General features: G+C 48.2%; 1 protein-coding gene across 1 annotated transcript; it reads right to left on the bottom strand.

Moving 5' to 3' along the window:
• Positions 1-7,078: 7,078 nt before the first annotated feature.
• Positions 7,079-56,009, bottom strand: RAB7A (RAB7A, member RAS oncogene family). The gene is made up of 6 exons (XM_063941163.1): positions 55,862-56,009; positions 27,643-27,705; positions 26,280-26,406; positions 17,190-17,408; positions 16,798-16,926; positions 7,079-8,742 (listed from the first exon to the last, which is right to left on the bottom strand). Exons 2-6 carry the CDS (start codon positions 27,693-27,695, stop codon positions 8,647-8,649), a joined length of 624 nt encoding a protein of 207 aa, XP_063797233.1. The 5' UTR covers positions 27,696-27,705; positions 55,862-56,009; the 3' UTR covers positions 7,079-8,646.
• Between the last annotated feature and the right edge of the window lie 16,080 nt (positions 56,010-72,089).

A 72,089-nucleotide genomic window follows, 5' to 3' on the forward strand; every position in this document is an offset into this window, starting at 1 on the left:
TTCTTCCCTGTGTGACTGCTCCCCAGCCCCGTAGGCTGGCATCCGTAGTCACCAGGACCCAGTCCTGTATGCCGAACCTGCGGCCCTCTAGCAGATGGGCACTCTGCAACCACCACAGAAGAGACAACCTTGTTCTTGGTGACAGTGTTATCCGCTGATGCATGTGCAGATGCGATCCGGACCATTTGTCCAGCACATCCCACTGAAATATTCGTGCATGGAATCTGCCGAATGTAATTGCTTCGTAAGAAGCCACCATCTTTCCCAGGACTCTTGTGCATTGATGTACTGACACACTTCCTGGTTTTAGGAGGTTCCTGACAAGTTCGGATAACTCCCTTGCTTTCTCCTCCGGGAGAAACACCTTTTTCTGAACCGTGTCCAGAATCATTCCCAGGAACAGCAGACGTGTTGTCGGGGACAATTGAGATTTTGGAAGATTCAAAATCCACCCGTGTTGTTGAAGCACTACTTGGGTTAGTGCTACACCGACTTCCAGCTGTTCTCTGGACTTTGCCCTTATCAGGAGATCGTCCAAGTAAGGGATAATTAATACGCCTTTTCTTCGTAGAAGAACCATCATTTCGGTCATTACCTTGGTAAAGACCCGAGGTGCCGTGGACAAACCAAACGGCAGCGTTTGAAACTGATAATGACAGTCTTGTATCACGAACCTGAGATACCCTTGGTGTGACGGGTAAATTGGGACATGCAGATAAGCATCTTATGTCCAGGGACACCATGAAGTCCCCTTCTTCCAGATTCGCTATCACTGCTCTTAGTGACTCCATCTTGAACTTGAATTTCTGTATGTACAGGTTCAAGGATTTCAGATTTAGAATAGGTCTTACCGAACCGTCCGGCTTCGGTACCACAAATAGTGTGGAATAATACCCCTTTCCCTGTTGTAGGAGGGGTACCTTGACTATCACCTGCTGAGAATACAGCTTGTGAATGGCTTCCAATACCGTCGCCCTTTCTGAGGGAGACGTTGGTAAAGCAGACTTTAGGAAACGGCGAGGGGGAGACCTTTCGAATTCCAACATGTAACCCTGAGATACTATCTGCAGGATCCACGGGTCCACCTGTGAGCGAGCCCACTGATTGCTGAAAATCTTTAGTCGACCCCCCACCGCTCCTGAGTCTGCTTGTAAAGCCCCAGCGTCATGCTGATGGCTTTGTAGAACCCGGGGCGGGCTTCTGGTCCTGGGCAGGGGCTGCTTGCTGCCCTCTCTTACCCTTTCCTCTGCCTCGGGGCAGATAAGACTGTCCTTTTGCCCGCTTGTTTTTATAGGAGCGAAAGGACTGCGGCTGAAAAGACGGTGTCTTTTTCTGTTGGGAGGGGGTCTGAGGTAAAAAAGTGGATTTGCCGGCAGTTGCCGTGGCCACCAGATCCGATAGACCGACCCCAAATAATTCCTCTCCTTTATATGGCAATACTTCCATATGCCTTTTGGAATCCGCATCACCTGACCACTGTCGCGTCCATAAACTTCTTCTGGCAGATATGGACATCGCACTTACTCTCGATGCCAGAGTGCAAACATCCCTCTGAGCATCTCGCATATAAAGAAACGCATCCTTTAATTGCTCTAAAGTCAAAAAAATACTGTCCCTATCCAGGGTATCAATATTTTCAGTCAGGGAATCCAACCACACTACCCCAGCACTGCACATCCAGGCTGAGGCTATTGCTGGTCGGAGTATAACACCAGTATGTGTGTATATACTCTTCAGTGTAGTTTCCAGCCTCCTATCTGCTGGATCCTTGAGGGCGGCCGTATCAGGAGACGGCAACGCCACTTGTTTTGATAAACGTGTGAGCGCTTTATCCACCCTAGGGGGTGTTTCCCAGCGCGCCCTAACCTCTGGCGGGAAAGGGTATAATGCCAATAACTTCTTTGAAATTAGCAGTTTTCTATCGGGGTTAACCCACGCTTCATCACACACGTCATTCAATTCCTCTGATTCTGGAAAAGCTACAGGTAGTTTTTTCACCCCCCACATAATACCCCTTTTTGAGGTACCTGCAGTATCAGAGATCTGCAAAGCCTCCTTCATTGCCGTGATCATATAACGTGTGGCCCTATTGGAAAATACGTTTGTTTCTTCACCGTCGACACTAGATTCATCTGTGTCGGTACCTGTGTCGACTGACTGAGGTAAGGGACGTTTTACAGCCCCTGACGGTGTCTGAGACGCCTGAGCAGGTACTAACTGGTTTTCCGGCCGTCTCATTTCGTCAACTGACTTTTGTAATGTACTAACATTATCACGTAATTCCATAACTAAAGCCATCCATTCCGGTGTCGACTCCCTAGGGGGTGACATCACCATTACCGGCAATTGCTCCGCCTCCATACCAACATCGTCCTCATACATGTCGACACACACATACCGACACACAGCAGACACACAGGGAATGCTCTTATCGAAGACAGGACCCCACTAGCCCTTTGGGGAGACAGAGGGAGAGTTTGCCAGCACACACCAAAAGCGCTATAAATGTATATAAACAACCCTAAAAGGTGTTGTTTCTGCTATATGCGCTTTAAATATATAAATATCGCCAAAATGTGCCCCCCCTCTCTTTGTTACCCTGTTTCTGTAGTGCAGTGCAGGGGAGAGTCCTGGGAGCCTTCCTCACAGCGGAGCTGAGCAGGAAAATGGCGCTGTGTGCTGAGGAGAATAAGCCCCGCCCCCTTTTCGGCTGGCTTTTCTCCCGGGTTTTGAGGTATCTGGCCTGAGTTAAATACATACATATAGCCTCAATGGCTTTATGTGATGTATTCCTTTGCCATAAGAAGGTATTAAATATTGCTGCCCAGGGCGCCCCCAGCAGCGCCCTGCACCCTCCGTGACCGTTCAGTGTGAAGTGTGTAGCAACAATGGCGCACAGCTGCAGTGCTGTGCGCTACCTTCATGAAGGCTGAAGAGCCTTCTGCCGCCTGTTTCCGGACCCTCGATCTTCAGCATCTGTAAGGGGGATCGGCGGCGCGGCTCCGGGACGAACCCCAGGGTGACCTGTGTTCCGACTCCCTCTGAAGCTATGTCCAGTAGCCTAAGACTCCAATCCATCCTGCACGCAGGTGAGTTGAAAATCTCTCCCCTAAGTCCCTCGATGCAGTGAGCCTGTTGCCAGCAGGACTCACTGAAAATAAAAAACCTAAAAACTTTTTCTAAGCAGCTCTTTAGGAGAGCCACCTAGATTGCACCCTGCTCGGACGGGCACAAAAACCTAACTGAGGCTTGGAGGAGGGTCATAGGGGGAGGAGCCAGTACACACCATGTGATCCTAAAAGCTTGCTTTTGTGCCCTGTCTCCTGCGGAGCCGCTATTCCCCATGGTCCTGACGGAGTCCCCAGCATCCACTAGGACGTTAGAGAAAATGTAGAGATCATATGTTAAACCCGTGCCCCCGTTGGTCCATAGTGAGCACATGAATTATAAAGTATTTATATAGAAAGAGTAGGAGAGTATTAATTCTGGTGCGGGATATTCTCTCTTTCTTTGTGCTGGTGCAGGATATTCTCTCAAACATACAAGGGTAAGCATATAAACTCAACACAGATATGGCCCTGGTCATAAATTGAGCCTCAGGCAGTAATGCTTACCACTATACCACAGTGTTGCCCACTTGACACGGCAACTACTGAATATCTTAAAACAGATTTGAATGAAGCTGCAATTTGTTTGTCACACGAGTGTGTGCTAGACAAATACGGCACACGTACAACAGCTGAAACATTTAGGGCAAAACATAGCAATTTAGCTCACAAATGCCACCCGATGGTGTATACAAAGATAGGGCAGTAGCACCACAGTGTAAAGTTTTACACAGGTCTCTGAGAAGACAGTGTTAAAGGCGGCTTCCTAAAACCTCACACTGGACAGACAGCATATCCTGTACGTAGCATCTCTATATAACTGCTCAGATAAGACAGCTCTACATATTCCCATCAGCGCTGTGGGCTGCCACGCAGCGTTTCTCTGAAGTAAAAAAAACTAAAAACAAAAGAAATACAGACAGCGCTTGCAGATTTCTTATTATAATAAATTTATTAATTAACTTTTATCTCAATGATAATTCTCCACTAGTACTATTATAGTACCAAGGATATAAATTAATAAAAAAAACTTTCCCTTGCCTTAACAAATTTGCATATAAAAAACTAAAACCACATTAACATCAATTAATAATACAAAAAAAAAAAAAAATTCTTAATGCTCTGCTCCACAGATTGGTTTAGCTAGCCCTCTTAGTGCAAAAAAGATACAATAGTTTCAATGAGTCCCAGTGTTTCACTTAATTGCTACAAAGCTGCAACAGCTGAGTCCATTATTTAGTTACTTATTTTCACCTGGTTTACTGCTGTATCCTTTCTTTGGTGATTTTAATCTTGAGGTAGATGTTATAGCACTAAATAATGTATGATAGATATATATATATATATATATATATATGTATATATGTATATATATATATATATATATATATATATATATATATATAGAGAATAGGGCTTGCTTTCAATCACACATAATACGTATAAATATTTAGCAGCTTTTTTTCTTACTTTAAATGACGCTGATCAGGTTAGCAGCAATTTAATCATGTAAAACTCTAGAAGCAGTGAGATTAATGAATATAGTCAAGATTTTTATAAAACATGGCCATGTTAAGTTTTAGTTACCACTCCGCCTCAGGTTTCCGTTTTTGTAGTCCTCCCGGCTCTGGTGCTAATTAACCTTTCAAGATGAGCCTTATCCGGAGATACGTCCAAATTCCTCCTGATGCTCGGCGTGGGTGGTAAAATAGGTTGTCGCTGGCAGGTACAAATACAGAGACGCGTTTCACTGCCTACTGGCATCGGCAGCCTCCTCATTTTTAGTAAGGAGCCATTATCATGTGGCTCCTTGCTGGTTAATATTAGACCCAGATTGGGGTAATGGAGGTGTGAGGTGTGGTGCCTCTGGACTGGCTGGGCTGGATGGCTTTAGTGTGGCATACCTTTACATTCTATTAACACTTTTCACTTATTAATTTTCTAACACTATTTCTCTATTTTAATTACATTTCATGTTTGTATCACCCTCTCTATAGCTTCGGCTTCCTAAATACTAATTTATTAACACTATAGTTTTTTACACTGGTATGCCACGCTGGGCTTTCTGGCTCATTCTGGTGTTTTGGGGTGCCACACCCTGCACCTAGATATAGCGCTAGGGACCCCAAATATACAGAGAGGCCTTGATGCTGCTTTGGGGCTTAACCACACATTTGCGCAAATATGTGTAACAAAGATCTCTGAATTCTATTATCATGTGGGATTTATATCTGGTTACGGTTATCATTCAGGGTGCTGGGGAAACCAATTGCTTTTTTTCTGACTGCAGAAATAGCCCTGAGACAATAAAGAGGAACCAACTATTTACCTCCATGCATCTGTGCAAGTGGCCCCCATGTTGTAATGGACAGAAAGAATCCACATTTCCAGAATGAGAAGGTTTGCATAACACTCAGATTTTTGGGGAAGTCCAGACTGAGTGGATGCTATTCCCACTGGGGAACCGGATAATAGATGTACCGGGACCATTTCTCCCTCCATTATGGAGGCTCCTTGTACCTCCTGTGGCTTTTGGTTGTAGGGAGGTTGGGCACAAACTGTGGTCCTCCATTGAAGGGACATCCATGTCTGGTGGGACTTTCAGAAAGTTTACTAGCATACAACTTTGAATAGAGTGAGAGGATGCCTCAAAGTTTCTCAAATCACTTACATTTTCTAGTTTGTTCCATTATGAGATAACAGTAGACTTATTTTGAAGCTACTAAAAATGTAAGCTCTCCACCAAGACTTCAAACCCTTGCCTGCAACAAAAGGTATCAACTAGCAGACACCAATGATTTCTCTTTTATACCATTCCTTTAATAGTTTCAGAACCACACTTTGCACACATGCAAGAGGGGGGAGGGAATGAAACTGGTCCTTATCTCATAACCTCACAATCATACCTTGAATAAAGCAAAGAAGGGACAAATTATAAATCCAGACATCACCGGTTCCACAACACCTACTGTATATGTAGAGTAATGGGGACACGAGACTTCCATCCTCAGACATCTGCATCACTGGCCCCAGACTATCCCACGTAAACCATTGTAATTGGAGTATACTCCTAGATATGAGACAATAGGGTGGCTAGAAAATAAAGTTCCTCTACTCACTTAGGTCCATGCTATAGGAACATCACTTATGTTAATTTCTCAAAGTATACACAATTTTGGCTCAAGGACCGTAAATGCTATTCATCAAATCATTGGGTTCTGCAAAGTATCCCCCATTTAATTCTCAGACCTTAGAATATCACCTTGTATGCAGATTCTTTATACAGGACAGACAGGGTTATTAAATTTCTTTGATCATACTCAACCAGACCAGGATAGCGGTTGTCTGGACACCATGTTGAACCATTGTGCAAGTTTGAAATCTGCAAACAATTTACAGCAGCTATTATAACTAGAATTCCGATTGGTGCAATCTGCTGCCCGTCCGCCAAGTGTTTTCCATTTAGACACTGCCCCAACAATCATCACTGGGGTCTCCTCTTGCATGCTAGTCATAATTATAGGCAGATAAGTCCATAATTGTATATTAGGCAGGGATGTGATCTGCTAAATAAACATATGGAAATGATCTTGCGAACCTCATTTACTGAGGTGCTACATGTATCCTCACGCACTGTATATACGGGGCCAGCCGTGCCAAGAACAAGCAGATTGGCAGTCCATCTATAAGAGATGCATGTACAATTTCAAGCAACTTTAGAAGGGACAATCGTTGCAACAGGCACCTTATTTTAAAAAAAATTTTTGTGGGAGATGGCGAAATGCGTGGTTACGTTTCCACTAGAATCCTTGCAGAAGGCGAATAACCGCTAGTTTTTTTAAATGCATCTCAGAACTCCTCCCACAACATTTTTGTTTGGTTGTTAGGGTGGCGCTATCTTGGCATAGAAGTGAAAGAAATGCTACTAAGGTAGCGTTATCAATACAAATTATTGGAAAAAAACACAGAAATCTTTTCTTGTTAAGTTTATTGGCATCATTTTCATCTTTACAGAAGAACCCAGCCTACACAGTAGCATGTAGACTGCCTGGAAGAAAGAAACAAAAAATACAAAATAACAAAAATATAGAAAACAAAAAAGAAGGTAGAAGAACTATATGGAAGCAAGCTACAAACGCAAGGACAGACATGGGGGTAGCTAAACTGCCAAGGGGATTTCATACCAATGGGAGTCTGATCCGCAGCACAGGGTCTACGGGGGAGAATGGGGAAGGGAGGGGGGGTCTCTACATTACCTGCCAGGGAAGGAGGGAAAGTAACACCACAACCCCAGATTTGGAAAGAGCACTCAAATCCTATCGGATAACCAGGGAAACCCACCCCCCGAAATAAGAGCTTAGCAAGTATCCCCTGTAGACATGACAGCATTATATAAAGAGGAAAGAATAAAATGACTTAATACCTGTACTTAACCATACATTAAAGTCCATTATGCGCATAATAGTTACAGATCTAACTGCAGTCATGGAGCTAAACAAGACAGCTTGTATAATGAAATGAACGAGTCTCTTTAAAACTGTGCCAGTTGCCTACGGTGGAAGCGGACACTTGTGAATATTAATGCTAACGCAGCCAAACCGGTTGACCAGGAACTAGTGACATCCCTGAGCCACTACTAGCGCCTTGTGAGCCAACGGGCTAAATAATCAGCCTGCTTCCACAGAACAGGAGACTGGTGCAAGTCTATTCACCAAAACTTTGCTCCTACAGTGCCAAAAGCTGCGTTTATCTGTTGTCTTAACGTTTGTAGGCCAAGCACGTAATACATGTCCTTATTTTACAATCTAAATAACCTGTGCTTCAATACATAAATCAAAAAAAGGGCAAAAAAATAAAAATCCACTAATTTATACATTTTAATTGGTTGCATATATTAACATGTACTATAAGATTCGGACTTTTTTTTTCTTTTTTTCTAAAGCAGCAATACATAATAAATGGAGTCTGTAAAAAGTTCTGATTAGTTAAAAGTAATTAAGCATTAACAGAGGTACATACAAAACTCAAAAACCTAGTAGAGACTGGATGTGGAACGGGCAAAGCACTACAGGATAGGCAGCCTGTCTGGTTAGGGCCTTCAACGGGACGCCGAAATGATTAAAAGGTTTATTTCTCATCTTGTAATAGGTTAATTATACTCAACTGTAAAAAGAAAAAAAAAAAAAGAAAGAAAAACAAAACCTGTCTCTCCACAAGACACAAAAATCAAAGTTGTTTAAATTGTATGTATTAAACGTTAACCGCTTAGCACCCAAAGCAGACTGCAATGCTACTTATTGCAGACAACTTGGTAAGAGCAGGGTTAACCCAACACGGGCGCATAGTCCACGGGGGAACTGGGGTGATGAGAACGACGGGTGTTCTGCTTTATAGTACAGGTGGTGGTGGTTTTTCAGTGCCTGGGAGCTGGAGAGGGTGCAGGCGCTTACACTCTGGGCAGGGAAGGGAGAGGGTCTCGTGTTTGAAGGCCTAAGTGTGATATCGGTTAGTGAAGGGCTCCTGGATCGCCTCTCCTCTCTCAGCAGCTGCAGCTCTCCGCAGAGGTCTTTGCTCGGTCATTCTTATCCAGTTTAATGGGCTCTGGGAATTCATTGTACAGCTCTACCTCTGTTTCCTGAGAAGGGGAGAGAAGGAATAAGGCGTAAACACATTGTATTAAACACATGTACGTACTTCGGTGGGGGGGGGGGGGGGTATTCAATTTAAGTGCTTTTTTTCTCAACTGGTCAAAAAAAACGTCACTAATTCGACACAGGGTATACAACTCTGGGCGTTTTCGCCCATTTTTTAATCCATTTTCGCCCATGCCATTTCACTTTTTTTTTTTTTAATCAGAATGGGCGAAATTGCGACAAAAATAGGCAAAAAAGCCTGCGAATTCGCCAACACGTTTATTGGCGCCAAATTCGCCAATACACGTGGTTTTCACCAGCGCCGGATTTTTTGACCAGTCGCAAAAAACGGCACGGGCATTGAATAGGTAGAATGTAAATTCGAGCGATGTGTAGTTTTTTCAACTGGTCGAAAAAAAATGGCACTAATTGAATAACCCCCTTAATGTTTATCACTTTGAATCTAATGGGAAGGCCGTTGCTATGGCACCTCCTGCAGGCCACCACGGGTTTGCCCAGTGCCATGGAGACTGGTGCCCTAATGACACAGGTGTGAGTTCTGCCATACTCTGGATGACAGGAGAGAGTCAGTCAAAGCAGAACTCTGGTAAGAACGAAGGGACAGGCACAGGCCTGAGTGTGATGGAAGACTGTCATTAACTTGCGATACCCTTCCCCCAATCGTCTACCACTCGTATTATAACGGAAGCTCTCATAGCCATAATGATGCATGAGAGGAAGCTCTGCCAATGCCGCTTAGAAATCAAACTATTAATATCCAGAACCTGACACGGTACAGCCACAAGCTGCAGATGATGCATTTACAGACATCATATTTATGGGACAGGTCCACTTTGAAGAGCTTTACAGAGAAAATAGTTTTCTTCATCCAAGCAGAAGTCCCTAATTTGGGCAGATTATCTCTCTGGTTGCTGCTCCTCAGGCTAAACACTGGGTCACAAGACAGACTGTTGTATTGTAACTATAAGCAGATGGAGCTATCCATAGCGTGTAGCCTAGGGCTGGATAACCGAGCAATCAGACCCAGAGACCACAAAGCAAGGCCTGGATGTTCCTTTGCAACCTATCTGCACCCACACCATTCCCAAACCATGCCACAGTAACTAAGGGAACATTGAGTAACATGGATTTCAGACACAAGTCATGAGCGTTTCCTTAAAGATTTAGAGACTGCTTTAAGGATGGGGCACGGAGGGGGAGCCATCCCACCAGGAAAGAGACGCACTTGTCCGTTTTGTGGAGAACAATGTACAAGATGCTGCTTCTGACCAGAACATCTTCACTGCCCAGTAATCCATTGCCTGTGCCAGAGCTATACAAACTGCAATACTGGACAGGTTTTAAGCATATCCATGCTTCAGTGGTTAAAAGAAATTCACCGAGGTATTAATAAAGTCACATGTGCTTAAGCATGGATATGCTTAAAACCTGGACTGTAATGGCGGAATTAGGGAAGCTCTGCCCTATGCTTTTAGGATCACTAAGCATTCGAATGCGCTTTGCCAGTTCTGTGGATCTTTGTCGGCCCATTACGATGATCGTGGCTGTTCACGCCGCAAGTCACAATTTGCAGTCAGTTGATCCACATCTGCTACAGGACCATAAGCAGCCTCTCGTAGAACCTCCTGCCAAAAATCACACCCCTCTTATCAAAGTCTCCTCTTGCAGCCATGCTGGGCAACCAAGGCAGTCCAGCATGATTACATGCAACAGACCATTCTGAGACATGATCTGCTTACTAAACAAACACAAAGTACATATTGGGGTATATGCAATTCACGGCGAATCGCGGCAATTTTTCGCCGTTTTTTAATTCGACTAAATTCGCCAGGTGAATTCCGGCAGGTGGCTGCCGGAATTCACCATATTCAATGAAAAACGGATTCGCCAGAATCGCGGGCGAAAATCGGCCGATTTGGCGGATTTTGCCGCGATTTTAAAAAATGGGAAAAAACGGGAAAAACCCGGAAAAAATGGCGTGGGGTCCCCCCTCCAAAGCATAACCAGCCTCGGGCTCTTCGAGCTGGTCCTGGTTCTAAAAATGCAGGGGGAAAATTGGGCAGGGATCCCCCGTATTTTTAAAACCAGCACCGGGCTCTGCGCCTGGTGCTGGTGCCAAAAATACGGGGGACAAAAAGAGTAGGGGTCCCCCGTATTTTTAACACCAGCATCGGGCTCCACTAGCTGGACAGATAATGCCACAGCCGGGGGTCACTTTTATGCCGTGCCCTGCGGCCGTGGCATTAAATATCCAACTAGTCACCCCTGGCCGGGGTTCCCTGGGGGAGTGGGGACCCCTACAATCAAGGGGCCCCAGCCACCCAAGGGCCAGGGGTGAAGCCCGAGGCTGTCCCCCCCCCATCCAATGGGCTGCGGATGGGGGGGCTGATAGCCTTTTGTGATAATAAAAAGATATTGTTTTTTCCAGTAGTACTACAAGTCCCATGGGGATTATACCAAAGCTCCCAAACGGGCGGGAGAGTGCGGATGACTCTGCAGCACCGAATGAGAGAACTCCAGGTCCTCTTTAGCCAGGGTATCAAATTTTACAAACGTGTTCTCCCCCGACCACGTAGCTGCTCGGCAGAGTTGTAATGCCGAGACCCCTCGGGCAGCCGCCCAGGATGAGCCCACCTTCCTTGTGGAATGGGCCTTGACAGATTTAGGCTGTGGCAGGCCTGCCACAGAATGTGCAAGTTGAAATGTGCTACAACTCCAACGAGCAATCGTCTGCTTAGAAGCAAGAGCACCCAGTTTGTTGGGTGCATACAGGATAACAGCGAGTTTTCCTGACTCCAGCCGTCCTGGAAACCTATATTTTCAGGGCCCTGACAACATCTAGCAATTCGGAGTCCTCCAAGTCCCTAGTAGCCGCAGGTACCACAATAAGCTGGTTCAGGTGAAACGCTGACACCACCTTAGGAAGAAACTGGGGACGAGTCCGCAGCTCTGCCCTGTCCGAATGGACAATCAGATATGGCTTTTGTGAGACAAAGCCGCCAATTCTGACACTCGCCTGGCCGAGGCCAGGGCCAACAGCATGGTCACTTTTCATGTGAGATATTTCAAATCCACAGATTTGAGCGGTTTAAAATGTGATTTGAGGAATCCCAGAACTACGTTGAGATCCCACAGTGCCACTGGAGGCACAAAAAGGGGGTTGTATATGCAATACTCCCTTGACAAACTTCTGGACTTCAGGAACTGAAGCCAATTCTTTCTGGAAGAAAATTGACAGGGCCGAAATTTGAACCTTAATGGACCCCAATTTGAGGCCCATAGACACTCCTGTTTGCAGGAAATGCAGGAATCGACCGAGTTGAAATTTCTTCGTGGGGCCTTCCTGGCCTCACACCACGCAACATATTTTCGCCACATGTGGTGATAATGTTTTGCGGTCACCTCCTTCCTGGCTTTGACCAGGGTAGGAATGACCTCTTCCGGAATGCCTTTTTCCCTTAGGATCTGGCGTTCCACCGCCATGCCGTCAAACGCAGCCGCGGTAAGTCTTGGAACAGACCTGGTACTTGCTGAAGCAAGTCCCTTCTTAGCGGCAGAGGCCATGAGTCCTCTGTGAGCATTTCTTGAAGTTCCGGGTGCCACGAGTATAGTTCTTACTCCTCTACGTCTTATAATTCTCAGTACCTTGGTTATGAGAAGCAGAGGAGGGAACACATACACCGACTGGTACACCCACGGTGTTACCAGAACGTCCACAGATATTGCTTGAGGGTCTCTTGACCTGGCGCAATACCTGTCCAGTTTTTTGTTCAGGCGGGACGCCATCATGTCCACCTTTGGTCTTTCCCAACAGTTCACAATCATGTGGAATACTTCCCGATGAAGTCCCCACTCTCCCGGGTGGAGGTCGTGCCTGCTGAGGAAGTCTGCTTCCCAGTTGTTCACTCCCTGAATGAACACTGCTGACAGTGCTATCACATGATTTTTCGCCCAGCGAAGAATCCTTGCAGTTTCTGCCATTGCCCTCCTGCTTCTTGTGCCGCCCTGTCTGTTTACGTGGGCGACTGCCGTGATGTTGTCCCACTGGATCAATACCGGCTGACCTTGAAGCAGAGGTCTTGCTAAGCTTAGAACATTGTAAATTGCCCTTAGCTCCAGTATATTTATGTGGAGAGAAGTCTCCAGACTTGATCACACTCCCTGGAATTTTTTTCCCTGTGTGACTGCACCCCAGCCTCTCAGGCTGGCATCCGTGGTCACCAGGACCCAGTCCTGAATGCCGAATCTGCGGCCCTTTAGTAGATGAGCACTCTGCAGCCACCGCAGAAGAAACACCCTTGTCCTTGGAGACAGGGTTATCCGCTGACGCATCTGAAGATGCGATCCAGACCATTTTTCCAGCAGATCCCACTGAAAAGTTCTTGCGTGAAATCTACCGAATGGAATCGCTTCGTAAGAAGCCACCATTTTTCCCAGGACCCTTGTGCAATGATGCACTCACACTTTTCCTGGTTTTAGGAGGTTCCTGACTAGCTCGGATAACTCCCTGGCTTTCTTCTCCGGGAGAAACACCTTTTTCTGGACTGTGTCCAGAATCATCCCTAGGAACAGCAGACGTGTCGTCGGAAACAGCTGCGGTTTTGGAATATTTAGAATCCACCCGTGCTGTCGTAGAACTACTTGAGATAGTGCTACTCCGACCTCCAACTGTTCTCTGGACCTTGCCCCTATCAGGAGATCGCCCATTTTCTTTGAAGAAGAATCATCATTTCGGCCATTACCTTGGTAAGGACCCGGGGTGCCGTGGACAATCCAACCGGCAGCGTCTGAAACTGATAGTGACAGTTCTGTACCACGAACCTGAGGTACCCTTGGTGAGAAGGGCAAATTGGGTCATGGAGGTAAGCATCCCTGATGTCCCGGGACACCATATAGTCCCCTTCTTCCTGGTTCGCTATCACTGCACTGAGTGACTCCATCTTGATTTGAACCTTTGTATGTAAGTGTTCAACTATTTCAGATTTAGAATAGGTCTCACCGAGCCGTCTGGCTTCAGTACCACAATATAGTGTGGAATAATACCCCTTTCCTTGTTGTAGGAGGGGTACTTTGATTATCACCTGCTGGGAATACAGCTTGTGAATTGTTTCCACTACTGCCTCCCTGTCGGAGGGAGACGTTGGTAAAGCAGACTTCAGGAACCTGCGAGGGGGAGACGTCTCGAATTTCCAATCTGTACCCCTGGGATACTACTTGTAGGATCCAGGGGTCCACTTGCGAGTGAGCCCACTGCGTGCTGAAACTCTTGAGACGACCCCCCCCACCGCACCTGAGTCCGCTTGTACGGCCCCAGCGTCATGCTGAGGACTTGGCAGAAGCGGTGGAGGGCTTCTGTTTCTGGGAATGGGCTGCCTGCTGCAGTCTTCTTTCCTTTCCTCTATCCCATGGCAGACATGACTGGCCTTTTGCCCGCTTGCCCTTATGGGGATGAAAGGACTGAGGCTGAAAAGACGTTGTCTTTTTCTCCTTTATACGGCAATACTTCCATGTGCCGTTTGGAATCTGCATCACCTGACCACTGTCGTGTCCATAAACAACTTCTGGCAGATATGGACATCGCACTTACTCTTGATGCCAGAGTGCAAATATCCCTCTGTGCATCTCGCATATATAGAAATGCATCCTTTAAATGCTCTATAGTCAATAAAATACTGTCCCTGTCAAGGGTATCAATATTTTCAGTCAGGGAATCCGACCAAGCCACCCCAGCGCTGCACATCCAGGCTGAGGCGATCGCTGGTCGCAGTATAACACCAGTATGTGTGTATATACTTTTTAGGATATTTTCCAGCCTCCTATCAGCTGGCTCCTTGAGGGCGGCCCTATCTGGAGACGGTACCGCCACTTGTTTTGATAAGCGTGTGAGCGCCTTATCCACCCTAATGGGTGTTTCCCAACGCGCCCTAACTTCTGGCGGGAAAGGGTATACCGCCAATAATTTTCTATCGGGGGAAACCCACGCATCATCACACACTTCATTTAATTTATCTGATTCAGGAAAAACTACAGGTAGTTTTTTCACACTCCACATACTACAAGTACCACAAAAAAGGGTATTATCAGAAATATGTAACACCTCCTTCATTGCCCTTAACAAGTAACGTGTGGCCCTAAAGGAAAATATGTTTATTTCTTCACCGTCGACACTGGAGTCAGTGTCCGTGTCTGTGTCGACCGACTGAGGTAAAAGGACGTTTTAACGCCCCTGACTGTGTTTGAGACGCCTGGACAGGTACTAATTGGTTTGCCGGCCGTCTCATGTCGTCAACCGACCTTGCAGCGTGTTGACATTATCACGTAATTCCTTAAATAAGCCATCCATTCCGGTGTCGACTCCCTAGAGAGTGACATCACCATTACAGGCAATTGCTCCGCCTCCTCACCAACATCGTCCTCATACATGTCGACACACAACACGTACCGACACACAGCACACACACAGGGAATGCTCTGATAGAGGACAGGACCCCACTAGCCCTTTGGGGAGACAGAGGGAGAGTTTGCCAGCACACACCAAAAACGCTATAATTATACAGGGACAACCTTTATATAAGTGTTTTTCCCTTATAGCATTTTAATATATATAGTCATATCGCCAAATAAGTGCCCCCCCTCTCTGTTTTAACCCTGTTTCTGTAGTGCAGTGCAGGGGAGAGCCTGGGAGCCTTCCCACCAGCATTTCTGTGAGGGAAAATGGCGCTGTGTGCTGAGGAGAATAGGCCCCGCCCCCTTTTCGGCGGGCTTCTTCTCCCGTTTTTCTGAGACCTGGCAGGGGTTAAATACATCCATATAGCCCCCAGGGGCTATATGTGATGTATTTTTAGCCAGAATAAGGTACTATCATTGCTGCCCAGGGCGCCCCCCCCCAGCGCCCTGCACCCTCAGTGACCGCTGCTATGAAGTGTGCTGACAACAATGGCGCACAGCTGCAGTGCAGTGCGCTACCTTATGAAGACTGAAAAGTCTTCTGCCGCCGGTTTCTGGACCTCTTCACTTTTCGGCATCTGCAAGGGGGTCGGCGGCGCGGCTCCGGGACGAACCCCAGGGTGAGACCTGTGTTCCGACTCCCTCTGGAGCTAATGGTGTCCAGTAGCCTAAGAAGCCAATCCATCCTGCACGCAGGTGAGTTCACTTCTCTCCCCTAAGTCCCTCGATGCAGTGAGCCTGTTGCCAGCAGGACTCACTGAAAATAAAAAACCTAACAAAACTTTTACTCTAAGCAGCTCTTTAGGAGAGCCACCTAGATTGCACCCTTCTCGGCCAGGCACAAAAATCTAACTGAGGCTTGGAGGAGGGTCATAGGGGGAGGAGCCAGTGCACACCACCTGATCCTAAAGCTTTTACTTTTATGCCCTGTCTCCTGCGGAGCCGCTATTCCCCATGGTCCTGACGGAGTCCCCAGCATCCACTAGGACGTCAGAGAAAACATGTTTAAATTTTTTTTTATTTGTTTTCACCCTCCAAAGTGTGGCGGATTGAAAATGACGAATTTGCTGTCTAAAAGCACTGCTGTCGAATTTCCAAACTTGAATTGAATATGCTTTGGTCGAATTGCAGCACTTGTATCATTGCAGAAAAGTCGAATTTGCAAAAATTCGAATTTCAAAAAGTCGAATTTTGAAAGTCCGTTTTTTGGTCGGAAAGCACTGAATTGCATAGGCGAATTTTTTTTTTGGTCGAAAATGACCCGAAATTCGACCGCAATTGCATATACCCCATATACTTTCTAATAAGATTTATCAAGTGTGGACATGCAAAACTACAGGCCTGGATGAGAAACCCTAGCCTACGCTGTAGTAATAAAAGCCGTTGTGGCATAAATACCACTATTAACAAGAGGCAGATCACCCCTTTCTTGCAGAGAAGGCCAGTGATCACTGGCGCTTCCCGTATGCCACCGAGTTAGCACTGGGACACATTGGGAAAGTGACAACAAAAGAACACATTAGAAAAGCAACAAGGAATGAGCTGAACGATTGGTCAGGGAACAGCAGGGGGCGCCGTGTGCCTATTACCTGTTTAAGTGCATTCCGTGCAATGGTCTGAAAAGCCTGCTCCACGTTTATGGCCTCCTTAGCGCTCGTTTCAAAGTACGGTATGTTATTTTTGCTGTGGCACCACACCTGTGCTCGCTTTGTGGTGACCTGAGCGGGGGAACAGAACATAATGCAAAGGTAAGTTCCAGATAAACCAGACAACGTTTATAAATACAAACAGGATTAGCACAAACGGACCATAGTGATCCCAAACCCAAATGTGCACATGACATGGGAAGTTGTAATGTTCTTGCGCAATCAAGTCATACGGATCTTAAGTAAACTGCGTATTAGGGCTGAATGGTAAGTCGCACAATATAATATTATAAATAGTTTAAAGAAAAATAACACTGTAAATAAAGGCTTCTCACTTGTCTGTTTTCAAGATCTATCTTATTTCCCAGAACAACAAATGGGAAGTTCTCCGGGTCCCGTGGGCTGGCCTGGATAAGGAACTCATCTCTCCAACTGTCCAGGGTTTTGAAAGTATTCGGTGCAGTCACATCAAAGACCAGGACGCAGCAGTCGGCCCCTCGGTAGAAAGCCACGCCAAGCGACTGGAAACGCTCCTGTCCGGCCGTGTCCCATATCTATAGATGGGGGAGAGAAATTATTACGAGGAAGCACATTTATATAGGAGGCCGATCAGGCTCAAGATCTGTATCCTACGGTGGTGCACCCAACAAGAAGCCAAGTGAAAGATACTCATTTAGGCAATGCCTCTTCTGTAGTTTTATTTTATTTAACGTAACAGGAACACTTGTCTGGCTGGGAATGTTTGCATGTGGTTGGATGGAATAATATTTGGTTATGGACCAGGAGGTAAGTTACAAATACCGGCCTGGATCTTGCAATAGGCAACGCAATGTTTCTGGGTCCTTACATGTTGCAGATGATCCAGCATAGGAACCTGCTGGCACTGAAGACAGGGGGAATAAAACAGAACAAGTGTTCTGCAGATTCGGGATCCCGACGGATCACAAGCCGAGTTTTAGTGTTAGGCTGTGGGAGAGGACAGTTAGGGGTAGGGTTAAAATATTTACTGGGATCCATCAGTATTCCGAGTGCAGGTATTTTGATATCAAACCGTAGATTAGATATATAATGATGAGGTGTATAGTCACAGTGGGGCAGCTGTATCAAGCAGTGAAAACAACGGAGAAGTTGTCCATAGCTATGGGAAACTTCTACACTCTTTGCACTGCTTGATACATAGGCCTCAACATGACACTTTATAAATTACAGTCTATATAAAGAGTCATCAGACAGATGCGAGGACATCAACACGTCACGGTCTAATCGGTAACAGACATTGGGGGTAATTCAGACCTGATTGCTGGGCTGCAAACTTTGCTGTCTTGCGATCAGATAGTCGCCGTCTCCAGGGGGAGTGTAAATTCGCCATGCAAGTGTGCAATCCTATGTGTACGCCGAGCTACGAAAATCCACTGTGTGCAGTCTGCGCAGCCCAGGACTTACTCCTACAGTGCGATGAGAACAGGCTGATCGGGGCCGGAGCGGACGTCACACACCCTCCCATAAAACACCTGGGAACGCCTGCGTTTTCTGGACACTCCTAGTAAACAGTCAGTTGCCACCCACAAACAGCCTCATCCTGTCAATCACATTGCAAACACCCGCACAATCAGATTTTTCGCACCATCCCGTCGCTGATCAGCGATGCCCGCTGTTGTCCGACACGCGTGTGCATTGCGGTACATACGCATGCGCAGTTACTACCAGATTGCCCGCTGAGCGAAAACGCACAGCAGGGATCAGGTCTGAATCACCCCCGTTGTACGCTGCTCTCTAGGATATTATAATGGAGAGAGGACAAGAGCGATGGTTGCAGGTTTTGGGATGGACTGTTACCCACCAAAGTTTAAGGTAACGATGTAAGGAAAGGGTGACATTTTCGGTTTAGCTTAGAAACATAAGACATACATCCCTTACACCATCTGCTTCATAAAAGCATTGCTACGTCATCACTTACAGATGGCCATGGAAAACCAACAGATGGCGACCATTAAGGGAAATGCTTTTTAGATTCAATACCAGAATTGCAAAACAGCCACTAATGCCCCTCTCCTATGGCTCATCTGCGGCAATTTTGCTGCAGACCCCAGAGAGGCGACACAGTAGCAGGGATCCCCTAAGCGTCTGGGGTCCACTGCGCACTGTACTAACCACGGACTGTTACATCACATGTCACTGCATGTTGTATAGACCACGATTGGTAATGGCCACGCTTAGTCACTGTATAGCCCTTAAAGAACAGCTTTATAAATTACCGTGCTGTGGATTTCTATAGCAACGTGTCCTAGCTTTCACCACCACCAATGACACAACCTTGTTTCAAATGATGGCAATTAACGCAATCATGCTTAAAATAAGAATTTACTCACCGGTAATTCTATTTCTCGTAGTCCGTAGTGGATGCTGGGAACTCTGTAAGGACCATGGGGAATAGACGGGCTCCGTAGGAGACTGGGCACTCCAAAAAAAAGATTAGGTACTATCTGGTGTGCACTGGCTCCTCCCTCTATGCCCCTCCTCCAGACCTCAGTTACGGAAACTGTGCCCGGAAGAGCTGACATTACAAGGAAAGGATTTGGAATCCAGGGTAAGATTCATACCAGCCACACCAATCACACTGTACAACTTGTGATAACTATACCCAGGTAACAGTATGAACAACAACTGAGCCTCATTCAACGGATGGCTCATAACAATAACCCTTATTTAAAGCAATAACTATATACACGTATTGCAGAGAGTCCGCACTTGGGACGGGCTCCCAGCATCCACTACGGACTACGAGAAATAGAATTACCGGTGAGTAAATTCTTATTTTCTCTGACGTCCTAGTGGATGCTGGGAACTCCGTAAGGACCATGGGGATTATACCAAAGCTCCCAAACGGCCAGGAGAGTGCGGATGACTCTGCAGCACCGAATGAGCAAACACAAGGTCCTCCTCAGCCAGGGTATCAAACTTGTAGAACTTTGCAAATGTGTTTGAACCCGACCAAGTAGCAGCTCGGCAAAGCTGTAATGCAGAGACCCCTCGGGCAGCCGCCCAAGAAGAGCCCACCTTCCTTGTGGAATGGGCTTTTACCGATTTAGGATGCGGCAGTCCAGCCGCAGAATGAGCCTGCTGAATCGTGCTACAGATCCAGCGAGCAATAGTTTGCTTTGAAGCAGGAGCACCCAGCTTGTTGGGTGCATGCAAGATAAACAGCGAGTCAGTCTTCCTGACTCCAGCCGTTCTGGAAACATTTTTAAAGCCCTGACTACGTCCAGCAACGTGGAGTCCTCCAAGTCCCGAGTAGCCGCAGGCACCACAATAGGTTGGTTCAAATGAAACGATGACACCACCTTTGGGAGAAATTGGAGACGAGTCCTCAATTCTGCCCTGTCCATATGGAAGATCAGATAAGGGCTTTTACATTACAAAGCCGCCAATTCCGACACACACCTAGCCGATGCTAAGGCCAACAGCATGACCACTTTCCACGTGAGATACTTTAGTTCCACGGTCTTAAGTGGCTCAAACCAGTGGGATTTCAGGAAATCCAACACAACGTTAAGATCCCAGGGTGCCACTGGTGGCACAAAAGGGGGCTGAATATGCAGCACTCCCTTTACAAACGTCTGAACCTCAGGAAGTGAAGCCAGTTCTTTTTGAAAGAAAATGGATAGGGCCGAAATCTGGACCTTTATGGACCCCAAGTTTAGGCCCATAGTCACCCCTGACTGTAGAAAGTGCAGGAATCGACCCAGCTGGAATTCCTCTGTAGGGGCCTTCCTGGCCTCACACCAAGCAACATACTTCCGCCATATACGGTGATAATGTTTTGCTATCACGTCTTTCCTAGCTTTTATCAGCGTAGGAATAACTTAATCCGGAATGCCTTTTTCCGCTAGGATCCGGCGTTCAACCGCCATGCCGTCAAATGCAGCCGCGGTAAGTATTGGAACAGACAGGGCCCTTGTTGCAGCAAGTCCTGTCGGAGAGGCAGAGGCCATGGGTCCTCTGTGCGCATTTCTTGCAGTTCCGGGTACCAAGACCTTCTTGGCCAGTCCGGAACAATGAGTATTGTTCTTATTCCTCTCTTTCTTACTATTCTCAGTACTTTTGGTATGAGAGGAAGAGAAGGAAACACATATACCGACTGGTACACCCACGGTGTCACTAGGGCGACCACAGCTATCGCCTGAGGGTCCCTTGACCTGGCGCAATATCTTTTTAGCTTTTTGTTGAGGCGGGACGCCATCATGTCCACCTGTGGCAGTTCCCATCGGTTTGCAATCAGTTGGAAGACTTCCTGTAAGTCCCCACTCTCCCGGGTGGAGGTCGTGTCTGCTGAGGAAGTCCGCTTCCCAGTTGTCCACTCCCGGAATGAACACTGCCGACAGTGCTTGCACGTGATTCTCCGCCCATCGAAGAATCTTTGTGGCTTCCGCCATTGCCATCCTGCTTCTTGTGCCGCCCTGGTGGTTTACATGGGCGACCGCCGTGATGTTGTCTGACTGAATCAGCACTGGCCGGTTTCGAAGCAGGGGCTCTGCTTGACTCAGGGCGTTGTAAATGGCCCTTAATTCCACTATATTTATGTGCAGAGAAGTCTCCAGACTTGACCACAGCCCTTGGAAGTTTCTTCCCTGAGTGACTGCCCCCCACCCTCGGAGGCTTGCATCCGTGGTCACCAGGACCCAGTCCTGTATGCCGAACCTGCGGCCCTCGAGAAGGTGAGCACTCTGCAGCCACCACAGAAGAGACACCCTGGCCCTGGGGGACAGGGTGATCAGCCGATGCATCTAAAGATGCGATCCGGACCACTTGTCCAACAGATCCCACTGAAAGATCCTTGCATGGAACCTGCCGAAGGGAATGGCTTCGTATGAAGCCACCCTCTTTCCCAGGACTCGCGTGCAGTGATGCACCGATACCTGTTTTGGTTTCAGGAGGTCCCTGACCAGAGATGCTAATTCCTGGGCCTTCTCCACCGGGAGAAACACCTTCTTCTGTTCTGTGTCCAGAATCATGCCCAGGAAAAGCAGACGCGTCGTAGGAATCAGCTGCGAATTTGGAACATTCAGAATCCAGCCGTGCTGTAGTAACACTTCCCGAGAGAGTGTTACGCTTATCAACAACTGCTCCCTGGACCTCGCCTTTATGAGGAGATCGTCCAAGTACGGGATAATTATAACTCCCTTCTGCCGAAGGAGTATCATCATTTCGGCCATTACCTTGGTAAATATTCTCGGTGCCGTGGACAGGCCAAACGGCAACGTCTGGAACTGGTAATGACAGTCGTGTACCACAAATCTGAGGTACTCCTGGTGAGGTGGGTAAATGGGGACATGCAAGTAAGCATCCTTGATGTCCAGCGACACCATAAAATCCCCCTCTACCAGGCTTGCAATAACCGCTCTGAGCGATTCCATTTTGAACTTGAATTTCTTTATATAAGTGTTCAAGGACTTTAGATTCAGAATGGGTCTCACCGAACCGTCCGGTTTCGGTACCACAAACATTGTGGAATAGTAACCCCTTCCCTGTTGAAGGAGGGGGACCCCGACAATCACTAGCTGGAGGTACTGCTTGTGCCAGCACTACCTCCCTTTCCATGGGGGAAGCTGGCAAGGCTGATTTGAGGTAACGGGGGGGGGGGGGGAAGGGAGGGAATTCCAGCTTGTATCCCTGAGATACAATTTGTATAGCCCAGAGATCCACCTGTGAACGAATCCACTGGCTGCTGAAGTTTCGGAGACGCGCCCCCACCGCACCTGGCTCCGCCTGTGGAGCCATAACGTCATGCAGTGGACTTAGTGGAAGCAGGGGAGGACTTTTGTTCCTGGGAACTTGCTGCATGGTGCAGCTTCTTACCTCTGGCAAGAAAGGATGCACCCCTGACCCTTTTGCCTTTTTGGGAACGAAAGGACTGCATTTGATAATACGGTGCTTTCTTAGGCTGTGAGGAAACCTGAGGCAAGAAAGTGGACTTTCCAGCTGTCGCTGTAGAGACGAGGTCCGACAGACCGTCCCCAAACTCCTCCTCACCCTTATAAGGCAAAACCTCCATGTGTTTTTTAGAATCAGCATCTCCTGTCCATTGCCGAGTCCATAAGACCCTCCTGGCAGAAATGGACATAGCATTAATTCTAGAGCCCAGCAGGCAAATGTCCCTCTGAGCATCTCGCATATATAAGACGACGTCTTTGATATGGCCCAGGGTTAGCAAAACAGTATCTCTGTCGAGGGAATCTATGCCGTCTAACAGAGTATCTGTCCACGCTGCTACAGCACTACACATCCAGGCTGAAGCAATAGCAGGTCTCAGTAGAGTATAAGAGTGTGTATACACTGACTTCAGGATAGCTTCCTGCTTTCTATCCGCAGGCTCCTTTAAGGCGGCCGTATCCTGAGACGGCAGGGCCACCTTTTTAGATAAGCGTGTCAGCGCCTTGTCCACCCTAGGGGATGTTCCCAACGTAACCTGTCCGTTGGCGGGAAAGGGTACGCCATCAGTAACCTCTTAGAAATCACTAATTTCTTATCAGGGGAACTCCACGCTTCTTCACACAATTCATTTAATTCATCAGATGGGGGAAAAGTCCCTGGTTGCTTTTTCTCCCCAAACATATAAACCCTCTTGGTATTAAACGGGTTACTCTCAGAAATGTGTAATACATCTTTCATTGCAATAATCATGTATCGGATGGCCTTGGTCATTTTAGACTGTAAATGTGCCTCATCATCGTCGACACTGGAGTCGGACTCCGTGTCGGCATCTGTGTCAACCATCTGAGATAGAGGGCGTTTATGAGCCCCTGACGGCTTCTGAGACGCCTGGGCAGGCGCGGGCTGAGACCCCGGCTGTCCCAAGGCTGTAGCGTCATCAAACCTTTTATGTAAGGAGTTTACATTGTCATTTAAGACCTTCCACATATCCATCCAATCAGGTGTCGGCCCCGACGGGGGCGATACCACACTTATCTGCCCTTGCTCCGCCTCCACGTAACTTTCCTCATCAAACATGTCGACACAGCCGTACCGACACACCGCACACACACACAGGGAATGCTCAGACTGAGGACAGGACCCCACAAAGTCCTTTGGGGGGACAGAGTAAGAGTATGCCAGCACACACCACAGCGCTATATAACAGGGATTTTCACTGCTAATAAGTGATTTTCCCAACAGCTGCTTTTTTGTATTGATTTGCGCCTAAATTTATGTGCCCCCCCCCCCTCTTTTTAACCCGTCTTGTACCTAGATACTGCAGGGGAGAGCCTGGGGAGCTGCTTCCAGCGGAGCTGTGAAGGGAAAATGGCGCTGGTGTGCTGAGGAAGAAGGCCCCGCCCCCTCAGTGGCGGGCTTCTGTCCCGCATTTCATGTAAAAAATGGCGGGGTTTTTTACATATATACAGTGCTAGACTGTATATATGTATGTTTTTGTGCCAAAGGTACCTCAATTGCAGCCCAGGGTGCCCCCCAGCGCCCTGCACCCTACAGTGACCGGAGTGTGTAAGTGTGCTGGGAGCAATGGCGCTACCTTAATGAAGACAGGAGTCTTCAGCCGCCGATTTCGTCGTCTTCCAGCTTCTGTTCTTCTGGCTCTGCAAGGGGGACGGTGGCGCGGCTCTGGGAACGGATGATCGAGGACAGGTGCCTGTGTTCGAACCCTCTGGAGCTAATGGTGTCCAGCAGCCTAAGAAGCACAAGCTAGCTGCAAGCAGGTAGGTTTGCTTCTCTCCCCTTAGTCCCACGTAGCAGTGAGTCTGTTGCCAGCAGAAGCTCACTGAAAATAAAAAACCTAATAAATACTTTCTTTTCTAGTAAGCTCAGGAGAGCCCACTAGGAGCACCCAGCTCTGGCCGGGCACAGATTCTAACTGAGGTCTGGAGGAGGGGCATAGAGGGAGGAGCCAGTGCACACCAGATAGTACCTAATCTTTTTTTGGAGTGCCCAGTCTCCTGCGGAGCCCGTCTATTCCCCATGGTCCTTACGGAGTTCCCAGCATCCACTAGGACGTCAGAGAAATGAATGTACAACCGCTGGTCTGACTTGGGCCATTATGTATATGCTCAGCTAGTGCGGTCACATGACTTCCTCCTTACTGGTAACGCCTCCAGGAGAAAAACGCTTACTGTTGGGTCCACTGCAACAACTGGTTAGGATGCAATTTTCCCGGTGATTTCTGCAGCGGCAGGGCAAGTATAGCTAGTGAGTGCAGTGGTGTGGGAGCCTCCTGTACTCGGGGTCCCACGTGCACACCCATTATAGATACACACCTGAACAGAAATGTTTTTCTAAACCTAGTGTGCAGAAAAGTAAAATGCATTCAACTGTAAGGTGGGTAAGGGAGACAATAGTGGACAGCGGGAAAGATGGCAGATCATATGAAACTTATGGAAAACCACTATACAAGTGTAACACCTTAGCACAATGAGAGATTGGCAAGCGACAAGGGGAGTAGACTATAGATCTATACGTGACCATCTGCCGACTCTCCACCCAATGCTCACTCAATATAAGAGGCTTGGCAGTGGATGGGTTGCCGTGAGCACATAATGAGAGTCGTTTGTTTTCTGCTGTGTAAGAAAAGCTCGTTATCTGCTGTGGCGACAAGTAGACGTAAAGAGGAAACTCTTCTTCCCATCACAATAGTGAATCAGCACGTAGCGTCTTCAGACTGTCAGCCTGTCTCCATGGCAGCGACTGAGCGCTTACTAATATTGTGCTTTATTTAAATGCACACAAGTATTTTAGAGGTGGTCAGAAACAGCCGCACTTCTGTTTATAATCAAATCATCTTAATACATGTACATATTATATAGGATACATATTCTATATAATAAAAGACTAATGCTGCTCCTCACCTCTATGACGGGAATTCAAGTGTGTTGCGCGCCAGAGGCCACTAGATGGAGCCTGACGTAGCAATTCAAGGGGTCGATTCAATTCACAGTTGAATAGCTCCCGGCGCTATTCAATACATCGCCAAGTGACACTCAATTGTCAGGAATTCTTCTCTCACCCTCGGGGGATGAGAGAAGAAATCCGACAAAAGTGCTGCCGCGCGGCCGGCGCAAGGCTGATTCTGTCGGGAATCAGCATCGTGGCGGGGAGTTAAGTCGAAGAATACCCGTTCTCCCGACAAATCAACCTGTTAAATCCGGGAGAACGGGCCTTCGCCGACTTAACTTGAGCTGAATTGAATAGCGCCGGTAGTTATCCAACTGTCGGTGAATTGAATCGACCCCCAAGTGTTGCTTTGTTCGGCTGCCGACATTACGGTTATGTTGTTCCGTCATTTTGACAGGCTGGTAACTAGTCACTTAATAAACACTACAATACAACATTTTTGTAGATGCGATTAGCTAGCAATTGTAATGAATGAGTTGCTACCACTGTTATACTGAAGCACTACATTAAATATGACTGTCTTGTACCTGCATTGTCACCAATCGGTCATCCACCATCACCTCCTTGGTCAGGAAATCCGCGCCGATCGTGGCCTTGTACTGGTTAGTAAACTTCTTATTAACATACTGGTTCATGAGAGAAGTTTTCCCAACTCTAGAACAATGAAGAACAGGCAGGCTGGTAAAGACTGACGTTCCGATATAATCGCTCACACAACCGATACTTCTTTTACAAGCTATCTAGGATGGTTTCAGGACCATTCGTTTTGAAACCAAAAGTTTAGTGAAAAGCAAACGTTCCGGCGCACCAGCACTAATCACCAGGGGACAGAGCGAGCAGCCTCCCAACTAGCTACCATGGAACAAAGCCTGGTGAGAACTGGGGATAGGTGTCAAAGCTTGGAGAGATAATGTACCAACCAATCAGCTCCTAACTGCCATGTTACAGGCTGTGTTTGAACAATGACAGTTATGAGCCGATTCGTTGGTAGTTTAGCTCTCTCCAAGCTTTGATACATATCCCCACACGTCTTATAAACCACCTCCCATCCAAGTTGACACTGGAGGGGTCACCACATCTAGCTCTGAAATTATCACTGCTTTCTAAAACCACCATATATGGACCTTTCCTTAGGAAAGGAGCAGAAGCCAGGACACGCACAATCATCTGCACAAAAACAGAATCAGTGTCCTAAATCTGACTTTACTCAAATTTAAATGAGCAGAAAATGGATCTTCGTTTAATCCAGTAATTGTCCTATTTCATACAGATATCAAGGAAGATCAAAGACAGACAAACATCGGTCAAAGCTGTAAAATTTGTGTTTTATAGTCCCGTAACATTCAGAAAATGAGAAATTAATAGCGCCACTGACAAACAGGAGCGACTGACATTTTTACTGACAATTTGTCATGTGCCGATCGTTTTCTTATAGAAAGATCCGAGTCGGAACCCCACAACACTAAATTCTAACGAGGTAATCTAGGTTGAGCTCAGGAAGGAAGTAATACAATAAAAATACTGAAAAAGAATGCCGTGCCCACAGAAGGGCGAGCTCGGCACACAGCGATGGCCGATCTGCTATCAGACACAATATAATATGCTGTAGCTTCTATTTCACCACCTGCCGTGCACACGAGCAGGGCACAGGAAGGGAGGGCGAGAACATCGCACACATAAAACGCAGCCTCTATAAACACACAGCGAGGAATCAACTAAACACGCCTTACTCAGCGGCACAGCAACGGCAGCATCCACCTTTCCCTCTAGATTATGTTATTGCAATGTCAACTGGTGCCAAGGATAATTATTCTTCCATATCTAGAGAGACTCCCCGTGTTAAGTCCCACAACATGAATAAGTCAAGAGAAGGGCCGCTACGCCACTTACCCAGAATCCCCCAGGATGATGACCTTGAGAAGCACTTTCTTTCTGGACGTCATCTTTCAAGATCTGCAATGGGAAGAAGAGCAAACGTTTCTGATAACCGCAGAGTGATACGGAAGATACAGAGACCTATATGATGCGTATAACATTAATAGAGACTAGTGTTGCGCACTGGGCGAGGGTCGGGTCGCAGTTGTGTGTCCGTGATAGGCGCAGTGACTGACGGGAATACATAATCATCACTGCATACTAGGACCCTGTGTTGTTCCAGATTGGGGGAAAACCCGTGCACCAACCCGCTATCTCAGTCTCTAATCCCCTTTTTGGTCCAAAATAAGCTTTGTGGGCAGACATTAAAAAGGAACAAAAAGTAAAAGTACAGTTATTTAATGCAGTACATGCTGCTCAGTCTGACGCGCCAAACCCACAAATCTTACACTGTACAGGTTACCAGTAACAGGAAATAACGCGATTATCTCCGATACATAAACCGGGGAACTTCAGTCACTAACACACAGGGGATTAAGAGTGGTGCTGCTTCACAGGACGATGGGGAGTGCCCACGTTCCCCACAAACCGCCATGTCACCTTAATATAGCCACCAATGCCCCAGCAATTTACTCCTCCATGGGGTAGGACGACAGGAGAAACCGGCCATTAAATCTGGGCCTTAATGCTCTATGCAGGGTTGTAGAATTGCATGTTTAAATGTATTTATATTTAAGATGTGTTTCAATGTTTTTTAAAAAGGCAAAAATGTTATTTATTCGGTATTTGAACCGAAGGGTCAGTCAGGAGGTGAATCAGCAGCAAGCGGTTCCAGGGCCGCTGGTAAGACCTGGTGGTGGCTGCAGCAAGATACCCACCAACTATGCAGTGGGTGGAGCCAGTAACAGGCAGTTACCGATGGTAAGAGGGAATCCCCTATTGGCCCAGGTCCTGTGAGACCCAATCCAAATCTGTGATTGCGTGGCGCAGGCAGTGAGGTGCATCTGGTCACATGTGCACTGTCTCAGGGCTGCTTGTCTAACAAAAGAACAGTCTGATGGAGATTACAGACGAGTGACTAAACATGTAGACAAATGCACCTCTGCCATCTAGCTAAGCAGCGCCACCCCAAATGCAGTGCAGAGCACTATCCCAAACCACGGACCACAGCACGCATCGCAGCCCCAAACCACAGCACGCATCACAGCCCAAAACGCAGGCTGTAAGTGCTACGGTATTATATAAGCCATACAAACTTATTGCTAGAGCTACACAATATGAAAAGCAGAACATAAAGGAGAAGTGATACATTGTATGGCAAAATATTTTTTTATATTTTCTTTACAGGTTTAACTGACTTGACAATTCTTTTTTTTTTCTTTTTTTTTTTTTTTACTTTCAAGTTTTCAAGCCGCTGTTTAAAGATGACAACTGCAACTCCTGGCAAAATTGAACTGGTTCAATTGGTTATGGTTTAATTTGGTTTCCTTGAAATGCACAGTGTCGGGGGGCACATGACTTTGCTAATCAGCATTTGTGTGTACGCAAGACTGCCCCCATGCACTCACTGGCTGATTCTCATGTCACTTATACCCCTTTCACACCGCAGCTATAACCCGGAAAATTGCCGTTTTTTTAAGCCTTCCAAAACGGTTCTAGCTGCGGTGTGAAAGGGCCACTTTGAATTTACTGGTTACAGATTACTGGTATTTTAAAACGGTTAAAAAGCCGGGTCCTACACGGTTCACACCCATTTCATTGTGCAATGTTAAAGGCTCAGAAACGGTATTTCCAAACCACAGAAGGTGATAGGCTGTCTCCATGCGTGATGTCACCAGGCAGAAGCAGGAAATAAACTGGAGGAAACACATGAGAGTAAAGAAGCATTTTATTATACAGAATACAGTTTAAAATGGCAAATGCTTAGGATCAGAGGGGATGAAGAAATTGCTAGACAAATCACTGGGACAGTGAAGGATGCAGTAATCTACAAAAACATGGTAAAGATGCTTGAAGCTGATGGGTTCCATCGTATGACTAGCCAAATTAATAATTAATTAATAATTATTAATAAATATTGGGGCCAGAAAAGTCCATTTAAATGACAACCACTGTTTTCTATGGGAGAAACGGGTTCAGTGTGAAATGTACCAACACGGTAATATACCAGTTACAACATGCGATGTGAAGGGGCTTTAACTGCTCAGACCCGTTTTAAGAACAGTTTAAAGAACCGTTTCAAAAGCAGGGTTTGCGATGTGAAAGCGGTATTAGAGATGCCAGCTACACACAGGGGATGCAATATTACCTCTACAGCTTGAAAACTGTACAAAGAGTTTTGACATTTAATAGATAAATATTTACAAAAATCTTTTTTTTTCTACAACGGGGGGAGAGGTTGGGGGAATGCCGGAACGCAGACTCAGCCGTTTCAGTGACAATGTACCTGATCTTAGTTACTATTAGTTGCTTGCCTGGGTCTGAATTATACAGTTTTCACGCCGCACAAATAACCCAGTATATTGCCGGGTCGACGCAGGTAGCTGTGCGCTGTAAAAGGGGTCAGTGACAAATTCCCGGGTCGCCTCGATCCAGAAACCTGTTCACACTGCACCTGACCCGGTACTCAACCCGGGAATAATCATTTATTCCTGGGTTGAATACCGGGTCAGGTGCAGTGTGAACAGGTTGCCGCGTCGAGGGACCCATTCACAGCAAAGGGAGAGGCAGCGCAGAGATGATGTCATCTCCCAGCGCCGCCTCCGCCCCCCGCTATGGCAACCCGACCCGGCATGGTGCCAACCAAGAAGGACCCATTTCCAATTCAAAGGTGGGGCCCGGCATGAGATGTGAAAGTGGTGTTAGAGCTATGGGGCTTATTTAATAAAGAGTGATATTTTATCACTTGTTACTAATTTTAAATGGTGCTCCAACCAATCAGCTCCTATCAGTCTTCAAACGTTAGGAGCTGGTTGGTTGGAGCACCATTTAAGATTGGTAACAAATGTTAACGAGGATATCACTCGTTATTAAATATTCCCCTTAGATTCCTGGAGACCACATAAGGTATATTTACATTGCAGGTAAGCTGTAAAAGGTCAGAGCCTTCCAAAGTCTAGAAACACTTGAATTTAAGAAGCTCCTTCAGCCGTTACACCTGCATTACTGGAATGTGCAACCGTACACGCTAGAGGGAGTTTCTACAAACAGCGGGGAAAGCAATTCTGCCACAAGATACGTTTTAAGAGAAATTGAGGACCTGGTAAAAGAATGACGACGTCAACCCTTATTCTGCCGCTACCAGATATTACATCTGCTGGGGATGTGACCATTACTCCTCTCAGGAGGACTAGTTGTAGAATAATACAATAGCAGAAGGTCAGGGTGCTGCCATCACGTGAAGTGCCCCTGCAGTCCAGCCGCGGTGGAAGGAGCAGTTCTGTGGATCAAGTTAATATTCCACGTCCAACGCCGTGGCCGTGGTAGCGCCTGCTGTGAGGTGATCAGTGCACAGACTATGAGTTTGCCAGGTAATTACTAGGCATAGCTAACATGTGAGGCATGAGGTACAGTCTCCTAGTGAGTGCATACGCTGCGTTCCCATAAGTGTTCATTAGGCCCACTCGAGATGACGTCACTGTGTACTGATAAGCAGTACAGTCAACAGTTCCTAGTTCGTGAATAGGATTCATTTCTGGGATCTATGGGCTGAACCAGGGAAGGGGCACAATGTCTGGGTGCCTAGGCACCACACCTGTATATAGGTGACCGGTGCATTCTGCCATGTCATTATGAATCCCAGTATGACCCTTTAATCCTCAATTTTAGAACTGTGGGAAAATGGATCAATAAACAGATTTTTTTTTTTTTACATTAACCAATTTCCTTAAATAACCTGGGTTCAAATCTATGCAAACAGGGAACAGGATTTAATAGCCATTCATATACATTAATGATACACGCAGACCTTCCCGCAGCTTAATGAGCTCGGCGGCTGAAAGCGCAGAGGACTGTGTGCAGCAGCAGCAGCTCCTTCCGGCCTCATCCCTCATCTTTGCAATGCTATGTGAGGGTCTAACACATTTTTTGCATTATTACGTTTTCAAAACCAACCCCCAGTACCCCCGTTCTTGGGAGAATACGCCAGTGAAATAAACGCCCGATGGGTGTATTCCGTCAGCGTGATTGAAGTTGCTGGGCCGTCACTATATTGGGCGGAAAAGTAATTTCTCTTTATTGATTTTCTTCCAGTAATAAGGAGTGTATTCCTCCAGCAGTTTGGCTGCATCTAGAAGACCGTAGCATCTACTGAGCATATATGACCAACTGTCTGTACTGTATTGCTCATTGTGTTCATTGTTACCCATCAATTACTTTATTATTTGTCTATTTCTGAGGCTTGGCAGCTCTCCCAGGGCACAGACCCCAAACTGGATTGTGATGGTTGGGGGGTGGGGAGGTTTGGTTTTATCACTCATTGTTAAATGAGCCCACTAATACAATCAGCTGGTAATTTATGAGGGCAACTGGCCAGCCATGTATAATGAATGGGCGATATTCAATGGTTATATCGCACCCCCAATCTCCCGTCAACAGGGACGCGAGACCGCGGGCCGATATTCAATTGATCTTTTATATCACACTGGTCACGCCAATAGAGGTCGGGTTTAGCCGCGTAAAGCGGCTTAACCCAACCAAAGTGCCGGTTGCGATAGCAAAAAGTGCCGTTTGGGTGCCAGCTGAAATGCAGATAGCGGCAACCATCGCGCCCGAATGGAGCTACAATTGAATAGCTCAGTTGGGCGCCATCTAGTGGCTGCTGGCGATAAAAAAATAATAATAGTATCTCGCCCTAGATCTGGTATGGCGAAGGAGATTTTTGCATTTTGCCTTCTTTCAGGCATTAACCTGAAAAGATCTCTTAAATCGCTAGAGTTTTGTTAGTGTGAAAACGCATTCAAATTTGCCTTTAAGCATTAGCAATAGAGAAAAAACAAAAGACTAATCTGCCGAGGCCGCCATATTGCAGTTTTTAGAGCCTTGACAATTAAACGACATCTGCCGGAGCAATCCAATTATTTTTGACGCCCATTAAAGATTGCGCCCAAATATACCTGGTTCAGCCACGTAAAGTCCTGGTTAGCGCTTCCAAACCGTGCCCAGACTTTTCGCTGATTTCTGTTCGTCCCCTCAGGAGGCTGTGAACAGGAGTCATGCTATTGCACCCATCACTAGGAACAATTGAATAGCTCCAATGAGTGCACAAAACTACAGCTGCTCAAAATAAAAAAAGGAGAAACAATTAAGTTTTACCCTAGGAACTTATTACGGTTCTTATTGAAATACGAGCTTTGTACATTAAATATAGAAACAATCACAATTTCACAAATACCCAATCACTAAAACCAGTAGTGAAAAACTTCCCTGTAGAAACATCAGCCGCTCTGCAAGGCTCCACAGGAAGCCATTCAAGCGAGAAGAAAAACATTCAGCTATACAACAAGGTTCAAGGTTTTAATACCTAGAAAGGCTGAACCTTTAAATAGGTCTCTACGAAATAGCTGTTCTCACTGGATCAACATTGATTTACAGTGTAATGAGTACACTGGAGGCACATTATGCAACAGTAACTACCAGATCCATTTAATGAAACCCAGCCGACCTCCTTGTTCCGCAACACTTCTCAGAAGAAATAAGAGAAGGGCAGAACATTAGGAAACAGTTTTCATACATGAGCTCTTACAACGAACGCAGGGAAGTGTCATTAAAGGGGACCAGGGTAGACAAATACACGTTACAGATCACATTGAATATATTGTGGCAAGTATCTAGCCAATAGGTTTAGTTCTAGACTGCGTAGGTCGCGTTCATCCATACGTCATAGCTCCCTTATCTCCCCAGGGTTAGCAGATAGCCGTTACATATGGCGGGAGCTGGAAGGATAGAGCACAACCCAGTCTGATGCTCTATTCAGAGCTGAGCTATAATCACCACTGGCTATAAGCCACACCCACTTTCCAGACAGCAAATTGGGGGGTATAGGGGCGCTACATTACAGGTATAACTCCCAGGTACAGGGACGCTACATTACAGGTATAACTCCCAGGTATAGGGGCGCTACATTACAGGTATAACTCCCAGGTATAGGGGCGCTACATTACAGGTATAACTCCCAGGTATAGGGGCGCTATATTACAGGTATAACTCCCAGGTACAGGGACGCTACATTACAGGTATAACTCCCAGGTACAGGGACGCTACATTACAGGTATAACTCCGGGGTACAGGGGCGCTACATTACAGGTATAACTCCCAGGTACAGGGGCGCTACATTACAGGTATAACTCCCAGGTATAGGGGCGCTATATTACAGGTATAACTCCCAGGTATAGGGGCGCTATATTACAGGTATAACTCCCAGGTACAGGGGCGCTACATTACAGGTATAACTCCCAGGTACAGGGGCGCTACATTACAGGTATAACTCCCAGGTATAGGGGCGCTACATTACAGGTATAACTCCCAGGTATAGGGGCGCTACATTACAGGTATAACTCCCAGGTACAGGGGCGCTATATTACAGGTATAACTCCCAGGTACAGGGGCGCTACATTACAGGTATAACTCCCAGGTACAGGGACGCTACATTACAGGTATAACTCCCAGGTATAGGGACGCTACATTACAGGTATAACTCCCAGGTACAGGGACGCTACATTACAGGTATAACTCCCAGGTACAGGGACGCTACATTACAGGTATAACTCCCAGGTATAGGGACGCTACATTACAGGTATAACTCCCAGGTATAGGGGCGCTACATTACAGGTATAACTCCCAGGTATAGGGGCGCTACATTACAGGTATAACTCCCAGGTACAGGGGCGCTATATTACAGGTATAACTCCCAGGTACAGGGGCGCTACATTACAGGTATAACTCCCAGGTACAGGGACGCTACATTACAGGTATAACTCCCAGGTATAGGGACGCTACATTACAGGTATAACTCCCAGGTACAGGGACGCTACATTACAGGTATAACTCCCAGGTACAGGGACGCTACATTACAGGTATAACTCCCAGGTATAGGGACGCTACATTACAGGTATAACTCCCAGGTATAAGGGCGCTACATTACAGGTATAACTCCCAGATATAGGGGTGCTACATTACAGGTATAACTCCCAGGTATAAGGGCGCTACATTACAGGTATAACTCCCAGGTATAGGGGGGCGCTATATTACAGGTATAACTCCCAGGTATAGGGGCGCTACATTACAGGTATAACTTCCAGGTATAGGGGGGCGCTATATTACAGGTATAACTCCCAGGTATAGGGGCGCTATATTACAGGTATAACTCCCAGGTATAGGGGCGCTACATTACAGGTATAACTCCCAGGTATAGGGGCGCTATATTACAGGTATAACTCCCAGGTATAGGGGGGCGCTATATTACAGCCCATCGATCCAAGAAGGTGCACAATGGTCAAATCAGAGTTGCTGGAAAAGAAAATCTAGAACATCTCTGTGCAGTGCACATCTCATTTTACTTTTGTACAAGTGAAACATGTAAGCATGATCCCAGTCACGGGTAGCAGTTGATTTACCAACGCACACAAGACAGTCAAAATGCAGACATTCATTATACCGACATGTTCAAACTGCAGACAGTCAGAATACCAACATTTGAAATACCAACATGCATTTTTAAGGAATTTTTGCCCAAAAACAGACTTGTTCATACTTCACCATCCCAGTAGACCTGGAGGGTGAATATAATAGTGTGCCCGAAGCCACAAGAGGGGACACGGTACACTTACACGGTGTCCATGTCGACCTATGCCCACACTGACAAAAAAGAAACCGAAAAACTCACGTAGGTATTTCAAGTGTCTGTATGATGACTATGGCGGCATTTTTTAACATGTCGGCATAATAAATGTCGGAAAATGGCTGTCGGGATTGTGTCTGTCAGTACTGTGTCCGTCGGTAAATCATACTGAACAGTCACTGACAAGCCATAAGGTATTGAGCTCCGGCAGCATCCACCCAGAAAGATTTGGAGTGAAGCCTTCCACGTGTGGTCCAATCACCAGACTGATGTGCCCATGAAGGAACGCTCAGCTCTGCAATAACAGGTGACTACGTAATACAGGAAGACACGACGGAGGAATGTGAACAGACACCGCCTCATTGCGTCACCGCTCAATCCCAACGGACACGTGCTGCTGACTCAGTGTCGTCAAAATAGGGCAGAAAATGACCTTTACTCTGATCTGAGCCTCACACACAAGTGTTCTGGTTACACGCACGGTATATGTCCTCATACTGTACTTATATGTCTACCTCCAAATACTCCACTTCTCGGAACAGGGGCCCGCTATACGGACACTAATCTCCACTGCACAGTTATTTATATAGCGCACACATATTCCGCAGCGCTTTACAGAGAATATTTGCCCATTCACATCAGTCCCTGCCCCAGTGGAGCTTACAATCTATATTCCCTACCACATGTACACATTCAAGCTGGTTAATTGTATTGGGAGACAATTAACCTACCAGTATATTTTTGGATTGTGGGAGGAAACTGGGGCACCCAGAGGAAACCCACGGATGTACGGGGAGAATATACAAACTCCACACAGTTAGGGCCATGGTGGGAATCGAACCCATGATCTCACTGCTGTGAGGCAGTAATGCTAACCATTACACCATCCGTGCTGCACTACTAAACTCTAAGGGGGACAATATCTTTGCAACATATCCTAGTGTTCACTCTAGGCTGTCTTACCAGGGCGCTGCTCCCTGCCCGTTTTTTAGCAGGCAAAACCCACCCTGCCCCTTTTGCGGCGCCCTGCTAGAACAGCCACCCGCTTCCTGCCCTCCCAGCGTGTAAAGATGCTGTGCGCATGAGCGCGGCATCCATTCACGCATTGGGAGAGAGCTGGGGGAAGTCCAGCACCTACGGAGGTGCTGGGCACGCCCCCAAAAGTGACGTCTCCGCCCACAGAAGCTCTCTTATAGTAGCGTCTGTGGGCCGCACCGCCCACTAAAATGACGTAGGCATGGCCACGCCCCCTAATTTGCGTGGCTGCGCGCGCACATATGCCCCCGGAGTCCAGCGCCATGCCCCTTTTCACTGCTAGAGTGAACACTAATATCCCCAACCCCCCCCCCCGAGACACTTCTGTGATGTTCCGCTGCACACATTTGTTAATCCTCTTGTTCATGCTAAGGGGTAAAAGGTAAAATTGTGATGTTACTCCTCATGAAGTACCTCAGCCCATCCGCTCCGAACGCACCTTGCTACCAGCACATAGAATTCAATTAATCCTGAAAACACTAAGCTGTCACACAATAACCGAGACCGTAATATAGCGCATCTTAAAATGGAAATAAAGCCAGATTAATGATAAATACCACCAAGGGCTGCACGTATATACTCATTGGGAATTATTTAGCACCAAAAAACAGTCCAATAAATAGAAATCAATACATTCCTTGAAATAATTAACATACAAAACCCCCCCCATCCATATTGCAAAAATCCTCTTATAGATAAAGTTGTGTCGTTACTATGGGTAACGGCACCTCTCCTTCTCACCAGTTCATAACCCTCAATGTACTCAGAAGCATCAAATGGATTTGAAGAGCAGCTGAAAATAACACTGGGCTTCTCAACCCACGATATAAACGGATAACGATCATTTGAGGGGAAAGCGGCGTAGGAAGGAAATCACTATACTTTTCTTTTTAGGTAATTCGCTGAAACCCCCCCACAAAGTAACACCGATACAACAGACTAGCAACTCATATGCAGATGTACAAGTCTAATAAATAGCAATAAAAGAGTAATCAGAGATCAGGATCCAATTCACTGTACACAAGGGTTGGATTCTGTATATAGGAGCCCTATAAATGTGGCTTAAGCAGGATGAATGAAACATTGCATCTAGTATAAGTAGATAATGCAGCTGAATGGAAACGGAGGTCTGCTGAGGCGTCCCCACACACACACAAGTGCTCTAGCAGCTGTATTACACTGGGATACAGCGGGAATTCAACACAGTGATGGACCCGATATGTCAATCCAGAACAGCACGACAAGCTTTGCCTATCACCCCGCAGAGGTGCGCAGTACACCATAACGGTCTGATATGCTCAGCGGTACAACACCAGTAATTGAATTCCACACATATGGAATGCATCAGAGCTCAGAGCCTTCCGTTATCATCAGGTACCATCCAGTATTTACCTCCACACATCCTGCACAGGACAGGAAGCGCAGGTCTTACGGGCCCTACACACTGGGCCATACCAGTGAAAGACAGCCCCGCGCACGTTCATCGCTGGTGTCGGCTTGTTTAAACATGCAGGCCAAAATGAACAATCTCGCCCATATTATCATGCATTGCTATGGAGCCGGGTGACAGGGGGGAGTGAAGAGACTTCACTCTCCCAGTCACACCCCCCCACCCGGGTCGCCCATCTGACGACGGGCAGCTCGGCGGCGGGTCGCTAGGTGTGTAGGGCCCGTAACTTTGGAACCAGATATTAGATTTGTGATTGACATTCCTAACGCGATCACAGGTTCTCTCTTGCCATTAAGATCAGGTCAATGAAAATATATCAATACTATGATAGATATTATATGGATCCAGTAGGATATACTGGCAAGCGAGTCCCCTTGCAGTGGAAATAGCCCTGTTTGGTGGGTTTCCGGTTAGTGGCGAGAGAGAGAGAGAGAGAGAGAGAGAGAGAGAGAGAGAGAGAGAGAGAGAGAGAGAGAGAGAGAGAGAGAGAGAGAGAGAGAGAGAGAGAGAGAGAGAGAGAGAGAGAGAGAGAGAGAGAGAGAGAGAGAGAGAGAGATCTGTAATGTTCATTCCCACTTTGTAAATGCTGATACGCGTCCTGCCCGTTATGAGACTGCATACTTGCACCCAGCACTTCTGGGGAGGACGCAAGCCATACAGACACAGTGGCTAGGTGCCACCATGGACCACCAGCAGAGCAGAGAGTCAGGTGCCTGGCTGCAGCCCACACACCACACACAGAGCAGGACTCCTGCCCAGTGACACCAGTAGCCCACCCCCAGTCACCCAGACTCGCAGCCTCCGACACTCCTGGGGAACGCAACTGATTGGCGAACCATGAATAGCCCACTGAGGTGGCGAGAGCCTGGCGGCACATAGCAAGTCGCTGCGTTACCAATCCGAGCACGGTAGTTTAAATGAAAATAGTTAAAATCCTGCAGTGAACATTTTCCCTAAGGCCTCTACCAACCATAACCCAAATATGCACATGCTGGGACTCCAATAAAGGAATCTCCACCCCTGTCCTAGTACCAACGCATAGTCCATGAACCCCAGGACGTAGGCCAGAACCCCACAGTACTCCCACAGTCTCAGTTATTTCTCTTTGATCCTTATAATTCATAAGCAAACTGGACAAGACACCACTGCATCATCACTAGAAGAAGCTGGTTCTCCATAGACACAACCACCACTTCCCCCATTGTCCACACTGGTTTCACTTCATCTACATGTTCGTCATTGTCCCTGGCAATCAGTTGCTGGAGAGGCAGCTAATGGCTATTTATACCCATAAGCAATAGAGTGCCCGGGTTGTGTAATGGCTGCGACCACAGCAGCTTCTGATCAGTAAACGTTATTGCGCAGGTTACAGCGAAGCAGGACTTTAACGGGTACGTTTTGCAGGATGAGCCAATAATCACGGTTGTGATAGGACAGACCCCTAAAGAATGAATGTGATGCCTTTTAATATTCGTTCAGCCAACTCGTACTGTGTAAGAGTGAAGGCACTGGATAATCACACTGAAAGGTGAAACATGGCCTGCCTCCGTTAAATGCAGGGCTCGGATGCACTTGAAGTGAAAGGAGGAAATCTTGCCGTGCGTTATACACCCCTGTGATGTGAAACAAACAACCTTTCACGGTTCCACCAGGAAGACAGGTGTAAAAGCAAAACCGCCCAGGACCTCTAACATCATTAAGTAAAAACGAATGTGAAAGTAAAATGGAAAACTATTGTTCTGATGCCTCTAATGGTCCGAGCTGCTCCTCCGAATACAACCCCAGCAGGATGGCCAGAGCCGGAAAGGTCCTCACATCTTGATGATCCCTTCTTACAAAACGCCCGAAGAAACCAGAATAAGTTACAACAGGAAGATTCCCATAATGATGCACAAGGTGATGCGCCCCATTGTGCAGCGCCAATTAAACGGTTATAAACCCCAAAATAACCAGCCTTGGGGGCAGATGTACTAAGCCTTGAGAAAGATAAAGTGGTCGGAAAGAAAGTACCAGCCAATCAGCTCCTGTATGTTACAGGCTGTGTTTGAAAAATGACAGTTAGAAGCTGATTTGTACTTTGGAGGAGGTGTACTAAGCAGTGAAAAGAGTGGAGAAGTTGCCTATGGCAACCAATCAGCTGCTCTGTATGATTTTATAGCATGCAAATTATAAATGTTACTTCAATGCTGATTGGTTGCCATAGGCAACTTCTCCACTGGCTCACTTCTCCACTCTTTTCACTGCTTAGTACATCTCCCCAAAGGACCAATCAGCTCCTAGCTGCCATGTTATAAGCTGCGTTTGAAAAATGACAGTTAGGAGCTGACTGGTTGGTACTTTCTCTCCCCACTTCATCTCTCCCCAAGAGGCAGATGTATTATACTCTCACAATAAAATGCTTCCTGCTTCTCATTACTGAGGTGAAGCAGCAGCACCCAGATGTATGAACAGCTCGGATGCTGAAGCGGAGGAAGTTGAAATTCCCACCTCCGACGAACACTGCCTGTGCCCCACAGCGCATCTGTCTAGTGCGGATGCGATGCGTCTCCCTGCCAGGCCGGCTCCAGGGCCCATGTGCGAGATCTGGCATGCAGCCCCGGCACCCACCACAGCCAGGGACAGCGCACCACATCTACTCACCCAGTGGCAGCAGGCTGTCTTAGCAGGACACATTTTGTCCTTTAAAAAAATAAAATCTGGCAGGGCGCAGCACCCTGCTGAAACAGCCTAGCGTGAAGATTACAAGGATGCCCACATGTTTGGGGCTGAATCATGGTTAGGGTACCATATCTGATCGTACAATACCAGAAGTGTCCATTTTGCTAGACATTTCTTCATAGCCTCTTGAGGTGGCGAGTAGAAAGGAGTAAATCTGTGGTTTGGGTGCCCAAACTACCATTTTAACGCCCTAACCAGGACCTTAGACAGGCTTAGCCACTTTATGCCATTGCTTTTGGCCGAGATAAGCCTGATAATAAATGGGCACCAGAATTGAATCACTCCATCAGACATTTAACTGCTACCTTGACGCAGCTTGTGCCAATACTGCAGGAGGAGACATGTGTAAATACACGCTTGTGTAATATGCTGCTGTGTTCATGGATGCAGCATCTGACCATCTGCGAGAACAATCGTCATCCAAGTGACCCTCAGCACAGGTCGACAAACACTGGAGAGGATGTAATGCGTCCATCTTTAAATTCCTATAGTATTCATTCTAGCACCCTGCACCTTTCAAATCCCATTCCATTCCTCTTTCCTGCTTGGTTAGTCACATTCTGCTGTGGTGCTTCTAGCACAGTCTGGTCTGTATCTCAGTGCATTCTATAAAACCTAATCACTAATTCACGTGGGCATTTTAACCCAGAAACACTGCAATAAGATATTCTTTAGAAAATCTGTAACCTAAGCGACAGGTCATGTAAGATAAAGCAGATTGCGGCCATTTTATGCGTCAGCACAATGGCATATTGTTTAGCGCAGTCGCCTCGCAGCATTGCAATCATGAGTTTAATTCCTGACCAGTGCATTTTTGTAGAGTTTGTGTGATCTCTCCACGTTTGTGCAAGTTTCCTCTTGCACTACAAAAACACACATGCAGGTTAATTGGCTCCTGACAAAAATAAACCCGAGGTATGTGAGCGGCCTTGTGATAGCAAATATAGATTGTAAGCTCCGCTGGTTCAGGGGCTGCAGTAGATTAAATGTTCTCCATGTAGCACTGCATAATGTTTGCGCTACATAAATAGATGTAAATAAAATTAATTCAATCTTGTAAATCCAAGTCCTTTCTACTGTGTATGTACATGCCGTCTTCTTATACTGATCGGATCATTTCCGCACTGTAACGCTTTACATGAAACAAGAAAAAACGAACTACAATACACAGAGCGTCAGTGGGTCTTCCCCGATTGTGTATCCAGAAGGGTTAACTGCTGTAGCTATGCTGCCCAAAACCCCAAGACCTTATTACATGGAGAATCATGTGGATCATCAGCTGCTTGAGTCACAAGGGAGGGGACAGCACGTGTGAACAAAGGGCCTGTAACATACAACTACAAACCTTAGCACACATCCAGGGAAACCCCACACTACATCAGATTACAGCAGGCTGAACGCAACCACGATTTCTATAGGATTACATAACAGGCTGTGTGAATTATTATTAACCAAGTGGCCTTTGTCTGATGAGATCTTCACTCCCTACGAAACAAAGCAGAGGAAACCACTGCACCAGCGACACGTAAATCTATGGCCCCTTATACATTTACAATGAGGCCACTCTCTCTCTCAGGGCACACAGAGGACTACTGGCCAAAACACCACGGGCAGTAAGCAATCTGGAACCTATTGGTTGTCCATCACAGTGGACCTCTACATACTGGCTAGTAAAGCCACAAGCGATTGTCTCAGAAAGGCGGTGACAACTAGTCTAACATGCGTCACACCTTCAACAATGAATTGGGGCACATAGAAATTAAATCACTTGTCGTTTCAGGTAATTAGACCCAGACGATCACAATGATCGCGGCTGCTCAGCATCCGATCCGTGTGGTGTACAATTATAGTGAAATCAATCCTAAGAGGCAAGTCTGATTGATCAATAGTACATCACAGATTCCAGTCTACCACCACACCTTGGAATCCACCTAGGAGTAGGCAAAAATACACAGAGCGCTGCCTGCAGAGATGAGGAATGTGCATTTCCTTCTAGCCTTTAGCAGGGAAGGTTATGTGTGTTACTGAAGCACCAAAGCCTAGCAGCAGAATATGGAAGAAGATCAAAGAGCTCATCTGATTTTAGCAAAAGGGGAAAAAAAAAAAAAAAAAAAAAGGAAAGAAAAAGAAAACCACACACACACACACACACACACACAATAATAATGCCTAAGAACAGTTACAGAGCTTTGATCTCACCATATCCTGATCGCTCTCACGCGCCTCACTTCTGAGACTTCAGTAGCGCAGACGTTAGATAATGCCCTCTGAGACTACTGCCTGCACGGCGAGAGCAGCTCTGGTCACTCCGGCTACATGTGTACTGTTCACTCTAGCACCCGATCAGTGACGAGGGCAGATCTTAATTTTAAAGGCAACATTTTTATACTGGATGTATTGCTACAGAGGAAAATTTTGCCCTTCGAAAACTAAAATGCACCCTCCTAGCCGATTAGGTGCAGGGTGCTAGTGATCACTATGGAGTGTTCTGGCTGGAACCGCAGCCTGCCGTTTTAACAAATATATCAAGTTCCACCCCTAGCCTTGCATCTATAATCCAGGAGGTCCCATCTATGTACACACCTGTTACAGCCCCCGGCCATCTAGGCACAAAACCTCTAACAGGCGCTGCCCATCTAGGTGCGCTCACCTCTAACTGGCCCCGCCCATCTAAGCGTGCTCATCTATAACAGTGCACCCACCTCTGTACGTTGTGTATAACAGGTACTTGTATGGTGTGTGTGTTTCCTGCATTATTTCAGCTGAGGATAGCGCCTAACATTTAACCCCACCAACCTGAAGCACCCAAGGCTCCAGCCCTTATATCTCACTGTAGTAATAATAATAAGAATTTACTTACCGATAATTCTATTTCTCGTAGTCCGTAGTGGATGCTGGGGACTCCGTAAGGACCATGGGGAATAGCGGCTCCGCAGGAGACTGGGCACAAAAGTAAAAGCTTTAGGACTACCTGGTGTGCACTGGCTCCTCCCCCTATGACCCTCCTCCAAGCCTCAGTAAGGATACTGTGCCCAGACGAGCGTACACAATAAGGAAGGATTTTGAATCCCGGGTAAGACTCATACCAGCCACACCAATCACACCGTACAACCTGTGATCTGAACCCAGTTAACAGCATGATAACAGAGGAGCCTCTGAAAAGATGGCTCGCAACAATAATAACCCGATTTTTTGGTAACAATAACTATGTACCAGTATTGCAGACAATCCGCACTTGGGATGGGCGCCCAGCATCCACTACGGACTACGAGAAATAGAATTATCGGTAAGTAAATTCTTATTTTCTCTAACGTCCTAAGTGGATGCTGGGGACTCCGTAAGGACCATGGGGATTATACCAAAGCTCCCAAACGGGCGGGAGAGTGCGGATGACTCTGCAGCACCAAATGAGAGAACTCCAGGTCCTCCTCAGCCAGGGTATCAAATTTGTAGAATTTTACAAACGTATTTGCTCCTGACCAAGTAGCTGCTCGGCAAAGTTGTAAAGCCGAGACCCCTCGGGCAGCCGCCCAAGATGAGCCCACCTTCCTTGTGGAATGGGCTTTTACAGATTTTGGCTGTGGCAGGCCTGCCACAGAATGTGCAAGCTGAATTGTACTACAAATCCAACGAGCAATAGTCTGCTTAGAAGCAGGAGCACCCAGTTTGTTGGGTGCATACAGAATAAACAACGAGTCAGATTTTCTGACTCCAGCCGTCCTGGAAACCTATATTTCCAGGGCTCTGACAACGTCCAGCAACTTGGAGTCCTCCAAGTCCCTAGTAGCCGCAGGCACCACAATAGGTTGATTCAGGTGAAACGCTGAAAACCACCTTAGGGAGAAACTGAGGACAAGTCCTCAATTCCGCCCTGTCCGAATGGAAAATCAGATGAGGGCTTTTACAGGATAAAGCCGCCAATTCTGACACGCACCTGGCCCAGGCCAGGGCCAACAGCATGACCACTTTCCATGTGAGATATTTTAACTCCACATATTTAAGTGGTTCAAACCAATGTGACTTTTGGAACCCAAAAACTACATTTAGATCCCAAGGTGCCACTGGAGGCACAGAAGGAGGCTGTATATACAGTACCCCTTTCACAAACGTCTGAACTTCAGGGACTGAAGCTAGTTCTTTTTGGAAGAAAATTGACAGGGCCGAAATTTGAACCTTAATGGACCTCCATTTCAGGCCCATAGACACTCCTGTTTGCAGGAAATGTAGGAATCGACCTAGTTGAAAATTCCTCCGTCGGGGCCTTACTGGCCTCGCACCACGCAACATATTTTCGCCAAATGCGGTGATAATGTTTTGCGGTTATATCTTTCCTGGCTTTGATCAGGATAGGGATGACTTCATCCGGAATGCCTTTTTCCTTCAGGATCCGGCGTTCAACCGCCCTGCCGTTAAACGCAGCCGCGGTAAGTCTTGGAACAGACAGGGTCCTTGCTGGAGTAGGTCCCTTCTTAGAGGTAGAGGCCACGGATCCTCCGTGAGCATCTCTTGAAGTTCCGGTTACCAAGTCCTTCTTGGCCAATCCGGAGCCACGAATATAGTGCTTACTCCTCTCCATCTTATAATTCTCAGTACCTTGGTTATGAGAGGCAGAGGAGGGAACACATACATTGACTGGTACACCCACTGTGTTACCAGAGCGTCTACAGCTATTGCCTGAGGGTCCCTTGACCTGGCGCAATACTTGTCGAGTTTTATAAACATGTGGAAGACTTCTGGGTGAAGTCCCCACTCTCCCGGGTGGAGGTCGTCCACTCCCGGAATGAATACTGCTGACAGTGCTATCACATGATTTTCCGCCCAGCGAAGAATCCTTGCAGCTTCTGCCATTGCCCTTCTGCTTCTTGTGTCACCCTGTCTGTTTACGTGGGTGACTGCCGTGATGTTGTCCGAATGGATCAACACCGGCTGACCTTGAAGCAGAGGTCTTGCTAAGCTTAGAGCATTGTAAATGGCCCTTAGCTTCAGGATATTTATGTGAAGTGATGTCTCCAGGCTTGACCATAAGCTCTGGAAATTCCTTCCCTGTGTGACTGCTCCCCAGCCTCGCAGGCTGGCATCCGTGGTCACCAGGACCCAGTCCTGAATGTGCGGCCCTCTAGAAGATGAGCACTCTGCAACCACCACAGGAGAGACACCCTTGTGCTTGGTGACAGGGTTATCCGCTGATGCATCTGAAGATGCGACCCGGACCATTTGTCCAGCAGGTCCCACTGGAAAGTTCTTGCGTGGAATCTGCCGCATGGGATTGCTTCATAGGAAGCCACCATTTTTCCCAGAACCATCTCATTGATGTACTGAGACTTGGCTCGGTTATAGGAGGTTCCCGACTAGCTCGGATAACTCCCTGACTTTCTCCTCCGGGAGAAACACCTTTTTCTGGACTGTGTCCAGGATCATCCCTAAGAACAGAAGACGAGTCGTCGGAATCAGCTGCGATTTTGGAATATTGAGAATTCAATCGTGCTGCCGCAACACTACCTGAGATAGTGCTACACCGACCTCCAACTGTTCCCTGGATCTTACCCTTATCAGGGAATCGTCCAAGTAAGGGATAACTAAAATTCCCTTCCTTCGAAGGAGTATCATCATTTCGGCCATTACCTTGGTAAAGACCCGGGGTGCCGTGGACCATCCATACGGCAGCGTCTGAAACTGATAGTGACAGTTCTGTACCATAAACCTGAGGTACCCTTGGTGAGAAGGGTAAATTTGGACATGAAGGTAAGCATCCTTGATGTCCCGAGACATCATGTAGTCATCTTCTTCCAGGTTCGCAATCACTGCTCTGAGTGACTCAATCTTGAATTTGAACCTCTGTATGTAAGTGTTCAAAAATTTTAGATTTAGAATCGGTCTCACCGAGCCGTCCGGCTTCGGTACCACAACAGTGTGGAATAATACCCCGTTCCCTGTTGCAGGAGGGGTACCTTGATTATCACCTGCTGGGAATACAGCTTGTGAATGGCTTCCAAAACTGTCTCCCTGTCAGAAGGAGACATCGGTAAAGCCGACTTTAGGAAACGGAGAGGGGGAGACGTCTCAAATTCCAATTTGTACCCCTGAGATCACCTGAAGGATCCAGGGGTCTACTTGCGAGTGAGCCCACTGCGCGCTGAAATTCATTGAGACGGGCCCCCACCGTGCCTGATTCTGCTTGTAAAGCCCCAGCGTCATACTGAGGGCTTGGCAGAGGCGGGAGAGGGTTTCTGTTCCTGGGAACTGGCTGATTTCTGCAGCCTTTTTCCTCTCCCTCTGTCACGGGGCAGAAATGAGGAACCCTTTTGCCCGCTTGCCCACGAAAAGACTGCGCCTGATAATACGGCGTCTTCTCATGTTGAGAGGCGACCTGGGGTACAAACGTGGATTTCCCAGCTGTTGCCGTGGCCACCAGGTCTGAAAGACCGACCCCAAATAACTCCCTTTAATAAGGCAATACTTCCAAATGCCGTTTGGAATCCGCATCACCCGACCACTGTCGTGTCCATAACCCTCTACTGGTAGAAATGGATAACGCACTTAGACTTGATGCCAGTCGGCAAATATTCCGCTGTACATCACGCATATATAGAAATGCATCTTTTAAATGCTCTATAGGCAATAATATACTGTCCCTATCTAGGGTATCAATATTTTCAGTCAGGGAATCCGACCACGCCAACCCAGCACTGCACATCCAGGCTGAGGCGATTGCTGGTCGCAGTATAACACCAGTATGTGTGTAAATACATTTTAGGATACCCTCCTGCTTTCTATCAGCAGGATCCTTAAGGGCGGCCATCTCAGGAGAGGGTAGAGCCCTTGTTCTTACAAGCGTGTGAGCGCTTTATCCACCCTAGGGGGTGTTTCCCAACGCACCCTAACCTCTGGCGGGAAAGGATATAATGCCAATAACATTTTAGAAATTATCAGTTGTTATCGGGGGAAAACCACGCATCATCACACACCTCATTTAATTTCTCAGATTCAGGAAAACTACAGGTAGTTTTTCCTCACCGAACATAATACCCCTTTTTGGTGGTACTCGTATTATCAGAAATGTGTAAAACATTTTTCATTGCCTCAATCATGTAACGTGTGGCCCTACTGGAAGTCACATTTGTCTCTTCACCGTCGACACTGGAGTCAGTATCCGTGTCGGCGTCTATATCTGCCATCTGAGGTAACGGGCGCTTTAGAGCCCCTGACGGCCTATGAGACGTCTGGACAGGCACAAGCTGAGTAGCCGGCTGTCTCATGTCAACCACTGTCTTTTATACAGAGCCGACACTGTTACGTATTCCTTCCAACAGTTCATCCACTCAGGTGTCGACCCCCTAGGGGGTGACATCACTATTACAGGCAATCTGCTCCGTCTCCACATCATTTTTCTCCTCATACATGTCGACACAAACGTACCGACATACAGCACACACACAGGGAATGCTCTGATAGAGGACAGGACCCCACTAGCCCTTTGGGGAGACAGAGGGAGAGTTTGCCAGCACACACCAGAGCGCTATATATATATATATACAGGGATAACCTTATATAAGTGTTTTTCCCCTTATAGCTGCTGTATCTTTAATACTGCGCGTAATTAGTGCCCCCCCTCTCTTTTTTAACCCTTTCTGTAGTGTAGTGACTGCAGGGGAGAGCCAGGGAGCTTCCCTCCAACGGAGCTGTGAGGGAAAATGGCGCCAGTGTGCTGAGGAGATAAGGCCGCCGATAAGGGGGCGGAGCCTATCTCCCGTTTTTCTATGTATTTTGGCAGGGGTTAAATTCATCCATATAGCCCAGGAGCTATATGTGATGCATTTTTTTGCCATCCAAGGTGTTTTATTGCGTCTCAGGGCGCCCCCCCCCAGCGCCCTGCACCCTCAGTGACCGGAGTGTGAAGTGTGCTGAGAGCAATGGCGCACAGCTGCAGTGCTGTGCGCTACCTTGATGAAGACAGGACGTCTTCTGCCGCCGATTTTCCGGACCTCTTCTGTCTTCTGGCTCTGTAAGGGGGCCGGCGGCGCGGCTCTGGGACCCATCCATGGCTGGGCCTGTGATCGTCCCTCTGGAGCTAATGTCCAGTAGCCTAAGAAGCCCAATCCACTCTGCACGCAGGTGAGTTCGCTTCTTCTCCCCTTAGTCCCTCGATGCAGTGAGCCTGTTGCCAGCAGGTCTCACTGAAAATAAAAAACCTAAAACTAAACTTTTCACTAAGCAGCTCAGGAGAGCCACCTAGTGTGCACCCTTCTCGTTCGGGCACAAAAATCTAACGGAGGCTTGGAGGAGGGTCATAGGGGGAGGAGCCAGTGCACACCAGGTAGTCCTAAAGCTTTTACTTTTGTGCCCAGTCTCCTGCGGAGCCGCTATTCCCCATGGTCCTTACGGAGTCCCCAGCATCCACTTAGGACGTTAGAGAAAACAGTAACAACGTAACCTCCAGCAGTATTCATCTACATTTTACAAGTCTCTCTATAGAATAAAACAAACACGACACTTGTTTCAATATTACCAGCATCCTATCTACCCCTTCAAAAGACACCCCAAATCCTTACAAAAACTGTACAGAAACCTCTACTCTAAAGAACAAAAAGAAACCTTTATAAGATTCACAAAAAGTTATTCCCTTACAAATTAGTAACTTTCTTAAACTTTTTTGGGAGAATTTGCTGGTGGAATGGGGGTATAAGAGATGAGATTTGAGTCATTGCAATGGCCACAAAGTGCCCCTGGAACAGTCACGTGAAGGCAATTCGGAACCAGTGTCATTGCTAACGGACAGAATCGCCTGCGGTGGTTTCCGGCGGCACACCGCACTGATCTGAATGCCTCCATAATAATGCTAGACACGGAGACATCAGCGACTGTCACGTGGATCCTTATTACAGTGTAGCAATTACCCAGATGTAAATAAACCAGCTATAATGATCAACTTGTCATGTGTCAGCATTGCACAATGTCAAAACTGCAGGATGTGTGTCATACGCTATCTGTTCCGTCTCCATCACATTCCAATCATGAATTCATTGTTCTGATACAGGTTACACACAGCTGAACATCAGAGTGTATAGGGATGAGTCTGCATAAACCCATCTTTGCTGACCAGGCTAGCGCCCGGGGCAATCCTGAGAGACTGCGCTGCCGCTCTCCTTAAAACATTGCCAAAATAAATTATACGAATATGATCAATTAAATGTCATTGGGGATAATGCGTCACAGCCTCGGGGTCTAACATACGTGGCTCCTCAGGGCCTTAGCAGGCTGTGGCCACTCTTTGCGCTTCTGAATACCTCTGCAGGGAGATTGCCTTCTGTCATCCCAATATGAATTAGTAATGCAGAGGACACATGAGGCATGACTGTCCCTGTTCTTCACATATTCAGTGTTCTCTCTTAAACTAATGGGCCCTACACACATGCCGATGTCACTGCACGATATGAACGATCTCGTTCATTAATGAACGAGATTACGTTCATATCGTGCAGTGTGGAGGCTCCAGCGATAAACGATGCGCGGCCCCGCGCTCGTTCATCGCTGGGGCCATGTCGGCTGTGCATGCAGGCCAATATGGACGAGATCGTCCATATTTGCCTGCAAGTCTATGGAGTCGAGTGATGGGGGGAGTGAAGAAACTTCACTCCCCCCGTCACTGCCCCCCCCCCCCCCCCCGCCGCAGGGTCGCCCGTATCGGCGGTCGGGCAGCTCGGCGGCACATCGCCGAGTGTGTAGGGCCTAAAACAAAAAATACATATTGTTTACACAACACTGTGTACTTCACAAACAGGCAAATATTATTAGCAGTGCAGAGTCTACTAAATGTCAGAAAAGGGGAAGCACGGAGCAGCAGGAAGAGAGGGGGGGGTCACAGAAAACCTGGAGAGAGCTTAAAGGCAGTATAGAGAGTGATAAACGTATACCGGCTACAATCAGTCACTGACCACACATGGAAAACTAAACAGGAAACTGGAAGAGACCAATGCAAACTTAGGTCTGTGCTCGGTTGAAAAGAAAAAAAGACCTTGTGCAGGAACGGAAAGGGGTAGCCAGGAGAGAGTGCTAATGTCGCCGTGAATGGGGGCCTAAGGCGCAGGAGACCGGCAGGGACAATGGTGCAAATTACATGTGGGAGGGAACCCATCACTGAACAGATGCTGGTGCTGCAATAAGAAATCAATTAGTGCCGCCAGTCTATCACGTCAATACTAGTTACACCTACATTGTTTAGCTAAACCACATGTCAGTGTTGCAATGCTTACATTTTTGACATTGCAACAATATTCACCCTACATATTATGTTACACTGCAGAAATATTAGCACAAAGATAGGGGGGAATTCAATTGTGGGCAAACAGGTTTGGCCGGACGAATATGTGCGGCAGTCAACGCGCTTTCAGGTAGCGGGATCTTGCTCAAAAGTGTAGAGTAGCGCCCACTTTCGAGAAAATTAAGGTGTGAATCGGCCAGGCCAAGGGTGCAAGTTGGGGTATTTAAATGCCGCAGCAATGGCACTTCACACCATTCGCCCACAACTGAATTCCCCCCATAGAGGGCAAATAGAAATAGGGGCTATAAACACACCAATGGTATATGTGCATTTTAGGTAGGTTTCCACAGCACATAAAGTTCATGTAAACAGATTTGGTAACATGGGGGCAGATGTATTAACCTGGAGAAGGCATAAGGAAGTGATAAACCAGTGATATGTGCAAGGTGATAAGGGCACCAGCCAATCAGCTCCAATATGTAAATTAACAGTTAGGATCTGATTGGCTGGCGCCTTTATCACCTTGCACATATAACTGGTTTATCACTTCCTTATGCCTTCTCCAGGTTAATACATCTGCCCCACTATTTTTTACACACAACAGCACAAATATATTTGCGTTTTGTATATAAGGACTCAAAAGCACTACAAAAAAAAAATGCATTACAAAGGCAGGGGTGTATGTAGCCTAACATGACTGGGATGGGAGCGACTGTGAAAAAAAGAAAGCAATTTAAAATAAATAATTGTGGATTTTAAAATTCCATACATATTAGGGAGACACTCAAAGCGAGAGAGGAGATGGAATGGGAGGATTTCCACAAACGGGAAAGTATACGCTGTGCCAGATTCATCAGAAAGAGCATGTATATATGGATATAATGCAGGGGTATAATAAAAGTACTGGGGTGAGTGCATACAAGCAGAGACATAACTGAGGCTCCAGGGAAGAGGGTACATCAGAAAGATTGCGCAGCTGAATAGCAATACCCGCCTCCACAGATGAGATTTAATATAACTTTATGTAATGGGTTACAATGAAGGGACGAGACATGGGAAAGTGACCGGAGCACAGGAAGGAATTAAACCATTAGGGTAACCAAGTACGACACTGAAGCAAAGGATTCTGGGAGAACAGAGAAGAGATCAGGCCATAACTACGATAAGGTAATATTGATAAAGGCACACAGCAGGACACAGATGATTTATTAGCAATAACTATTGTGTTACTGTAAATGCAGCAAGGAAGCACTGGCACCTACGTCACCCACATGGCTACCTCTGTACCGCACAAGAGCTGACATTCCATTCTTCATCTCACACTGCAAGTGGCGGTGGCGAAGCTGCAGCAGCATCCTGTGCCACAATCCTGGGATCAGTAACCAGGTGCAGCTGAGGATTTGCTCATCATTGCAGAGCGATAAAGTGGGTTATTTGGGGCAGATAAAAGTACCACTGGATTACTTACTGTAGACCGTATATGGTAGCGGGAGCCGGGAATATAGATATAAGGTATTTGGGGCAGATTAATGTATATATTTATATTGCATATAGGTTGGTCCAAGGAAAGGGGAGGTATGATGACATAAGGGCGTATTGAGCAGAAAAGAGGATATGGGCCGCACACAGGGAGGATGCAGTGAGATATCTGGGTCAGACAGTAGTTTGGAGCAGGACACGATAGGGGGAGGGGTATGATATTAGGCGCAAGTGGGTAATTTGGGGCAAAGGAGATGATGATGAAACAGGGTTAGGGTGCGGTAGATAATAGGCTAAAATACAGGGAGTGGGTATGGGGTATCTGGGGCAGAAGTAGCACAACGACACAGGGGAGGGGTATGGTGGGGTATTTGGGGGCAGACCGACAGGGATAAGGAGGGGTAATTGGGGGCAGAATGACACGGGGATGAGGAGGGGTAATTGGGGGCAGAATGACACGGGGATAAGGAGGGGTAATTGGGGGCAGAATGACACGGGGATAAGGAGGGGTAATTGGGGGCAGAATGGCACAGGGATAAGGAGGAGTAATTGGGGGCAGAATGACACAGGGATAAGGAGGGGTAATTGGGGGCAGAATGACACGGGGATAAGGAGGGGTAATTGGGGGCAGAATGGCACAGGGATAAGGAGGAGTAATTGGGGGCAGAATGGCACAGGGATAAGGAGGGGTAATTGGGGGCAGAATGGCACGGGGATAAGGAGGGTAATTGGGGGCAGAATGGCACGGGGATAAGGAGGGTAATTGGGGGCAGAATGGCACGGGGATAAGGAGGGTAATTGGGGGCAGAATGGCACAGGGATAAGGAGGGTAATTTGGGGCAGAATGACAGGGATAAGCAGGGTAATTAATTTGGGGCAGAATGACAGGGATAAGGAGGGTAATTGGGGGCAGAATGGCACAGGGATAAGGAGGGTAATTGGGGGCAGAATGGCACAGGGATAAGGAGGAGTAATTGGGGGAGAATGGCACAGGGATAAGGAGGAGTAATTGGGGGGAGAATGGCACAGGGATAAGGAGGAGTAATTGGGGGGAGAATGGCACAGGGATAAGGAGGGGTAATTGAGGGAGAATGACAGGGATAAGGAGGGGTAATTGAGGGAGAATGACAGGGATAAGGAGGGGTAATTGGGGGATAATAACAGGGATAAGGAGGGGTAATATGGGGAGAATAACACAGGGATAAGGAGGGGTAATATGGGGAGAATAACACAGGGATAAGGAGAGGTAATTGGGGGAGAATAACACAGGGATAAGGAGAGGTAATTGGGGGAGAATAACACAGGGATAAGGAGAGGTAATTGGGGGAGAATAACACAGGGATAAGGAGAGGTAATTGGGGGAGAATAACAGGGATAAGGAGGGGTAATTGGGGGAGAATAACACAGGGATAAGGAGGGGTAATTGGGGGAGAATAACAGGGATAAGAAGGGGTAATTGGGGGAGAATAACACAGGGATAAGAAGGGGTAATTGGGGGAGAATAACACAGGGATAAGGAGGGGTAATTGGGGGGAGAATAACACAGGGATAAGGAGGGGTAATTGGGGGGAGAATAACACAGGGATAAGGAGGGGTAATTGGGGGAGAATAACACAGGGATAAGGAGGGGTAATTGGGGGAGAATAACACAGGGATAAGGAGGGGTAATTGGGGGAGAATAACACAGGGATAAGGAGGGGTAATTGGGGGAGAATAACACAGGGATAAGAAGGGGTAATTGGGGGAGAATAACACAGGGATAAGAAGGGGTAATTGGGGGAGAATAACACAGGGATAAGAAGGGGTAATTGGGGGAGAATAACACAGGGATAAGAAGGGGTAATTGGGGGAGAATAACACAGGGATAAGAAGGGGTAATTGGGGGAGAATAACACAGGGATAAGAAGGGGTAATTGGGGGAGAATAACACAGGGATAAGGAGGGGTAATTGGGGGAGAATAACACAGGGATAAGGAGGGGTAATTGGGGGGAGAATAACACAGGGATAAGGAGGGGTAATTGGGGGGAGAATAACAGGGATAAGGAGGGGTAATTGGGGAGAAAATAACAGGGATAAGAAGGGGTAATTGGGGGAGAATAACAGGGATAAGGGGTAATTGGGGGAGAATAACACAGGGATAAGGAGGGGTAATTGGGGGGAGAATAACAGGGATAAGGAGGGGTAATTGGGGGAGAATAACACAGGGATAAGGAGGGGTAATTGGGGGAGAATAACACAGGGATAAGGAGGGGTAATTGGGGGAGAATAACAGGGATAAGGAGGGGTAATTGGGGGAGAATAACACAGGGATAAGAAGGGGTAATTGGGGGAGAATAACACAGGGATAAGAAGGGGTAATTGGGGGAGAATAACACAGGGATAAGAAGGGGTAATTGGGGGAGAATAACACAGGGATAAGGAGGGGTAATTGGGGGAGAATAACACAGGGATAAGGAGGGGTAATTGGGGGGAGAATAACACAGGGATAAGGAGGGGTAATTGGGGGGAGAATAACAGGGATAAGGAGGGGTAATTGGGGAGAAAATAACAGGGATAAGGAGGGGTAATTGGGGGAGAATAACACAGGGATAAGGAGGGGTAATTGGGGGAGAATAACACAGGGATAAGGAGGGGTAATTGGGGGAGAATAACAGGGATAAGGAGGGGTAATTGGGGGAGAATAACACAGGGATAAGGAGGGGTAATTGGGGGAGAATAACACAGGGATAAGGAGGGGTAATTGGGGGAGAATAACACAGGGATAAGGAGGGGTAATTGGGGGAGAATAACACAGGGATAAGGAGGGGTAATTGGGGGAGAATAACACAGGGATGAGGGGTAATTGGGGGAGAATAACACAGGGATAAGGAGAGGTAATTGGGGGAGAATAACAGGGATAAGGAGAGGTAATTGGGGGAGAATAACAGGGATAAGGAGGGGTAATTGGGGGAGAATGACAAAGGGATAAGGAGGGGTAATTGGGGGAGAATGACAAAGGGATAAGGAGGGGTAATTGGGGGAGAATGACAAAGGGATAAGGAGGGGTAATTGGGGGAGAATAACACAGGGATAAGGAGGGGTAATTGGGGGAGAATAACACAGGGATAAGGAGGGGTAATTGGGGGAGAATAACACAGGGATAAGGAGGGGTAATTGGGGGAGAATAACACAGGGATAAGGACAGGTAATTGGGGGAGAATGACAAAGGGATAAGGAGGGGTATTGGGTACAGGGTGGGGACACTGGGCAGGGCGGGGATACCACAGACAAATCACTGGCAGAACACCGGCAGATAACGGTAAGACACTGGAGACGCCGCGGCCACAACGAGGACACCGGTCAGCGGATGGATAGCCGCAGGATGTACCGGGGACCTCCCAGTCCCGGGCCGCGCTGCGAGTAGGCCTCCCCCACGGGGTGCTGTTATTGGGACACCGCTCCCATGACCTCCCTTACCAGCGATGGGTGGATGACGAGCGTCTGTTTGTGTCCCCGGGCCGGTGTCGTTATCCGCCGGGCCCTCTGCTCTCCGCTTCCTCCGCCGCTGCCAGCCCTTCTCTCCCCAGCGGAAGTCAGCGGCAGTCACGGGGCTGCTGACGTCACCGCGCACTTCTTCGCGCTGATTGGTGAGAGGGTGGAGGCGGCGATTGTCGCGCGTCACGTGACGTGCCGTGTCACGGTCTCTCCGCCATCTTACCTGAGGCGAAGTGGTGGAAAGGAGCTGGGAGGCGTCATGTTATCCATTTTCTCGGGGTAAAATAACATCTTTCTAGGGTAACACATGGTTATCCTCCCAGGCCCTACCCAGGGAATGTCTCAGGGCGCTAGCTGCATAGGTGTAATGTGTGTCTCATCTCTGACTGTGATTTATTTGCCATTTATTGTACACTACTGTGCTGTCCAAACAAGAAAAAAACAAAAACATTCTCATGTGTATAGGATAGATAGATAGATAGATAGATAATAAAAAAATGATAAACCTGTGGTGTTTCCCATAGCAACCGTTCAGATACTAGCTGCCCTTTGTGTAATGCGATTTACGAGCTAAATGCAAATGAGGGACTGAATGCCGTCAGCGACACAGCGGTTTTCATAAATGTATGTTCGGCCGACAAAATATGCCCCTCCCCAATCTGCCCTGAAACGTCCCCTTTTTTGTGAGCCCCACCCCATTTGAGGCCCTTAAATTGGGATATCTGGGAGGGACGATGTAGTTCCGTCATTCTCCTTCCTAGCATTTTATTGCTCTTGGAATTTCCGACCCTTTTTTGCTGTGTGTTGCTGGGATCTGCCGCCCTCCTGGGATCACCCCAGAAAATCCCTTTTTTTTTTCTTTGCCAAGTTTTACTCATAGTTACCTAGTCTCCCACAACGTCCGGGAGACTCCTGAAATGCAAGAAGTCCTCCCGCACTTCCAGAAGGGCAGGGCACCATTTTGCATCGCGCCCACTATGGTCAGCGGGGAGCGAGGCCATGGTGATGCGAAACATGTCACCGCCACCCCCAAACTTGCCACTTGGAACATAAGATAACGCAGTATGGATCCCTGACAGTATTAGTTGATGAGCCAAATATTTGTTCTCTTTCTAAATGACTCTCTCAATGTTCCTCACTTGGGGGAGTATCCATGAAGCAGTGAAAAGAGTGGAGAAGTGAGCCAGTGGAGAAGTTGCTCATGGCAACCAATCAGTATTGAGGTAATATTTATAAAATGCATTCTATAAAATTATACATAGCAGCTGATTGGTTGCCATGGGCAACTTCTCCACTGGCTCACTTTTCCACACTTTTCACTGCTTCTTGAATAGACCCCTTGGCCTCTCCCAGTGGACGACGCTTCTCATTGGACAGGGATGGCTGATGCCTTGCTCTTGTTTTTTCCAAATTTGGTCAATTTCTGATTTTTTTAAGACTCCAGACCAGTGGTGCAAGTAGAAAAAATGTCTTATAGGTACTGTGTGCGCGCGTGCGGTGGAAAAATGGGTGTGGCCAAATGCCACATGGGGCGTGGCCAATGACAATGTGGCGTGGTACACATATGGGGGGGCCAGATACACTTATGACACCAATAGTGCCAGATACACATATGCCCCACAGTGCCAGATACGCTCCCACCGTGCAAGATATGCTCCTACAGTGCCAGATGCACAAATGCCCCATGGTGCCAAATGCACAAATGCCCCACGGTGCCAGATACACAAATGCCCCCAGTAGTGCCATATATGCCCCTCAGTGCCAGATACACATTGCCCCAGAGTGTCAGATACACATTGCCCCAGAGTGTCAGATACACATTGCCCTAGAGTGTCAGATACACATATGCCCCCACAGTGCCAGATATGTCCCCACCGCACCAGATACACATATGCCCCCACAGTGCCAGATACACATGCCACCGCAGTGCCGGATACACATATGCCCCCAGAGTACCAGATATGCCCCCTCAGTGCCAGATATGCCCCCACAGTGCCAGATACGCCCCCACCATGCCAGATATGCTCCTACAGTGCCAGATGCACAAATGCCCCACGGTAACAGATGCACAAATGCCCCACGGTGCTAGATACACAAATGCCCCCAGTAGTGGCATATATGCCCCCACAGTGCCAGATACACATTGCCCCAGAGTGTCAGATACACATTGCCCCAGAGTGTCAGATACACATTGCCCCAGAGTGTCAGATACACATTGCCCCAGAGTGTCAGATACACATTGCCCTACAGCAGGGGTGGGGAACCTCCGGCCCGCGGGCCGTATAAGGGCCGCGAAGCTGTTTGCTCCGGCCCACCCGCTTCTCTGTGAGACACGCCGCCGCTCAGTCCGGCGGCAGCGTGTCTCAGCTGTCAGGACAGGGACTCAGGAGGAGAGCGCGGCGGATGGCGGCGGCGGCGTGTAGGACTAGAAACCAGCCGCCGGTTCGTGAACCAATCAGAGCTCGCGGACCGGCAGCCAATCAGAAGCCGCGGCTGCCGGTCCGCGAACTCTGATTGGCTCTCGAACCGGCGGCTGGTTTCAAGTCCTACACGCCGCCGCCCAACATAGCCGCGCTCTCCTCCGTGTCCCCGCCGAAAGAAGCAGCGGTATGCAGCACGGGGGGGGGGGGGGGATGGGGGGGCATCTGTATACCTGGCACTGTGAGGGGCAATTGTATACCTGGCACTGTGGGGGGCATCTGTATACCTGGCACTGTGGGAGCATCTATATACCTGGCACTGTGAGGGGCATTTGTATACCTGGCACTGTGGGGGCATCTGTATACCTGGCACTGTGGGGGCATCTGTATACCTGGCACTGTGGGGGGGGATCTGTATACCTGGCACTGTGGGGGCATCTGTATACCTGGCACTGTGAGGGGCATTTATATAACTGGCACTGTGGGGGGCATCTGTATACCTGGCACTGTGGGGGCATCTATATACCTGGCACTGTGGGGGGCATTTGTATACCTGGCACTGTGGGGGCATTTGTATGCCTGGCACTGTGGGGGCAATTGTGGATCTGGCACTGCACTATTGGGGGCATATGTGTATCACGTCCCATTTTAATTGGCCACACACAGTGCCTCTAAGGGGCAGACCTACTGGGGGGCAGGGTCATTTTTTAAGTTGAGAATTTTTGTATGGCCCCCGAAGGATTTTATAAATATCCAAATGGCCCTCGGTAGAAAAAAGGTTCCCCACCCCTGCCCTAGAGTGTCAGATACACATATGGCCCCACAGTGCCAGATATGCCCCCACTGCACCAGATACACATATGCCCCCACAGTGCCAGATACACAGTGCCGCAGTGCCGGATACACATATGCCCCCAGAGTGCCAGATATGCCCCTTCAGTGCCAGATATGCCCCCCACAGTTCCAGATACACATGCCCCCACAGTGCCAGATATGCCCCCACAGTGCCAGATACACATGCCCCAGAGTGCCAGCTATGCCCTCACAGTGCCGGATACAGATATGCCCCCAGAGTGCCAGATATGCCCCCACAGTGCCAGATACACATGCCCCCACAGTGCCAGATATGCCCTCACAGTGCCAGATACACATGCCCCCACAGTGTCAGATACACATGCCCCCACAGTGCCAGATATGCCCCCACAGTGCCAGATACACATGCCCCAGAGTGCCAGCTATGCCCCCACAGTGCCGGATACACATATGCCCCCAGAGTGCCAGATATGCCGCCACAGTGCCAGATACACATGCCCCCACAGTGCCAGATATGCCCCCACAATGCCAGATACACATGCCCCCACAGTGCCAGATATGCCCCCACAGTGCCAGATACACATGCCCCCAGAGTACCAGATATGCCCCCACAGTGCCAGATACACATGCCCCCACAGTGCCAGATATGCCCCCACAGTGCCAGATACACATGCCCCCAGAGTACCAGATATGCCAACACAGTGCCAGATACACATGCCCCCACAGTGGCAGATACACATGCCCCCAGAGTGCAAGATACACATGCCCCCAGAGTGCCAGATATGCCCCCATAGTGCCACTTACCATTGTTGCTGCCGCCATACTTGCAGCACTGCTCCTGACCCTTCCCCAGACCACTACCTGTCCTGATCACCTGCAATCTATCCTGCGTCACTAAAACCTCTTTGCACTCTGAGCTCATCCAATAATATTCATATTTAAGCCTACAACAAGGTCTTTTGGGGGTAATTCCAAGTTGATCGCAGCAGGAAATTTTTTAGCAGTTGGGCAAAACCATGGCCCTAATTCCGAGTTGTTCGCTCGCAAGCGGATTTTAGCAGATTTGCTCATGCTAAGCCGCCGCCTACTGGGAGTGAATCTTAGCATCTTAAAATTGCGAACGATGTATTCGCAATATTGCGATTACACACCTCGTAGCAGTTTCTGAGTAGCTCCAGACTTACTCGGCATCTGCGATCAGTTCAGCGCTTGTCGTTCCTGGTTTGACGTCACAAACACACCCAGCGTTCGCCCAGACACTCCTCCGTTTCTCCGGCCACTCCTGCGTTTTTTCCGGAAACGGTAGCGTTTTTTCCCACACGCCCATAAAACGGCCTGTTTCCGCCCAGTAACACCCATTTCCTGTCAATCACATTACGATCGCCAGAACGATGAAAAAGTCGTGAGTAAAATTCCTAACTACATAGCAAATTTACTTGGCGCAGTCGCAGTGCGGACATTGCGCATGCGCTTTAAGCGGAAAATCGCTGCGATGCGAAGATTTTTACCGAGCGAACAACTCGGAATGAGGGCCCATGGGGGTCATTCCGAGTTGTTCGCTCGGTAAGTTTTATCGCATCGCAGCGATTTTCCGCTTAATGCGCATGCGCAATGTCCGCACTGCGACTGCGCCAAGTAAATTTGCAATGCTGTTAGGATTTTTACTCACGGCTTTTTCATCGTTCTGGCGATCGTAGTGTGATTGACAGGAAATGGGTGTTACTGGGCGGAAACAGGCCGTTTTATGGGCGTGTGGGAAGAAACGCTACCGTTTCCGGAAAAAACGCAGGAGTGGCTGGAGAAACGGGGGAGTGTCTGGGCGAACGCTGGGTGTGTTTGTGACGTCAAACCAGGAACGACAAGCACTGAACTGATCGCAGATGCCGAGTAAGGTTGAAGTTACTCAGAAACTGCTACGAGGTGTGTAATCGCAATATTGCGAATACATCGTTCGCAATTTTAAGATGCTAAGATTCACTCCCAGTAGGCGTAGGCTTAGCGTGTGCAAAGCTGCTAAAAACGGCTTGCGAGCGAACAACTCGGAATGACCCCCCATGTGCACTGCAGGTGTGGCAGATATAACATTTGCAGAGAGAGTTAGGTTTGGGTGGGTTATTTTATTTCTGTGCAGGGTAAATACTGGCTGCTTTATTTTTACACTGCAAATTAGATTGCAGATTGAACACACCACACCCAAATCTAACTCTCTCTGCACATGTTATATCTGCCTCCCATGCAGTGCACATGGGCCCTCATTCCGAGTTGATCGGTCGCAAGGCGAATTTAGCAGAGTTACACACGCTAAGCCTACGCCTACTGGGAGTGTATCTTAGCATCCTAAAATTGCGACCGATGTATTCGCATTATTGCGATCACAAACTACTTAGCAGTTTTAGAGTAGCTCCACACTTACTCTGCCTGTGCGATCAGTTCAGTGCTTGTCGTTCCTGAATTGACGTCAGAAACACACCCAGCGTTCGCTCAGACACTCCCCCGTTTCTCCGGCCACTCCTGCGTTTTTTCCGGAAACGGTAGCGTTTTCATCCACACGCCCCTAAAACGCCGTGTTTCCGCCCAGTAACACCCATTTCCTGTCAATCACACTACGATTGCCGGAGCGAAGAAAATGCCGTGAGTAAAAATCCTATCTTCATAGCAAAGTTACTTGGCGCAGTCGCAGTGCGATTATTGCGCATGCGCACTAAGCGAAATTTCACTGCGATGCGATGAAAAATAATGAGCGATCAACTCGGAATGAGGGCCATGGTTTTGCCCAATTGCTAACAGAGGCCCTCATTCCGAGTTGTTCGCTCGCAAGGCGATTTTAGCAGTATTGCACACGCTAAGCCGCCGCCTACTGGGAGTGAATTTTAGCTTCTTAAAATTGCGAACGAAAGATTCGCAATATTGCGATTACACATCTCGTAGCAGTTTCAGAGTAGCTTCAGACTTACTCGGCATCTGCGATCAGTTCAGTGCTTATCGTTCCTGGTTTGACGTCACAAACACACCCAGCGTTCGCCCAGACACTCCTCCGTTTCTCCAGCCACTCCCGCGTTTTTTCCGGAAACGGTAGCGTTTTTTCCCACACGCCCTTAAAACGGCCTGTTTCCGCCCAGTAACACCCATTTCCTGTCAATCACACTACGATCGCCTGAGCGAAGAAAAAGCCGTGAGTAAAAATCCAAACTTCATAGCAAATTTACTTGGCGCAGTCGCAGTGCGGACATTGCGTATGCGCACTAAGCGGAAAAACGCTGCGATGCGAAGAAATTTTCCGAGCGAACGACTCGGAATGACCTCCAGAATTCCTGCTGCGATCAAGTTGGAATTACCCCCTTTGTTATTTGATCACTGCTAAATCTAAGGACCACCTCTCGACCTTCGTTTCCTTGGCCTCTGTGCTGCATATGGGTTCGGTATGATTTACCACCGCTTAGCATGCCGAATGTCATGCCGACATCAGCATCCCTAGCGGTGGAATGCCACCAGTTGGGTGAGCGCAACTAAGCCCCTTGCGGGCTCGGTGGCGAGTTTAGCTCGCCACAGGTTCTATTCTCCCTCTATGGGTGACGTGGACTCCCATAGAGGGGGAATCACCTACCTCGCCGGTATACCGGCGGCAGTATGATGCCCCCGCCGGGATCCCGGCGTCTGTATTGTGACGGCCGGGATCCTGACTGTCGGTATACTAGCAGCATACCCTGCACATGACAGTATCAATAACATTTGTCATACAAGCACTGCATTCCCTGGGTCTTCAGCCTAGACATCAGGCGGCCCCTTCAGTGTTATTTGTATGGCTTTACCTCTCCACTTCTCTCTCAGTACTGTAGGTGCACCACACGGTGCAGCCCTCTGCATTGCTTTATACCACTTCTGTTATTCTAACCACTGCGAAAACTTTAATTTATTCGGTCAGAGTTGGGAGCTAAGCAAAACAAAAAAATATGAGAAACTTTGCACATTGGTATAACCGTGCAGCATTGCAGGTGGGGCAACTGTAACCTGTGTAGCAGGGTCGATTCCAGGTCTACTAGCACCCTGAGCAAGAAATGTTGAAGTCCACAACACCCATAGAGGGAGAATATAACCTGAGGCGAGAGCAGCGAGCCACCGTGTCCGCAGCGGGGCGAGCGCAGCAAGCCCTCAAGGGGCTTACTAGCTCTCGCCCTGCTGCCGGCATACTGACGGCCGGCATTGGTAATTCATACCGAACCAGATGCACATATGCCCCCAGTAGTGCAGTGCCATATACACATTTGCCCCCAATAGTGCCAGACACACATATGCCCCCAATAGTCACGGGGCTGCTGACGTCACCGTGCACTTCTTCGCGCTGATTGGTGAGAGGGTGGAGGCGGCGACTGTCGCGCGGCATGTGACGTGCCGTGTCACGGTCTCTCCGCCATCTTACCTGGGACGAAGTGGTGGAAAGGAGCTGGGAGGTGTCATGTTATCCATTTTCTCGGGGTAAAATAACATCTTCCTAGGGTAACACATGGTTATCCACCCAGGCCCCACCTAGGGAATGTCTCAGGTCCCTAGCTGCACAGGTGTAATGTGTGTCCCATCACTGACCGTGATTTATTTGCCATTTATTGTGCACTACTGTGCTGTCCATACAAGAAAAAAACAAAAACATTCTCATGTGTGTAGGCTATATATTTATTATAAAAAAAGATAAGCCTGTGGTGTTTCCCATAGCAACCGTTCAGTTCTAGCTGCCCTTTGTGTAATGCGATTTAAGAACTAAATGCAAATGAGGGACTGAATGCGGTCAGCGACACAGCGGTTTTCATAAATGTATGTTGTTCGGCCATTAGCGCATGAGAAATTGGGACAAAATATGCCCCTCCCCCAATCTGCCCTGAAACGTCCCCTTTTGTGTGAGCCCCACCCCATTTGAGGCCCTTAAATTGGGATATCTGGGAGGGACGATGTAGTTCCGTCATTCTCCTTCCTAGCATTTGAATGCTCTTGGAATTTCCGACCCTTTTTTGCTGTGTGTTGCTGGGATCTGCCGCCCTCCTGGGATCACCCCAGAAAATCCTTTTTTTCTTTCTTTGCCAAGTTTTACTCATAGTTACCTAGTCTCCTACAATGTCCGGGAGACTCCTGAAATGCAAGAAGTCCTCCCGCACTTCCAGAAGGGCAGGGCACCATTTTGCATCGCGCCCACAGGGCCGGCTCTAGGCATGTTCGAATAGAGCGGCCGCGCAGGGCGCCACCCTTAATGGGCGCCGCGCACTGGCGCCGCCATATTCGAACATGAAGCCGGCCCTGGTGACTGCAGGCGCTTGTGTGCGGGCGGCGCCGGTATCTAACGTCAGACGCCGGCGCCGCGCAGCGCACACAATCGCCTTGGACGCTTCCTGGCTGGCCGCCCTCCCCCCGCACCCGGCCGCCCGCACCCGGCCCCGGACCTGGACCTGGACCCGGACAGCAGTACTCCCCCTCCAACGCCGCAGGTATGGGGGGGGGGAGAATCATTTAAGGATGGATGGCGCTGTGGGGGCATTTATGGCTGGCACTGTGGGGGCATTTATGGCTGGCACTGTGGGGGCATTTATGGCTGGCACTGTGGGGGCATTAATGGCTGGCACTGTGGGGGCATTAATGGCTGGCACTGTGGGGGCATTTATCTGGCACTGTGGGGACATTTATCTGGCACTGGGGGCATTTATCTGGCACTGGGGGCATTTATGGATGGCACTGGGGGCATTTATGGCTGGCACTGTGGGGGCATTTATGGCTGGCACTGTGGCGGCATTTATGGCTGGCACTGTGGGGACATTTATCTGGCACTGGGGGCATTTATGGATGGCACTGTGGGGGCATTTATGGATGGCACTGTGGGGGCATTTATGACTGGCACTGTGGGGGCATTTATCTGGCACTGTGGGGACATTTATCTGGCACTGGGGGCATTTATCTGGCACTGGGGGCATTTATCTGGCACTGGGGGCATTTATGGATGGCACTGGCGGCATTTATGGCTGGCACTGTGGGGGCATTTATGGCTGGCACTGTGGGGGCATTTATGGCTGGCACTGTGGCGGCATTTATGGCTGGCACTGTGGGGGCATTTATGGCTGGCACTGTGGGGACATTTATCTGGCACTGGGGGCATTTATGGATGACACTGTGGGGGCATTTATGGCTGGCATGTGGGGGCATTTATGGCTGGCACTGTGGGGGCATTTATCTGGCACTGTGGGGACATTTATCTGGCACTGGGGGCATTTATCTGGCACTGGGGGCATTTATGGATGGCACTGTGGGGGCATTTATGGCTGGCACTGTGGGGCCATTTCTGGCACTGTGGGGGCATTTATGGATGGCACTGTGGGGGCATTTATGGATGGCACTGTGGGGACATTTATCTGGCACTGTGGGGACATTTATCTGGCACTGTGGGGGCATTTATCTGGCACTGTGGGGGCATTTATCTAGCACTGTGGGGGCATTTATCTAGCACTGTGTGGCCTTTTCTGTATCTACATATCTGGCACTGTGTGGCCATTTATGTATCTGGCATTGCTGGGGGGCATGTCATGTGTAGCTGGCACGGCTGGGGAGCATATCCTATAGTGTTCCCGCTAGGCGTCTGTGGCTAGGCAATGTGTCTAACGTGCTCTGCCTGGCGCAAAGTGTCTAACGTGCTCTGCCTGGCGCAAAGTGTCTAACGTGCTCTGCCTGGCGCAAAGTGTCTAACGTGCTCTGCCTGGCGCAAAGTGTCTAGGAGGTTCTACCTGGTGCAGTTTGTATTAACTGCACTACTGTGTTGTGTAATGCGAATTGCCACTATTATGTGGCCACGCACCTTCCCCACGAAGCAACACCCCTAAATTTCTCTAACGTCCTAGTGGATGCTGGGAACTCCGTAAGGACCATGGGGAATAGCGGGCTCCGAAGGAGGCTGGGCACTCTAGAAAGATTTAGGACTACCTGGTGTGCACTGGCTCCTCCCACTATGACCCTCCTCCAAGCCTCAGTTAGATTTCGTGCCCGGCCGAGGTTGGATGCACACTAGGGGCTCTCCTGAGCCCTTAGAAAGAAAGTATAATTTTAGGTTTTTTATTTTCAGTGAGACCTGCTGGCAACAGGCTCACTGCAGCGAGGGACTAAGGGGAGAAGAAGCGAACTCGCCTGCTTGCAGCCGGATTGGGCTTCTTAGGCTACTGGACACCATTAGCTCCAGAGGGATCGACCGCAGGCCCAGTCCTTGGTGTTCGGTCCCGGAGCCGCGCCGCCGTCCCCCTTACAGAGCCAGAAGCAAGAAGAGGTCCGGAAAATCGGCGGCAGAAGACATCAGTCTTCACCAAGGTAGCGCACAGCACTGCAGCTGTGCGCCATTGCTCCTCATGCACACTTCACACTCCGGTCACTGAGGGTGCAGGGCGCTTGGGGGGGGGCGCCCTGAGCTGCAATAAAAACACCTTGGCTGGCAAAAATACCACAATATATAGCCCTAGAGGCTATATATGTGGTAAATTCCCCTGCCAGAATCCAGAAAAAAGCGGGAGAATAGGCCGTGGAAAAGGGGCGGAGCTATCTCCCTCAGACACACTGGCGCCATTTCTCCTTCACAGATCCGCTGGAAGGAAGCTCCCTGGCTCTCCCCTGCAGTCTACACTTCAGAACAGGGTAAAAACAGAGAGGGGGGGCACTAAATTTGGGCGCAATACATATATAATATAAAAAGCAGCTATAGGGGACATAACTTAGTTAGTCCCTGCATTATATAGTGCTCTGGTGTGTGCTGGCATACTCTCACTCTGTCCCCCCAAAGGGCTTTTGTGGGTCCTGTCCTCATTCGGAGCATTCCTTGTGTGTGTGCGGTGTGTCGGTACGGCTGTGTCGACATGTTTGATGAGGATAATGATGTGGAGGCGGAGCAGATGCCTTTAGAAGGGATGTCACCCCCTGCGGGGCAGACACCTGAGTGGATGGGCTTATGGAAAGTAATGAGTGCACGTATAGACTCCTTATATAAGAAAATCGACGACATGCCAAATGTGGGACAGCCGACTTCTCAGCTCGTGCCTGCCCAGGCGTCGCATGGGTCGTCAGGGGCTCTAAAACGCCCGCTACCTCAAGCAGACCCAGATGTCGACACGGATACTGACACCAGTGTCGACGACGATGAGTCAAACCTGATGCCCACTAAGGCCATTCACTGTATGATTGAGGCAATGAAAGAGGTGTTAAACATTTCTGATATAACTACTGGTACCACTAAAAAGGGTATTATGTTTGGAGAGAAAAAACTACCCGTAGTTTTTCCCCCATCAGATGAATTAAATGAAGTGTGTGAAGAAGCGTGGGCTTTCCCTGATAAAAAATTGGTAATTCCTAAGAAGGTACTAATGGCGTTCCCTTTCCCGCCAGAGGATAGGTCACGTTGGGAAACACCCCCTAGAGTGGATAAAGCGCTCACACGTTTGTCTAAAAAGGTGGCACTACCGTCTCCGGATACGGCCGCCCTCAAGGAACCTGCTGATAGAAAGCAGGAGGCGATCCTGAAGTCTGTATATACACACACAGGCATTATACTTAGGCCAGCTATTGCGTCAGCTTGGATGTGCAGTGCTGCCGCTGCGTGGTCAGATAAACTGTCAGAAAATATTGACACATTAGACAGAGACACGATCCTGTTAACCATAGACCATATAAAAGACTCAGTCTTATATATGAGAGATGCACAGAGGGAAATCTGCCGACTGGCATCTAAAGTAAGTGCATTGTCCATTTCTGCTAGGAGAGGCTTATGGACTCGCCAGTGGACAGGAGATGCAGATTCAAAAAAGCACATGGAAGTGTTACCATATAAGGGTGAGGAATTATTTGGGGATGGTCTCTCGGACCTAGTTTCCACAGCAACGTCTGGGAAGTCAGCATTTTTACCCCATGTCCCCTCACAGCCTAAGAAGGCGCCGTTTTATCAGGTTCAGTCCTTTCGGACCCAGAAAAACAGGCGTGGAAAAGGCGGGTCCTTTCTGTCCAGAGGCAGAGGTAGGGGAAAAAGACTGCAACAAACAGCAGGTTCCCAGGAGCAAAAGTCCTCCCCCGCTTCTTCTTCCAAGTCCGCCGCATGACGGTGGGGCTCCACAGGCGGAGCCAGGTACGGTGGGGGGCCGCCTCAAGAATTTCAGCGATCAGTGGGCTCGCTCACAGGTGGATCCCTGGATCCTTCAAATAGTATCTCAGGGGTACAAACTGGAATTCGAGGCGTCTCCACCCCACCGGTTCCTAAAATCTGCCTTGCCGATTGCTCCCTCAGACAGGGAGGCGGTGCTAGCGGCAATTCACAAGCTGTATTCCCAGCAGGTGATAATCAAGGTACCCCTACTTCAACAAGGCCGGGGTTACTATTCCACACTATTTGTGGTACCGAAACCGGACGGTTCGGTGAGACCCATTTTAAATTTGAAATCCTTGAACACATACATAAAAAAATTCAGGTTCAAGATGGAATCGCTCAGGGCGGTTATTGCGAGCCTGGACGAGGGGGATTACATGGTATCCCTGGACATCAAGGATGCTTACTTGCATGTCCCCATTTACCATCCTCACCAGGAGTACCTCAGATTTGTGGTACAGGATTGCCATTACCAATTCCAGACGCTGCCGTTTGGACTGTCCACGGCACCGAGGGTATTTACCAAGGTGATGGCGGAAATGATGATACTCCTTCGAAAAAAGGGAGTTTTAATGATCCCGTACTTGGACGATCTCCTAATAAAAGCGAGGTCCAAGGAACAGTTGTTGGTGGGAGTAGCACTATCTCAGGAGGTGCTGCACCAGCACGGCTGGATTCTGAATATCCCAAAGTCACAGCTGGTTCCGACGACACGACTACTGTTCCTGGGTATGATTCTGGATACAGTCCAGAAAAAAGTGTTTCTCCCGGAGGAGAAAGCCAGGGAGTTGTCATCTCTAGTCAGAGACCTCCTGAAACCAAAACAGGTATCAGTGCATCGCTGCACGCGGGTCCTGGGAAAGATGGTGGCTTCTTACGAAGCAATTCCCTTCGGCAGGTTCCATGCCAGTGATAACCCTGTCTCCAAGAACCAGGGTGTCGCTACTGTGGTGGCTGCAGAGTGCCCATCTTCTAGAGGGCCGCAGGTTCGACATACAGGACTGGGTCCTGGTGACCACGGATGCCAGCCTTCGAGGCTGGGGGGCAGTCACACAGGGAAGAAACTTCCAAGGACTATGGTCGAGTCAGGAGACTTCCCTTCACATAAATATTCTGGAACTAAGGGCCATCTACAATGCCCTAAGTCAAGCAAAATCCCTGCTCCTACACCAGCCGGTGCTGATCCAGTCAGACAACATCACGGCAGTCGCCCATGTAAATCGACAGGGCGGCACAAGAAGCAGGATGGCGATGGCGGAAGCCACAAGAATTCTCCGATGGGCGGAGAATCATGTACTAGCACTGTCAGCAGTGTTCATTCCGGGAGTGGACAACTGGGAAGCAGACTTCCTCAGCAGACACGACCTCCACCCGGGAGAGTGGGGACTTCATCCAGAAGTCTTCCAGATGCTGGTAAACCGTTGGGAAAAACCACAGGTGGACATGATGGCGTCTCGCCTCAACAAAAAGTTAAAAAGATATTGCGCCAGGTCAAGGGACCCTCAGGCGATAGCTGTGGATGCTCTAGTGACACCGTGGGTGTACCAGTCAGTTTATGTGTTCCCTCCTCTGCCTCTCATACCAAAGGTATTGAGAATAATAAGAAAGCGAGGAGTAAACACCATTCTCGTGGTTCCGGATTGGCCAAGAAGAGCGTGGTACCCGGAACTTCAAGAGATGCTCTCAGAGGACCCGTGGCCTCTACCGCTCAGACAGGACCTGCTACAACAGGGGCCCTGTCTGTTCCAAGACTTACCGCGGCTGCGTTTGACGGCATGGCGGTTGAACACCGGATCCTAAAGGAAAAGGGTATTCCGGAAGAAGTCATTCCTACGCTTATTAAGGCCAGGAAAGATGTTACGGCAAAGCATTATCACCGCATATGGCGGAAATATGTTGCATGGTGCGAGGCCAAAAAGGCCCCAACAGAGGAATTTCAACTAGGTCGATTTCTGCATTTCCTGCAAGCAGGAGTGAATATGGGCCTAAAACTAGGCTCCATTAAAGTACAGATCTCGGCTCTGTCGATTTTCTTTCAAAAAGAACTAGCTTCAGTACCTGAAGTTCAGACATTTGTGAAAGGAGTGCTGCATATTCAGCCCCCATTTGTGCCTCCTGTGGCACCTTGGGATCTCAACGTGATGTTGAGTTTCTTAAAATCACATTGGTTTGAGCCACTAAAAACCGTGGATCTGAAATATCTCACGTGGAAAGTGGTCATGTTATTGGCCTTGGCTTCAGCCAGGCGAGTGTCAGAATTGGCGGCTTTATCATATAAAAGCCCTTATCTGATTTTCCATATGGATAGGGCAGAATTGAGGACTCGTCCCCAGTTTCTCCCTAAGGTGGTGTCAGCGTTTCACCTGAACCAGCCTATTGTGGTGCCTGCGGCTACTAAGGATTTGGAGGACTCCAAGTTGCTAGACGTTGTCAGGGCCCTGAAAATATATGTTTCCAGGACGGCTGGAGTCAGAAAATCTGACTCGCTGTTTATCCTGTATGCACCCAACAAGCTGGGTGCTCCTGCTTCTAAGCAGTCTATTGCTCGCTGGATTTGTAGTACAATTCAGCTTGCGCATTCTGTGGCAGGCCTGCCACAGCCAAAATCTGTAAATGCCCACTCCACAAGGAAGGTGGGCTCATCTTGGGCGGCTGCCCGAGGCGTCTCGGCTTTACAACTTTGCCGAGCAGCTACTTGGTCAGGGGCAAACACATTTGCAAAATTCTACAAATTTGATACCCTGGCTGAGGAGGACCTGGAGTTCTCTCATTCGGTGCTACAGAGTCATCCGCACTCTCCCGCCCGTTTGGGAGCTTTGGTATAATCCCCATGGTCCTTACGGAGTTCCCAGCATCCACTAGGACGTTAGAGAAAATAAGAATTTACTCACCGGTAATTCTATTTCTCGTAGTCCGTAGTGGATGCTGGGCGCCCATCCCAAGTGCGGATTGTCTGCAATACTTGTAAATAGTTATTGTTAACTAAAGGGTTATTGTTGAGCCATCTGTTGAGAGGCTCAGTTGTTTTTCATACTGTCAAACTGGATATAGTATCACGAGTTGTACGGTGTGATTGGTGTGGCTGGTAAGAGTCTTACCCGGGATTCTAAATCCTTCCTTATTATGTCTGCTCGTCCGGGCACGGTATCCTAACTGAGGCTTGGAGGAGGGTCATAGTGGGAGGAGCCAGTGCACACCAGGTAGTCCTAAATCTTTCTAGAGTGCCCAGCCTCCTTCGGAGCCCGCTATTCCCCATGGTCCTTACGGAGTTCCCAGCATCCACCACGGACTACGAGAAATAGAATTACCGGTGAGTAAATTCTTATTTTTTGCTGCGCGCCTTCGGCGCGCACTGTCCATAGTTTGCCATGTAGGTAGATGAGCACCAAGCATTACAGTATGTACGTCATTTTGCCCTCCTAACTTAAAAATGTGCCCTCCCTGCCCTAAAAAGTGAACACTATCGTGTAACTGGCACTGCTAGGGGGGCATATTGTGTGTAGCTGCCACTGCTGGGAGGCATATCATGTCTATCTGGCACTATACTGGAGACATTATGTGTATCTGACACTATACTGGAGACATTGTGTGTAAGGAACACTACTGTGGCTGTTATGTGTAAGGCTGCTAATTGTGTGCGTAGAGGGGGTGTGAAAACATATTTATTTAAAGTCTAATAATATGAAGTTATGAGACCACGCCCACTTTCCAGGAGACCACACCCACTTTTCCTGGAGCGCGCGCGCCGAAGGCGCGCGCGTGGGGGGGGGGGGGGGGGCGCTTTTACATGTTTTCACTCAGGGTGCTAGTAGGCCTGGAGCCGACCCTGCGC

This window comes from Pseudophryne corroboree, chromosome 9, assembly GCF_028390025.1.
Source record: "Pseudophryne corroboree isolate aPseCor3 chromosome 9, aPseCor3.hap2, whole genome shotgun sequence".
Classification (NCBI taxonomy): Eukaryota; Metazoa; Chordata; class Amphibia; order Anura; family Myobatrachidae; genus Pseudophryne; species Pseudophryne corroboree.

Bases quoted from the DNA above. Each gene is read 5' to 3' on its own strand.
- RAB7A (XM_063941163.1), bottom strand. From the start codon at position 27,695: ATGACGTCCAGAAAGAAAGTGCTTCTCAAGGTCATCATCCTGGGGGAT. The intron at 26,407-27,642 runs GTAAGTGGCGTA...TCATTGTTCTAG, and splicing joins ATCATCCTGGGGGATTCTGG to AGTTGGGAAAACTTCTCTCA. The intron at 16,927-17,189 runs GTGAGAAGCCTT...TCCCCCGCTCAG, and splicing joins TAGATCTTGAAAACAGACAA to GTCACCACAAAGCGAGCACA.